Raw genomic sequence first — 71,174 nt, 5'->3', positions numbered from 1 at the left:
TTCCCATATATCTCGTGTCTGGTTCCCCTATTTGCTAACATCTTCCGTTTGTCACAAAAAATGAACCAATACCGACACATGATTATTAACTAATGTCCGTTCTTTAATGGGATTTTAAAAGTCGTTTTGTAATATCCCCTTTCCGTTCCAGGATCCCATCTAGGAGACTAGATTACATTTGGTGATTGCGTCTTCTTAGGTTCCTCTAGGCTGTAACATTTTGGCAGGCTCGTTTTTTGATGACCTTGACCGTTTTTAGGAGTTCTGGTCAGATATTTTATTGAGTGCCCCTCAGTTGGGGGTTGTCTGATGTTTTTTTCATTAGACTGGGGTTGTAAGGTTTTGGGAACAAGACACACTGAAGCTAAGTGCCCTCCTCATTGTATCACATCAAAAGATAAACTGCTTTTTTTAATGAAACATACAATAAAATATATTTTCCATGAGGATGACGCTGGAAAAAGAACAATGCTTGACTCTGAGTGTGGATTATGAGGGGTTTCTTAATATTTTTCTTTATAGCCTTCTATAAGAAGTTCAAAATACGTTTTAGAATTAGAAAAAGGAATTAGGCAAAAGTCGGCCGGTAAATAGCCAGGAAAGTCCACAGCGGCAGTGGGGACAGGGGAGGGGTCCGGGCCTTGTCGGGCTTGGGAACAGAGAGTGTCAGCGAGATGGGGAACACACCAGGGCCTGGCTGCGTGCTGGAAGCAGTCAAGATTACTAATGGCAGGACAGAAAGTAATGGCAACAAAAGGCAAGGGAGGGCCAGGGCTGGGAAGACAGCACTAATGAGAACACTGAAATGCATTCCAGGAGAAAGGGTAACCCAGAAATGTAAGCAAGCCTGGAGCTGAGATTAGTTCTAGCCAAATAAGTCATGCAGGATTCAGAGGCGGCAGGCAGCCCCGTGGAAGCCCAGGCACCTCTGCGGCTGCGAATCCAGCAACGTCATGCTTTGTATAAATACTGACTTTTTACGGAAGACAGAGAGGAGCTGCTCTCTTTTTCCACTGCAGGGATTAAGAAAAGTTTATTGATTTTTAAACAGGCTGTTTCTAATCAGGGCTTATTTTAGATCTAATAAGGCTGTTATCATTATTTGGTTTTAATTGGGTGCAGAGCAGGGGATTCAATGTCAATCTGGGTAAAGTATTTTAAGCTGCTTTGGAAGATGTTACCTTGAAATGAAGATTGTAGATCACACCTAAGTCCCAGGGCACTGGTCCCATAGGGCTATTCTACTAGAACCCCCTAGAACGTTGCCCCAGCTCTTGGTTCAGCATGAAAGTGGCTGGACTGGGGCCCCTGGTTGGCTCAATGGGTGGAGTATGGGACTCTTAATCTTGAGTTGTGAGTTGGAGCCCCATGTTGGTTGTAGAGATTGCTTAAAAATAAAATCTTTTGGGGGCACCTGGGTGGCTCAGTCGGTTAAGCTTCTGCCTTTGGTTCAGGTCAGGATCCCAGGGCCCTGGGATCGAGTCCTGAATCAGGCTCCCTGCTCGGCGGGGGAGTCTGGTTTTCCCTCTGCCTCTGTCCCTTCCCCCCCCACACACACACTTGTATTCTCTCTCTCTCTCTCAAATAAATAAAATCTTTAAAAAAAAATCTTTTTGAAAAGTAAAATAAAAAAATAAATGAAATGGCTGGGCAGATGGGTTGGTGTCCAAATAATGGGATATATGACCATAACTTCATATATCTGAAAGCAATCTTTCAGTCATGATTGGCAAACTTCTATTCGTGCTTCAAGACCCAAATCCTGGGCGCCTGGGTGGCTCAGTTGGTTAAGCCACTGCCTTCGGCTCAGGTCATGATCCTGGAGTCCCTGGGTCGAGTCCCGCATCGGGCTCCCTGCTCAGCAGGGAGTCTGCTTCTGCCTCTGACCCTCCCCCTTCTCATGTGCTCTCTCTCTCTCATTCTCTCTCTCTCAAATAAATAAATAAAATCTTTAAAAAAAAAAAAAAAGACCCAAATCCTGTGTTCTGTGAAGTCTTCTCAAATTCTCTCAGGCATAACAGTGACTTTGTCCTCTGTCTGCACTACGTACTGTTGTAGCAATTTTCATCATTGCATTTATTATATTGCACCACATCATTGGTTTCTGCTCCTGGACCCCAGTAGACTGTTCAGCATAGAGAGCAGAGACAGTAATGTATTCTCATTTTGTATTCTTTTCTCTTCCAAAGTAGCTCAGTTACTAAAATATAGTAGGCACTCAAATCCATTTTTTCTTCCTGAGTCACAGACTAGCTATGTATCTCTCTAGATCTGGTTTGCTTAGATCCACCTTCATCTGTGCATATAAATCTGTGAGGGTTACTTGTTGAGCACTTCCTGTAGGCTGAAGTTCTGTCCGAGGATATCTAAGGGTTATACAAGAACTATATGATATAATCTTGCTGCTGCATAGCCCTTAGTCTTTAAAGAGATTCAATAGATGAAAATATTGCACAATCAGGAACAATAGAGGGATGTGTAATTATAGAAAAGTAAATCTAAGTGGCTCAACGCATGGTAAAGGTAGCTCCTGGTACGGAAGTGAGGAAGAGAAGGAGCTGTGGGTTGGCATCATTAGGAGGGACTTCGGCTGAGGCACAGAAGATGGGGATGGTTGACCAGATGGAAGAAATGAGGGAGCATGCTTCAGACTTGCAGAACAGCTGCCCAGGTGGGGCTGAGCTCCAAGGAGAGCAGACAGTAAGGAGACCAGCTTGGAACTTCCCTTCAGATTTTGGAGCCTCTAGGGGTGAGTGTACTCCTGACTCACTGAGAAGCTGAGCGCTGAAACCAGAAGCTGGGAATGAACCAAGTCCAACTGAGGTGAGGGATGGAGCATCAGTGCTGGGGGTGGCCTCAGAAGCAGGATCAGGATACCCAAAGGGGATGGACTCAGGGCCATGTGCCTTGAGGGGATCTGGCTGCACAAGTACCAGCGCCCCGGGAAGCCAGGGAATGCTGCAGATGGATGTGTCCCTGCTACACTGACCTATCTTCCTGCTCCTTTCTCCAAGAAAGAGTCCTGCTCCCTAAAATATGTAAAGGCCCCGTGCCATTCCTGATGACTAAGAAGGGGCAGTAGGAGAGGAAAGGAGAAATACTTCTGAATGGAGGGAATTAAGGCAGCAGTGTGGCCCTTGAAGAAGACTGACGAAAACTGTCACTGGCTAGCTGCTAGCACGGTGCCTTTGGGCCTGTTGCCTGACCTCCCTGAATCTCAATCTCATTTGTAAGACCCGGATGCCCATCTGTCTCCTGCAGGTGCTGTTAGGACATAAAGCGTATGAGGCACTTTTGGCTGCAAGCAATCACGACTCTCTGGGATCACCTCAAGTGTGTGGAGGGTGGTGGCCAAGTTCATTGTACTCATCTGTGTGGCAACACGAAGACGGGATATTAGGGTTGCCCTTCCCAGGCTCATGGCAACCCGAGGGCTGACACAGCCGGGACTCACTCAGAGAACCTGCCCGTGAGCCTGCGACCAAGAGCAGCTCTGGAGGAAGGGCACCTCTGCCCACCCAGGAAGGCTCAGTGGTGGTCTCTCTGCCGTTTGTTCACCCAGTCCATCTCGAACACCGACTGTGTGCCAGTGTGGGTGCTGAGGACGCAGCCGTCCCTCCCACACCTCGCTCAGTCTCTGCTCCTGAACCTACCCAGTTCTCTATCCACGGGTTAGTCAGCATTCCTTATATGCAAGTGATGGAAACCCAACTCCAAGTAGCTGAAGGAAGGGGAGTCTTTAGTGGCTCACTGTGTCAACAAACCCCAGAGAGGCAGGGGTGTGAGGGGGAAGCAGGGGGAGAATGAGCTGGCCTCAGGGTCAACTGATGAAGTTCACCAGAGAGCAGGCTGGGATTTAAAAATAGTTGCAAATACCCTCCAAACAGATAGTGATTAGGCTGAAGTAGTGGGAGGGATGCTGCACAGGAATCAGGATTCCATTTTTTTTTAAAAGATTTATTTATTCATTTGAGAGAGAGAGAATAGGGGCAGAGAATCTTTAAGCAGACTGCGCTGAGCATGGAACCTGATACGGGGCTCTGTCTCACAGCCCTGAGATCATGACCTGAGCTGAAATCAAGAGTCAGATGCTTAACTGACCGAGCCACCCAGGCGTCCCTCTTTTTTTTTTTTAAATGTCCCTTTTCTTTTCCAGTTTTATTGAGGTATGACTGACAAATAAAAAATGTATATATTTAGGTCGTACAGTGTGATTTTTTAAAAGTGTACAACGTGGGCGCCTGGGTGGCTCAGTTGGTTAGGCAACTGCCTTCGGCTCAGGTCATGATCCTGGAGTCCCGGGATCGAGTCCCACATCGGGCTCCCTGCTCGGCAGGAAGTCTGCTTCTCCCTCTGACCCTTTCCCCTCTCATGCTCTCTCTCTATCTCATTCTCTCTCTCAAATAAATAAATAAAATCTTTAAAAAAAAATAAAAGTGTACAACGTGGTGATTTAATATACTGTACATATGCATTATGAAATGATTACTGCACTCAAGTTCATTAACACATCCATCATGCACATCATTACCATTTTTGTGTGTGGGATGAGAACACTGAAGATTTACTTTCTTAGAAAAATTTCAAGTATAGAGTATAGTATTATTAACTGTAATCACCATGCCGTACGGTAGATTCCTAGACTTACTCATCTTATAACTGAAAGGTCATAAACCTACCTAACATCTCTCTGTTTCCCCCACCCCCAGCCCCTGGCAACCCCATTCTGCTCCCTGGTTCTATGAGTTTGACTTTTCCGATTCCACATGTAAGCGAGAGCATATAGTATTTGTCCTTCTGTGACTGGCTTATTTCACTTAGCTTAATGTCCTCCTGGTTCATCCCTGTTGTTGCAAATGACAGGATTTCCTTCTTTTTATGGCTGAATAATATTCCATTGTATATATGCCACATTTTCTTTATCCATTTATCCTTTGAAGAGGATTCCTTTCTCCGCTCCGAGATCTGCCACTTATTAACTACACGATAGCATTTATAATATTGCTAGGGCTTCATCTGTTAAATGGACATAACAGTCACCTCCCTTTCTAGCATACAAATGCCTTATGTCCTGGGTGATATTATTATTATAAAAATATCTGCAAATTAACAGTATGTGCCCATCTGCTGCACGCTAAGTACCTCTGCACAAAGACTCGCATGGAAAGGAAAACAATGGCCAATACTGGCAATCGATAATTCAACCTATTTGAATTCAGTATGTGTGGCTTGCTGACACAGTATGTGTGGCTTGCAAGTTCCTGATTCCTTCTCCATCAACTGCTCATAGCTGGGACCACTGACTTCACTGACCCCCAGCCCTCAGTGCAGCTTCCTGAGCCAGTGCTCGGGCAGTAAGTAAAGAGTTTTAGCAATTTGCCCCCTTCCTGTGGGGTTTAGGGATCGTGACCTGCGTTCCCATCTTGGTCCCAGCTGTGCTTGGTAGCCAATCCCATGGGATGGGGGAGGAGGGTGTCCTGAGGCTTAGAGGAAGCCCAGAGCTCCATCACCACGGGACAGGGCTTCTGAGTGGTTCTTGCTGATCTCTCTTCCCAAGAGCTGGAATTCTGGACAGGGAATCTAAGATCCAGGTCGGGATCACCGGATGCCTGGATTTCTGGGCTGCTTCCTCCTCTCCAGATAGGAACCCGCTGTCACCTAGAACCTAAATGCAGGTTGGGAGCTGCCCCTCTGTTAGCATTCCAAAACATCTTCCCTCTCCTATTTCACATGGTGGGTCTAGGTCTGAGCCTAGACCCTCTCCCCTCCACCTGCTGTTTTGCCAAACAAAAGTCCTGCCTAGGTGTTGGTCTTGGTTTTTAACAAGTGGCTTTACTAACTTGTTTTTTTGTCTATACCTATATTCAGATGTGATTTCTCCCATTATACCTCTCCAAACTGCCAGACCCACTAGTATTTTAGTAGTGTTCTCTAATTTAGAATCTCTGCTCTCATTTCACATTTACCGAGGACCCACATAACAATAAAAACAATAAAGCAGACATATCCCTGGGGCACCTGGCTGGCTCAGTTGGTAGACCGTGAGTCTTGGAGCAGCGTGAAGAAGAGGCGAGAACGATCCCTGGAACGGCCAAAGCCAGCACGCAGCTGCATCCCCGCATGCAGCGCCTACATCCTGCACCCCCCCCGCAACCCCAGCAGCCACCATGCCCAAGAGAAAGGCTGCAGGGGAGGCTAAAGGAGATAAAGCCAAAGTCAAGGATGAGCCACAGAGAAGATCTGCAAGGTTATCTGCTAAGCCTACTCCTCCAAGCCAGATTGCAAGCCTAAGAAGGCCCCTGCCAAGAAGGTACCCAAGGGGAAAGAGGGGTTGGCTGATGCGGGCAGGGATAGGAAGAAGCCTGCAGAAAACGGAGATCCAACACACCAGGCACAGAAAGCTGAAGGGGGCTGGGCATGTCAAGAAAAGTGTGCATTTCTGGTAACTGTGGACTTCTGGTGGCTGTATAGTTTGCAATGCTTTTTTTTTTAATAATCTTTTTTATTGTTATGTTAATCACCATACATTGCATCATTAGTTCTTGATGTAGTGTTCCATGATTCACTGTTTGTGCATACCACTCAGTGCTCCATGCAGAATGTGCCCTCTTTAATACCCATCACCAGGCTAACCCATCCCCCCACCCCCCTCCCCTCTAGAACCCTCAGTTTGTTTTTCAGAGTCCATCGTCTCTCCTGGTTTGTCTCCCCCTCCGACTTACTCCCCTTCATTCTTCCTCTCCTGCTATCTTCTTCTTTTTCTTTTTTCTTAACATATGTTGCGTTATTTGTTTCAGAAGTACAGATCTGTGATTCAACAGTCTTGCACAATTCACAGCGCTCACCATAGCACATACCCTCCCCAATGTCTATCACCCAGCTACCCCATCCCTCCCACCCCCGACCACTCCAGTAACACTCAGTTTGTTTCCTGAGATTAAGAATTCCTCATATCAGTGAGGTCATATGATACATGTCTTTCTCTGATTGACTTATTTCACTCAGCATAACACCCTCCAGTTCCATCCACGTCGTTGCAAATGGCAAGATCTCATTCCTTTTGATGGCTGCATAATATTCCATTGTGTATATATACCACATCTTCTTTATCCATTCATCTGTTGATGGACATCTTGGCTCTTTCCACAGTTTGGCTATTGTGGATATTGCTGCTATAAACATTGGGGTGCACGTACCCCTATTGGATCCCTACATTTGTATCTTTGGGGTAAATACCCAGTAGCGCAACTGTTGGATTGTATGGTAGCTCTATTTTCAACTGTTTGAGGAACCTCCATACTGTTTTCCAGAGTGGTTGCACCAGCTTTTGCAATGCTTTTTATCAAGTTTTATTATATATATAAAAAAAGAACATATGAGTCTTGATCTCCAGGTTGTAAGTTCAAGCCGTGCCTTGGGTGTAGAGAGTACTTAAAAATAAAATCTTTTTTTTTTTAAGATTGTATTTATTTATTTGACAGAGAGACACAGCGAGAGAGGGGACACAAGCAGGGGGAGTGGGAGAGGGAGAAGCAGGCTTTCCGTGGAGCAGGGAGCCCGATGCGGGGCTCGATCCCAGGACCCTGATGTGGGGCTCAATCCCAGGACCCTGGGATCCCGACCCGAGCCGAAGGCAGACGTTCAACGACTGAGCCACCCAGGCGCCCCTAAAAATAAAATCTTTAAAATAAAAAAATAGACCACAACCTCTGTGCCCAGCACTGACCTAAGCGCTTGAAACCCTCCCTGTGAGGTCCATGCGCTTTTCCTCTTGACGGGTGAGGACACCGAGGCTCAAGAGGTTCACCCAGGATGGACAGCTGGTGCGTGACAGAACTGGGATTGCGACCAGAGCGGCCTTATCCCGATGCCTGGGCTCACGACTCTGATGAGACAGGTGAGTGGCCCACACAGGTGTGCAGACCGCTGTGGAGTGAGCAGAGTCACAGCTGAGTTCCTGGGCAGTGGCATGTACTTTTGAAGGTTTTCTTAAATTTCCAAGTTACATGTGATTTTTTTTTTTTTCCTCTAGGAAATCCAAAGGCCCCATGTCCATTCTATTCCATCTTCCCCAGGGCTTTGCCATCCGTACTTGACAACGTTCTGCGAGCAACTGTGGGAAATACAGAGAATAAGTGGATATAGCTTCTGCCTTCAAAGGGTTTTGGATACAGGAGATGAATGGGCGACGAAGTTAGTGCTGCGTGAGGTTTTAAGTGCATTTCTTGGCTGTTTCCTCTTGTTGCCAGAAGTGGTAGGACTCAGGTTACTCTGCTCAAAAGCTCAAAATGCAGAAAGGCCTCAAATTCAACAGCTGATGGCTAGGTTTTAGGAGTACACGGTTTTTTGTATGTGTTTTAAGGGGCAAGGATAAGACTTGAGGGTAGGGTGATGCTGTAACTCTCAGTCTCCATGAAATGTTGCAATCTGCCCCTGGCCAGGGATAAGCTCTCCTTAAAAGTCCTCTAGCAAGGAGAATCGATTTTAGATCTGGTCATTGTAGAAGCCATTCCGCTCCCCAGTTCCTCCGGCCTGCTTCAGCACTCCTGTTAGGTTCAGTTTGGCAAACGTCTGTTGAGGGCCCACTATGAACTAGATCGGGTGTGAGGAAAGGCGGGGCGTGCGGCGGCGGGGGTGGGGTTCAAGCTGCAAAGGGCGTGGTCTCTGACCTGGAGGGATTTGTCCCTGAGATAGGACAGATTTGTCCGTAAAAGCTGCTCAGTGCAGTGGCAGAGGTCCAGAGAACAAGCTGCCCAGGGAGGGAATTTAAACCAGTTCTGGAGTGTGGTGTAGTGCAGTGTGTGTGTGTGTGTGTGTGTGTGTGTGTGTGTGTGTGTGTACGTGTGTGTCCATCTCTGTGTTTCTGCGTATGCGTCTATGTGTGTCTGTGCGTGTCGGGGTGTGTCTGGGTCTGTGTGTATATCTTCCTTGAAGACAAGACACCTCACCTAAACGTCGGGAGGAGATTCCCAGCCAAGAGGAGGGCACAGACAAGGGCACAGAGGCAACAGGTGATACACAAAGCCCCATAAACTGGGCTGTGAGGTGGGGAGGTCAGGAAGAAGCCAGCAGGGGTCAGGACTGGAGGTCCATGGATGTTGGCTGAAGCCCTCAGGTTAATCCTGTAATGGAACGGGGCCCGTGGAGAGCAGGAGAAAGATGTGGTTACATTAGCCCATTGACGACACTGCTCTGGTGGCAGCCTGGAGACCAGAGTGATGGGGGCCTGGGGTGGTGGTGGGACGCTGAGGTTGGTCTTCAGGGAAAACAGTCCAGGAGAGAGGCAATCAGGGCTCGAATTCCAGCAGGGAGCGAGGAAGGAGAGAAGCCCACACCATCCTGCTATCCCAAACCCAACAGACACTTCCATCTCCTCTGCACAGCCTCCTCTCCACCCTTGTCAGCCTTTCCCCAGCAGCGCCCGGCCAGGAGGCCCATCCAGGCTTCTGAAGGGCTCTCCTTAAACACCTGGGAAGAGGGGGTGTGGGCAGGGGAAGAGGCCGAGGGAGGGAGTTGGCAGAAGCAGCCCACCGCTGCCTCCCACTTTGAGGGTCTTTGTCTGACCGCTGTGCAGTTTCACTTGCTCTTTGTAGTTCACTCAGCCCAGTTACTGCTGTCAGCTTAACTGACCTACACGTGGAGACACCTATGATGGGTTAGGCTATGCTGTTACGGGGACAGGGGTCCTAACTCTAGGAGGTTTTACAACACATATTTCTTTCTTTCTTTCTTTTTTCTTTCTTTCTCTCTCTTTTTCTTTCTTTTTTCTTTTTCTTTCTTTCTTCCTATCTCTTTCTTTCAGACTTTATTTTTAAGTAATCTCTATACCCAACATAGGGCCTGAACTCACAACCTCGAGATCAAGAGTCACACCCTCTAAGGACAGAGCCAGCCAGGTGCCCCACAACAACATTTCTTTTTCCTTCTAATGGAAACATGTTTCCTCCTCCCTCTCCCACACCCCCTCTCTTGCCGGGCTCCAGGTTGTCCAGATGAACATCCTGTGCCCACTCAGTGGGAGATTCCTGTTACCTCAGGAACAGGCTTCCACTGTTTCCTTATAAGAAAGTTTCCTTATAAGAGCTTATTCTTTGCTTCTAGAAGTCATTTCAATAAATATCCATCAGATTAGACTCTCATTTAAATAGTATCTGTGGCAGGGAGAGGAGTAATTAAAACATAATGAGATGGTTAGCAAATGGATCTGGGACTTTTCAGCTTTCTTATTCTGGTGAAATCAAGACCAACAGGCATTTTTAAGCCCCTGATCTGCCAATGCATCGCAAGGGAAAGGGGCTGGTATGTGGACGAGCAAGAGAACAGCCCAGTCCTGTCCTCCACCACGTCGGTCCACAGGCCCAGGGGAGCACAGGGGAGAGGAGCTGACTGTGTCCAAGGAAGTCGGGGGTGCTTGTGTCTGAACTGGGTTTTTAAATAAGTGGATGTATGACAGTCAAAGACAAGGGCATTCAGAGCTGAGGAGACCATGTGACCAGTGTAGCATGGGAGGAAATGATGCTGGGCTGGGGAGAAGTTAGGGGTGGCTGAAGGCCTGTGTCCTTGGGGAGTGGCAGGGAGACACAGGCTCAAGGGCTGAATGCAAAGGCCCTGGGGCACCAGGCACCGGAGTTGGGCTGTACTTAAAAGCAAAAGCAACCAGAAGTCATCAAATGTGTGCAGGCCTGATGTATTTCGTGTTTTAGGAAGGCAACTATTTCGTGTTTGGACGAGAGAGAGGACATGGTGAGAATCAATCTGGAAACTGTTAGAAGATAAAGATGATGCAGCCTGCTTTAGGCAGAGGGACGCAGGGAAAGGGACATGTCTAGAGATACTTAGGACGTAGAACTGTGCTGAGCTGGGTACAGACGGTACAGGAAGGAGTAAAGTCTGATGGAAAGCTTGCTGGTTTGGGAAAATAGGTGCCTACCACGCACTGTGCCAGGATACCTGAGGAGAGCTAACGCTTTTATAAACTGCCTTCTGGTATCATCTCAAGCGAATCTAAGAATGGAATCGCCTAAAGATGTGGCAGAAGGCAAAAGGAAGAGCTAAAGGAGGGCATATATGAAGGGAGGTTTGTTCTTTTTGCCCAGATGGAATCTGCTAGTTTTTCTAAGGTCTGCAATTGTGCCGTTGGTGCCAACCACTGTCTGGGGTATAAAGTGGGACTCCCTCCAGACTCCCACATGAGACATTTCTGGGAGACCCGTTGGATGAGAGCACACGACGAATGCAATGCTGGAAGCACATTGAGGGGGAGCTCTCTAGAAAGCAGCTGGAGCCTGGATTAATAGGAGATAGACGGGCTGGAAATCTAGGCTGCAAATAATTAGCATCCCAGAGCCACTTGAAGCTGGGGGCACAAGCGAAATCCCCAAAGGAGGGCCCGGGACAGGAACCCAAGGAACATCAGCATTCAGGGAGCAGCTGGGAGGGGTGGCAGTGGAAATGAGGCATGCAGAGGACAAGGAGAGAGCAGAGGCCAGGAATCTGCCATATGATGGACCAGGCTGGTTAAGGGCAAGTAGAGCCCGTGAGGGGAAACTTGCACAGTGGGAGCAAGAGGAATGGGGCAGGAGGTGGTGTGTGGGCCTCAGCAACGCAGGGCACATTGCAAGTCAGGCAGTTACATCTGGACTCCTGTACCCCTGTGTGCTAACTTCTCTCAATCCAGACCCAGTGCTTGGCCCACAACTCATGGCTCCAAGGGAGGCCGCTGCCTTGACCTTTTGGGGCTCAGGCTGCTGGGATCAGAGGTAAGAAAGAAGGGGTCTTATAACTTCCCTTCACTCATCTGTGGGCTAAGAGCTTTTGGATCACTGGGCCAACACCACTCTTTCTTGTTTTGCACTAAGAAAAACTATCAGTGTAGATACCATGCAAAGCTTTTCTCTGAGCGTGGCTTTGATCTTGTTGTAGCAACATTCCAAGAGAAAAATAAGAAAAAAAGCTTCTTAAGAATCTGGTGCTTGTTGGCTGAGAGATTGGGTGTTGTGCGGATTGATGAAAGTCCCAAGGCTCAGCAGTTCAGGGGAGAAAGCAGGCCTTCGCTATCAGAAGAACTGCACTGCGTGTTCTCATCCCGGCAACCCAGCTGCTGTCTTCATAGTTAAGCACCTCTAATGGCTCCCATGTGTCAGCTGGAAATTTTACTTAAACCAAAGGAATAAACAGCAATACGTCACAATGTCACGAAGAGTTTCTGCCCCTTTGTGCACATCACGAGCGAATCACGTCTGCTAGAATTCTATCCTATGCGCCAACAGACTTTTTTTTTTTTTTTAAGGATTTTATTTATCTATTTGACAGGGAGAGACACAGCGAGAGAGAGAGCACAAGCAGGGGGAGTGGGAGAGGGAGAAGCAGGCTTCCTGCTGAGCAGGGAGCCCGATATGGGGCTCGATCCCAGGACCCCGGGATCATGACCTGAGCTGAAGGCAGACGCCTAACGACTGAGCCACCGAGGTGCCCCTATACAGTTCTTTTAAAAACCATTTTTCATTTGTTCTTTAATTAGGTTTATTCTGTTGGGCTAGAATCTGTACTAAGAATTAAAAAGAGGTTTAAAAAGCATAATTACAGTAGAGTTTCTAAATGAGGTGATTTTTTTTTAAAGATTTTATTTATTTATTTGACAGAGAGAGACACAGCGAGAGAGGGAACACAAGCAGGGGGAGTGGGAGAGGGAGAAGGGGGCTTCCCGCCGAGCAGGGAGCCCAACGCGGGGCTCGATCCCAGGACCCTGGGATCGTGCCCTGAGCCGAAGGCAGACGCTTAACGACTGAGCCACCCAGGTGTCCCTGATTTTAGAAGTTTTTAACTTCTAAAGCAAGATAGGATAATTATTAGCCTGAAATAAATCCAAGAAAATTACAATCCTTTTGGTGAATTGGGACCAAATGCAGATTTTTCAAGAAGTAAAGAGGCATTTAACTCACAATTTTTCTTTTTAGGAAATTAGTATTTTTTATTTGATTAATGGTAGAAATTGATCATGTCCACATCCTGCCCTTTCTTCTTATCAATTCAGAAAATAGAATATATTCCATCTGTTGTCGCTCCCCTTACCCCACATCTTCTTAATCTCATTAAGGCAGAATTGCTAAATAATAGTAGTTGATGTTAATTTCTGATGAGAATTGGATCATTATAGAGATTGAGGAACATCCAACACTCGTGATCAAAGAAGGAGGCTGTGTATATGAGGAAATCTGTGAAGTCTCATTTTGACAATTTTATTTTGACAAGTTACTCCCTTTGTTAAAAAAATTTTTTTTTCCTGGCCTGAACTTGAACCATTAGGGTCATTTTTGTTCTGGATGTTTTTAGTTCTCATTCATTTATTTACTAGTGCCTAAGGTCTGCACTTGTGCCACTGGCACCTACCACCATCTGCCATAGACATGGGGCTCACTCCAGACCCCCACACGTGTGCCATTTCTGGGAGACTCTCAGGGACTGCACTGGGCCTTCAGTTATACAAGTGGGCTCTTGAGGGCAGGGATCTCAGGTCCCCAAGAGGCATAATAGGAGAATCCTGTCTGGTTAGATTCTCCAGTCTCTCTGACCTGCACTAGAAATATATTTTGAGAGTCTTCTAGTTGAAACCGTCTATTACATGTGATGAGAACAATGTCACCTATTCTTTTTCTTATTTGTCATGGCTCCCAAGAATCACAGAGATGCTTTTCAGACCAAAATATTGGGGAACTTACTGCCTCAAACTTTCAGGTCAGAGATGAAGGAGCTAAACATAGGCCAAAGGCACATTGCTAGTTTAACCATTCTTTTTTATTTCCTAAAAGACAAGACTCAAGTGATTCTGGGTTAGAAGAGTAAGCGTACACACAGTCCAGTAGAGCTTGGTGCCGGAACGTTCTAGAAGATTCTGATCCAGTGGTGTCTCGTTACAATACAAAAACCTGAAAAATCGATGTAGCTTCAACTTCATGTGGTGAAATGACATGGGTATTTGAGAAATGTAATACTGACTATGAATTATAACATTAACTACCATGTATTAGCCCTTCGTTGTTCCAGGTTCTCTATTTCCTGCTTTGCATATGTGCTCAACCCAAAGTCAAATCCGAGGATCAATCACGGTAGTCGTCACCTACTTCTCGGGGTCAGCACACCTGCTTCTCCTCACTTCCCTGCTTGCTACCTTCATTTCTATTTTGTTCATCTTGATGCATACACTTTCTTTTATCTTCACCCACTTCAAATTTCTTTTGGAAAGAGGCAGCATTCTGCATAAAGTTTTGGAATGATTTGTTTCTAAAGAGTAATTAACTGTGAAGGCTTTAGTTTGTCTTCAGTTCTAAAGAAATCAATGGCTTACCTGGAAGGAAGACAACAGACATTCTTGTTGAATTATTCTGCTAATGTTTGCCTTGTAAACAGTGGTATTTTATGCAAACAAATTGGAAAGTGGTATTTTATGCAAACAAATTGGAAAGTCTTGATTTGGGCCCCGTAGGGGCAAAGGTCTTCCTTCTCTGACTAAGTATCCTCTGGTAGGGCTTCCTGAGGGAGGCTTTGTCATTTCGACACCCCTGTGGATCATAAGGGACACTGTGGGGTGGATTGTCTCCTAGAATGAAGTCTGACTTACTCTCCTTTTCGATATAAATAGTGTGTATTCATATACACATAATCTTTACACTTGTACTTTATGAATAATTTATATGTGTGCATATAGCATATGTGTGATCATTTCTTTAAGCTGTTTCATCTCTCCCTGAAGAACCCTCCATAATTTCTGCAAAATACTTTTGTACAATGACCCAACTGAAATATAAACCGTTCAAAAAGAATTTAGATTTTCAGAGAGGAGGAGAGTTGCCCATTGACAAGGACTCTGGCCTTTGGCAAGCTGCTTCTGAGGGAGCTGTCAGAAGCCAGAGAGGGATAATGAACACCTTCACTTAAGGTGCTCCCTGCCTTCACCTGGGTGGTGTTAAGTTGGGGTGGCTGCTCCCTCTGGAGCAGAGATCCCATTATTTCTCACAGGCACACTGCCTTTGGGAAAGTAGGGAGGAGACAATTGGGTCCCTGCTCAGAAATTGGTGTTGTGGACTCAAAGATCCTCTCAAGAATTTCCAGATGCCTTCAAGCAAGATCTATCGGAAATACACAACAGAGCAAACGATCCCGAGAGTCTGAAGGTGAAGGCAGTTCAAAGTTGCTAAACGGGGGCTTTGTTATTAAGAGAGTCTTAATCGGGTAAGGCTCTAAGGTAAACCCCATAGTCCAGACTTGATGTTTTTGTGTTTCAATGTTTGTTCTGGTGAGGTACTATTTTCATCCAGCAGGAGTAAGAGTGGGTGGGAAGGATGGACCTTAAGGCAATGGAAGGAGTTTTACTTATTTTCTACCTGTACCGCCTGGAAAATGCTTCCCTTGTAATGTCAAGTAGTACAAAATAAACCGAGTGGTCTTGTGTATTTACACTGGGGCCTTAGTTATGCAAAAATATGGATGGGTAAAACATTAGTAGAAAATATAATAAAATGGTACCAGTGGTTGTCCCTTTATGTTGGGGTTATATTATGTTTCCTTTTGCTTTTCTTTTTTCTAAATCTCATGTACTAAATGAGACATATTTATAATGAAACTGAAATCTGGGGAAAAAAAATCCTAGCCTTATTTTGCAATTTATACCACATATTTTTTGTCAGAAAAATTCCATCAAATGTAATTAATAGTCTTCAACCTTGGGGGTATGTGTGAGCTGGGAAGCTTTAAAATTTTTCAGGGACTGCAAAGTCTGGCATGCGGAGCTGATGAGCAGCCAAGGTTGAGGACCATTGAGCTGATGGTCGCCAAAGACTTTCTCATTAATCTGGGTCTAACCCTCCTGTGAGGTCCGTGACAAACAGGACTCTAGACTAGAATCACTGAAGCTAAAGGGAGTGTCTGCAGCTGCCTGCTGTATGAATGGTGGATAACAGAGTGTGTGGGTCTCCTGGGTGCATCCATTTGAACAGGAGTCCCCATTGAGGTTTCCATGTCACTTACTAGCTTAATGGGAACTGGAAAATAGTCAAAGTTAATTCTTAACGCAATATTCATTCAAATTCATTTTTTAAAAAAGTGCAGACCTCACAGGACTCTCGGAAATGGGAGAGGATTTGTGAAATAAAATATATAAGACCCTACAGGTCGGGATTCACCTCTTCAGATGATTGATATTAAATAGATCAATCATGACAACTTTTTTTCTTTTTGAAGATTTTATTTGAGAGAGTGAGAGAGCACAAGCAAGGGGAGCAGCAGAGGGAGAGGGAGAAGCAGGCTCCCCGCTGAGCATGGAGCTAGACTCGGGCCTCGATCCCAGGATCCCAGGATCATGACCCAAGCGGAAGGCTTAACCAACTGAACTATCCAGGCTCCCCAACCATGACAACTCTCAAGCTAAATATTCAGGAAGGCATCTTTTTAGCTAAATGTGTGTGTAGGTGGGTGGGTGGATGGCGGGGTGGTTGGTGGTAGTGATGGTGACCAGGATCTGAAACATAATATGGGAAGTGACACAAATTCCTCAAGGCTTGGACTGCAATAAAGGTAAGAGATGTAAATCAACACAAAGGAGATTTTGATCTAAAAGTAAGATCAGGGGTGCTTGGGTGGCTCAGTGGGTTAAGCGTCTGCCTTCGGCTCAGGTCATGATCCCAGCGTCCTGGGATTGAGCCCCGCATCGGGCTCCCTGCTCAGCAGGGAGTCTGCTTCTCCCTCTTTCACTCCCCTGCTTGTGCTCTCTTTCTGTCAAATAAATAAATTAAATCTTTAAACAAATAAAAGTAAGATCATTGTTTATGTAAAGTCTTCACTCTTAATTATCCTCTCCATCGGAAAAGAGAATATTTTCAGATTCTAGAGGCTATCATAAATGAAAGTTTCCCGAAATCCAGGCATCCAAACAAGCAAATTCATTTTCAAATGCGTGAATAGTAGACACAGATGGGGTGTCCCTCAGCCACTGCTCCCCTTTCCAGGAGTTTCCAGCTGCAGTCATACTTGCCTTCCTAGTTATGGTTGATGAGACTAGCAGTGGGTCGAGCAGACAGTCTCCATCCTGAGAGTTCTGAATTGGGACTGTGAGATGCTAGGTAGTCATTCCTGCAGATCAGTGAACAGAGGACACACAAACCAGGGAGTGAGGGCAACCGTGGTTTGGTCATGTGCACACATCAGCAGTGATGGCCGGTTTGCTGAGACCAACGGAGTGGATAACGTGAGGGAACTCAAGCGAGGAAGCTGACTGCCAGCTTCTTGGTCCAGTCCTCTGTGGGTCCCAGCTCTGCTTGATGCCCTTAGATTCCATTAGCCATCTCAAGAGCCTTCCATAAGGGCCTTTTTGCTTCAACTAGTTTGAAGTGATGTCTTTACCTTGTGACCTAAAAGGCCTTGACTAGAAAAAATGGTAACCAAAGCAAAGTGCATAATCCAACTAGTAATTAACACCGAGAAAGAAATGTAAATGGAAGCAACATTAAGAATGTATTAGTCATTTCTCTCTGCTGAGAATTTTAGAGCAGTCATTCTTAGCTATTTGGGAGTGGTAGCAGAATTCTTTAAGAAGCTGAAGGAAGTTATAGACCTTCTCTTCAGGGGAAAAAAAACACATTTTGCATATAATCCATGTACCACCAGATAAGTATTTAGGTGATCAGTGTTTTGATTTTGAGCCTTAATAAATGTACATAGATACCTGTCATTCTCATTGTGTCACCCATTTGGGTTATAAGCTTCTTTCTAAAGGAGGAAACCAGTTTTCTCTGTAAATTTTATTTTTTTAAATTTTTTTAAAAGATTTTATTTATTTATTTGAGAGAGAGAGGATGAGAGATAGAGAGCATGAGAGGGAAGAGGGTCAGAGGGAGAAGCAGACTCCCTGCTGAGCAGGGAGCCCGATGCGGGACTCGATCCCGGGACTCCAGGATCATGACCTGAGCCGAAGGCAGTCGCTTAACCAACTGAGCCACCCAGGCGCCCTTCTCTGTAAATTTTAGTTCCTTTTACTTGATGGCTCAATCAGAATTACTCAAAGAAGTTATTATCATCTGTTAAATTATGGGATATATATGGTATCAAAATACTTTTTTATAATATTAAAATACTTTTTGAATGCAAATCACGATTTGTGCCCCAAACATAAATGTCTCATTAAGGTGGATTAAGTGTACTTCACATTACAATCAAGTGCCCTCTTCTATAGGCCAGGCTTTTCTTCCCTCTATTGAACTTGTAATTTATCGAAGGGCCCAAGTAGCTACAAGTCAGACTGTATTTGAATCCAGTCTCTACTACTTACCACATAACCTTGGGCAAGTTCTCTAGTCCTTTGAGACTAAGTTTTCTCATTGGCAAATGAGGTCAACAGTGGTATCTAATCATAAGGCTTTTGCGAAGTTTTAGTAAGATATTCCATTTAAAGCACTTGGCAAAATGCCTAGCACAAGATAACAAATATTAATTTATTATCTAGATGAACTGACATAGAAATTTAGTCACGATATACTGTGAACTTGCTTCCCTTGGAAGGCCTTTTCTCCTGACTTGTCCTGCATACTTAACACTGATAGAGTAAGGGCCAGGACTGAGTCAGGGTCAAGGTCCACTCAAGGCTTTCCTCCTTTGTGACACTGCCTCTCTCTCTTAGACAGAACGAGTGACCTCCTCAGGTTTCCCTGGGTATTCCTCCTCACCGAACTGGAATCCACTGTGTCATTGGGCTCCATCTCTAGACTCTGAGACAGGGACTCTATTAATGTCCTCCTCTGTATCCCATAAGACGAATTTATTGAATAAATACATGAGTAAAGAAGCACAGAGCCAGTAGTGAAGGAGATTCCTGCCCTTTCCCTCTTGTTGACCAGATCCCAAGAGAGAGCATGGGGAGAGGTTACGTAAGTGAAGAGGCTGGTATGAGAATAAGACGGATCCTACACGTTTAGGGAAAGACTGATAATTCTGTAGCCATGGTAACAAGGAGCCACCAAGAACTGGTTTTAAGTCTCTTCAGTCTATCCGTGACAACTAGCTGAAGTGAACATGCTTTTGCAAATCAACTGGTATTGGTTCTTGCTTATAAAAATCAGCCAACAGGGGCACCTGGGTGGCTCAGTGGGTTAAGCGTCTGCCTTCGGCTCAGGTCATGATCCCAGGGTCCTGGGATCGAGCCCCATGTCGGGCTCCCTGCTCGGCAGGGAGCCTGCTTCTCCCTCTCCCACCCCTGCTCATGTTCTCTCTCAAATAAATAAATAAAATCTTAAAAAGAAAAAAAGAAAATCAGCCAATAAATTAGTATGGACCTGCTCCAGTAGAAATGCACCCGAGCACCAGCCAATCAATAGGTCTCACCCGAGCAACCACACTTCCACAGATGATGTCAACCCACTCACACTTCTGAAAGCTCACCGACCCATGAATTCCACACTTCTCAAAAACCCTACATGAGATCAGCAGTCTGCTCTGTTCCTGGAGACCATGCCTGACAAGCACAGTTCTCCCTTACTAGAGCCAGCGATAAATTCAGTTTTGTTCTTTTTATCCAGATATTGGGAAACAGTCTCATCATCTTTTCCCAATTCTGATATAGACAATTTTTAAATTTAGTAAATTTCATGTAACATAGTTCACAATCTTAAACATTTTAGAGTGTATAATTCAATGATTTTTAGTATAGTCACGCTACTATGCAACCATCATCCCTGTTCAATTCCAGAATATTTCCTTTATCCTAAAAGGATACTTCCCAACTGCCCTTCTCCTCACCACCTGCCAACCACTAGTCTACTTTTTGTCTCTGTAGGCTTGCCTATTCTTGACACATCAGATGAATGGAATCATACAGCATGTGGCTTTTTGGGTCTGGCTTCCTTCCCTTCAGCACGTTTCAACGTTCATCCGTGTTGGAGGATGTATCCATACTTCTTTCCTTTTCATGGCCAAGTAGTATTCCACTATATGGACATAATACATAGTTTTTTATCCATTCTTCTGTAAATGGATACTTGGTTTGTTTTTACCTTTTGGCTATTGTGAATAATGCTGCTGTGAACACTGGTGTACAAATATCTGTTTGTGAGCACCTGTTTTCAACTGGTTGACGATTTTGCTTCAGGAATTTGACTATATCACCCTAGGGGCGCCTGGGTGGGCTAGGTCAGAGGAACGTGCGACTCTTGATCTCAGGGCTGTGAGTTTGAGCCCCATACTGGGTGTGGGGATTACTTTAAAATAAAATCTGAAAAATAAATAAATAAATAAACAAACCACACTACTGCCTTCTAACCTCCATGATTTTTTTAAATTTCTTTTATTACTCAAAAATAAAATAAAATAAAGTTAAAAATAACTTCATTTTTTTATTTAGCTTTCTGACTCTGTGCTTTTGCCTTCAACATTTCCACGATGATTTTCTGCTCCTCGATAAGGAAAGCATGCTTGGTCCTGTCATGAACACACTTAGCACACATGGAACCATCACATGCCCTGCTGATGTGTGTTTTCATTTTAGACAACTTCATAAGAACTGTAGGTTTCACAGCATGAACTCCTCGAATTGGCCTGGGCACATACCACCTGCGGATTTTGGTGCTTTCCCAACCTTCTTGGTACAAAGTTAAATGATTCTACTACCAGGGGTTCGGGACAGCCTAATTCTGCTAGAGGCTGTATCACAGGACAGCCTACGATCGTACGTCAAGTGCTGGACCGTTCTGAATGCCTGTGGATGCCATCCCCAGGAGAGGAAAATCTCCATGATTTATGATGAGAAATCAGCCAGTAAGTTGATTGAGGATCCATTTTCTGTGATGAGTTGCTTGTCCAGAACAGGCACATCCAGACACTGAGAGGAGACTGGTGGTTGCCAGGGTTAGGAGGAAGAAGGAAAGAGAAATAACTGCTCATGGGCATGGGGTTTGCTTTTTGGAGTGATATATATTAAAAAAGAAATTAGTAATGATGATTGCATAGCTCTGTGAATGTATTAAAATCCCCCAAATTGTCCATTTTAAAAGGATAAATTATGTCCTGAGCTGCTGTAGAAAAATCTAAATCGGATGTCTCAAAGGCATCTCAAAATCAATGTGCCCAACATCAAATTCTTGTTCTTTAATATCAAACCCTGTCTTCTTCCTGGGCTCTGGAGCTCAGGGAGTAGACCACCATCCATCTACTTACACAGTAGAAACCCTGGGTCATGTTTGCCAGCCTGTTACTCCCTTCCCCCAATATTTAGTCCATCCCTGAATCCTATCACTTTTACCTCCTAAATGGCTCTTTTTCCATCTGTCCTTATCTTTAACGGTCCACCCCCAAACCACCATCTCTCATTAACGACCCCTCTCATCTGGCCTCCTCACGTACGCACTCTTGCCCCTCTTCAATTTGCCATCCCCACCACAGCTGGTGGCGCTGGATTGTTCAACAGATAGACCAGGCACGTACTAACTACATTAGCAAAGCAGGCCACTTACAAATTGAGGCAAAATTTCTTGGAAAATGTTGGTATTTTGTATCAGTTAGGATACATTTCTGTAAGTAACAGAAAACCCAGCTCATGCTTGCTGAGATATTATCTCTTGAAGCAACTACATTTTTCCCCTATTGCCATCCTCTATTCACATCCAGTGATAGAAGGAAAATCTCCCTCAAGGATAAGGTCGTCCCTTAGCTTGTATTAGGCAAATTTAAGGTATAGGCATACCTGTGGACCAGGGAAAGGCCAAACACGCATTGGCATGGACTGACTGAGGTCTACCTGTGGACTGGATGGACAGCTGAATAAAATTTAAGAATCTGCTAAGGAGGAGGAAGACGAGGATGGGCACTTACCCTTGATGCAATAATATGGCTCTTCTTTTGGCAAGACTTGAAATATAGGGAAGGGGCCCTAATATATTACAGAAAGAGGAAGCTAACTTTAGCAAAATATCATTTACAGCACGAGGTTTCCCCCTTCATATTTCAAAATTCAAAGGCATTTTCTGTCATCTGGCACAAACAAAATTTAACAATTTATCTGTAATTCAGTAAAGAGCTTTCCAATTTTTCTTACTGCATTATGATAAAGTTAAAATGTAAAGATCATATGGGATCAAGTGTGGGTTATTCTTTTTCCAGTTATAAAATATATTGAGCACTATGGCGGAGGTTCACTAACCACAGGGGTAAATACAAGTCATACACTTCCCTTTTGGGCTCTACACATTTAAGCAATATATACCATACATCTACAATTGTGCCAGTCAGCTTTAAGTAAAAAGAAAACATATTTTAGGCACAGTTATGGGATAAGCTGAAAGACCTAAAACCATTCTTTCAGCTAATAGACCTAGACAGATTATAGGTAATTGAATTTTAAAAATCTGCTCTATTAAAAATCAAGTGCATTTAACCCAGAGATAAGGGGTTCTATGTGTAATCTTTATAAAAATGAGGTTATTCACCTGACAGTATATATAAGTCACTAGCAAGCATTGCCGTGCGTTATTCCCCTACCTCTCTGTGGTTGGCAGCTCATGGAAGTCTATGGTAGAAGCTCTCTTCCCTAGGTAGCCAGGATCCGTAGCTGGTCAGTTAAAGAGAAAAGTCAGTTAAAGTGGGGAATCACAAACTTATAATAAATATCCTTAAAATGTTATTTTTACTTAAAAACATACAAGTCTATTCATCCATCGTTCCTTTGATATCGGGCTAAAAGGCCTTTTCTTGGAGTGGAGTCTACGGATGGACATGCATTAACACCAGCAAACAGTGCTGGCAATTTTAGTTTCAGTGGAGTGAGGACTCAAGACACCTGTGGAGAAAACTGAGGGCAGAATTCCGCTGGATTCCTCCACCTAAACTTACACGTTTGTTTCACCCACACCTAATTCCACAGCAGATTTTCTTAAGGCGTGATAAAGACCTATCTTTAGAGATAGGTCCTGATATCAGGTAGGTCTTTATCAGTTCTTCCCAAGCATTCAACTTATTTTCATAGAGATCACAACTCTCTTCATGCTCCTCTTTGTCTGCTTTGGGTAATATTGAATTAAATTATGTAATTACTAAGCACAACTTGCATAAACAAGTTTGGGAACAAACGACTGACTTTCGGAAAGCATAGAACTCAAGAAGAAGTGATTAGCCCATCAGGGACTAGCCTACTTACTAGTTGTAAAAATTGCATGGGCCTTCAGCATTAGGAATGCTTTTTCACACAGAACAGGGGCTGGTTCAAAGGTCTGAGCCACAGGAAGGCAGAGTTGGTTCTAGAAGCAGAAACTCTAAATTCAGAAAGAGCATTTAAATTTATATGAAGTTATGAAACTCCTTTGAGAGGAATGCTAATGAATAGGATTTGAGCAAACCTTTCTTTACAGAGTTTGCAGTTGGGCCAGCAGCAATCCTTCTCTGGGGGAGGGCATAATGCCTGAGCCTCCCATTGGATGTGGTTAGGGTCACTGGGTCTACTCTTGGTGAATGCTCTAAAATATTAAAATCTCTCTCTCTTTGAAGAAGGCAGGAAAGGAACTGTTCCTAGTTTATGTTTAAGAAAATATTGAAATCTAGCTTTTGGCTTTCAGCTCGAAGGAGCCCAGGGTGCAGCTGTCTTCAGTTGTCCCCGATCCAGTTTGACCCAACATCAGCTGCCTCCATCATGCTGCCTAAGTTCAACCCCAACGAGATCAAAGTTGCATAGGTGAGGCGCACTGGTGGGGAAGTTGAGGCCACGTCTGCCCTGGCATGATAGGCTCCCCCTGGGTCTTTCTCCAAAAAAGGTTGGTGATGACATCACCAAGGCAACAGGTGATTGGAAGGGTATGAGGATTACGGTGAAACTGACATTCAGAACAGGCCCAGATTGAAGTGGTACCTTTTGCCTCTGCCCTGATTATCAAAGCCCTCAAGGGGCCACCAAGAGACAGAAAGGTGTTCACAGCCGCCGTCGCTTGCCAATGCCAGCGCCACCTCCAGCCGGCTGAGCTCCAGCCGAAGGAGAAGGGGGTTAAGTAAGGAGGTTTCTGTACCATGGCTCGTACAAAGCAGAGTGCCCGCAAATTGACCGGTGGTAAAGCACCGAGGAAGCAACTGGCTACAAAAGCCGCTCGCAAGAGTGCGCCCTCTACTAGAGGGGTGAAGAAACCTCATCGTTACAGGCCTGGGACCATGGCACTCTGTGCAATCAGACGTTATCAGAAGTCCACTGAACTTCTGATCTGCAAACTTCCTTTCCAGCGTCTGGTGCAAGAAATTGCTCAGGACTTCAAAATAGATCTGCGCTTCCAGAGCGCAGCTATTGGTGCTTTGCAGGAGGCAAGTGAGGCCTACCTGGTGGGCCTCTTTGAAGACATCAACCTGTGTGCTAACAAAAAAAATTTTTTTTTCTCTTCTTCCTGTTATAGGTAGTTCTGAACGTTAGGTATTTTTTTTTTCCATGGGGTCAAAATGTACCTAAGTATGTGATTGCAACTGGAAAAATAGGGGACAGAAATCAGGTATTGGCAGGTTTTCCATTGTCATTTGTGTGTGAATTTTTAATATAAATGCGGGGACATAAGGCATTAATGCAAATCAAAATGTTTCAGTGAACACGTTTCAGCAGTTCAACTTTATAATGATTATAAATAAACCTGTTAAATTTTTCTGGATAATGCCAGCATTTGGATTTTTTTAAAACAAGTAAATTTCTTATTGACGGTAACAACAACAAAAGACAGAAAGAAGCAGAAAAAACATTAAGCACAGTGGAAATAGCACTTTGGATGTGACTGTCAACACTGCCCGACAGATGTGGCACCAATCTTGAGCCAGAGAACTCTCTGGAAACGCCCAGTCTGTGGGCTGCAGTGTTGATGGCTACGACCCTCATGATATCACAGATGCTAACAACAGTGGTGCAATGGAATGCCCAGCTCATTAAAAACTAGAAAGGAAGGGCGCCCGGGTGGCTCAGTCGTTAAGCGTCTGCCTTCGGCTCAGGTCCTGATCCCAGGGTCCTGGGATGGAGCCCCGCATCGGGCTCCCTGCTCAGCGGGGAGCCTGCTTCTCCCTCTCCCTCTCCCCCTGCTTGTGTTCCCTCTCTTGCTCTCTGTCAAATAAATAAATGAGAAATCTTTAAAAAAAAAAAACTAGAAAGGAAAATATTTCAATAAAGAATCATTTGACAGCTGAAAAAAAAATTATTGAAGTCTCAAGTAGCCTTAATATGGGTCAGATTAGTAAGGATAATAAAATTCTCCAAGGGAACCAATTTGCTAATCAAGAGAGGTAAAACGATCCTGTTTCCTGGTGCCCTCTTGTGATAAAACAGCAGGTCGACAGTGGGGATTATAAAGCTTTAAGATCCAAGGGTCTGAAAGAGATCATCTCCCTTCATTAATGGTTGGACTGCACACTAAGAACCAGCCACCAAAATGATAAAAGCGGTGGTGCTTGAGGGTGGGCCATAGGATTAGAAGGACTTCCTCCCCACCTCCTAAATTATCTAAAATGAAATTATATTACTTTTATAAGTAAAAACAACAAAAACACCATCACGATTTACCAGTTAGTTAATAATAAGCAGAACCACTTTAAAGTTTTGGACAGAATGACCTATAGCCTTAACATGAGGACCATCTTTTAGTAATTTTTTTTTTAAAGATTTTATTTTTAAATAATCTCTACACCCATTGTGGGGCTTGAACTCACAACCCAGAGATCAAGAGTCACACACTCTACCAACTGAACCAGCCAGGCATCCCCCTCTTCTAGTAAATCTTATTGAATTCAGGGGAAGACCAATAATGCTTTTTTTTTTTTTTTTAGACCAATAATGCTTTTTAAGTTTTCCTATTGTTTTGTCTCACGCTGTTTAAGAACTTTAAAAATAACAAAGACTAATAAGCAAGGCAAATCCTCAGCTGTTTTCCTAACTAGCACTTAGGAAGCCCACCGTATTTTGGAATCTCTAAAAGGCAGTGCTGAATGGGGTTAAGATCATGAACTCTGGAGCCAAATGCCATTTACTTGCCAGTGACCTTAGCACAGTTACTTAGCCTGTCTGTGCCTCAATTTCCACATCTGTAAAATAGTGGTATTACTTATCTGACTGTTCAGAGAATTAAATGACTTCATGTGTAATCAACCACTTATGTGTAAACTGCTTTTAACAGTGCCTGACATGTAGTAGATTCTATACACATCTATTAAATAAATGCAAATTAAAAAAATGTTGGTGAGTTTACTAAGTATGTATTAAAAATAGTTTTTCTGGAGGCACCTGGCTGGCTCAGTTGGTTGTGTGACTCTTGATCTCTGGGTTGAGTTTGAGCCCCACGTTGGGTGCAGAGATCAATTAAAAAATTTAAAAACAAAAAGAATAGTTTTTGTATTATTTTCAACACTCTCCTTTTCAACATTCTTACCCTTCAGGATTTTTATTAATAATAATTTCTACTTAGCCTAGAGAAGTTAAACTTATGCTTAATGAGATATTTATTTAGAGACAAGTAATCTAAATTTCTAAGATGATGGTGTTTAGAGAAGGTTATGATGAAGACCTCTGATAATGTCATATGTCATGCCCATTAATAAAGAGTTCTTCCTGAACCCGGTTTCCCCAGTGTGGAGACCCTTGAGAGATACTGATCATGCACCAGCAAGGAACCCAGGCATAACCCAGGATGTGTGTGTGCGTGGTTTTTAGAATGTGAACCTGAATCCTTGGATGCTCCTCCCTTCAAAAGGTGGTGCATAATCCCCTCCCGCCTTGAGTGTGAGATAGACTTAGTGACTTGCTTCTAAGAAATAAAATGAAGGGGCAGCCTGGGTGGCTCAGTCAGTTAAGCGTCTGCCTCCAGTTTAGGTCATCATATCGGGGCCCTGAGATCGAGCCCTGCGTCGGGCTCCCTGCTCAGCATGGAGTCTGCTTGTCCCTCTCCCTCTGCCCTTCCCTCATGCTTTTGTGTGCTCTCCCTCTAATATCTTTAAAAACTAGTAAAATACAATGAAGTGGAAGTGATGGTGACAGCTTCAGAGACAAGGTCCTTCCTTGTTTGGACCTGAAGAAAGCTGAGGGAAGCCAGCTGCCAGGTCATGAGGATACCCAACAGCCCAGTGGAGAGGCTCACACAGTACAGAACGGAGGCCTCCTGCCAACAGCCCTGTGAGGCAGTCATCTTATAAGCGGACCAGCCAGCCCCAGTCAAGTCTTCGGGTGACTGCAGGTCTGACTGCTTGAGAGAAACATGAGGCACACTGAGCCAGAACCGCCAGTTGAGCCACTCCTAGATTAGACCTGCAGATAATAATGTTCACTGTATTAAGCTGCTATATTTTGGGGTAATTTTCTACACAGTACAGATAACTATTATAGCGTGTGTTCATGGATGAATAAGAGAGCAGTGTGAAGTACCCTTTCTAGACCTGATCCTATCCAACTGGTGAAAATCATTTGACCCAAGAGCTATCGCCATGTTGCAGTTAGACGTTGTGATAAAATGGTTTCTTTCTTCTCCCTGCCCAGTTGCTACTTTTTATGTTCCAAACATGTCAGGGTTTGTCCTACCCCTTAGCATAACTGCCCAGAATGGCTGTGATGAAGTTTGAGTGCAGTCTCGGCGAGACAAAGACTATTAGTAAGAGAAGGTGGTAGCCTGGCTATGGATAAGCCCCAAAGAGTGAAGTTTGTGCAATACACTGTCTGGGCTTTGGTTCTTTGTCCTAAAGAGTCAGGAACTATATTTTTCAGAATGTTCAGAACTCATAGACTAAACTGACAGACTTCGGGGCCGAACTATACAAACTAAATTCACATGAGACTAATGTATAAATCAGAAAGCTTCTCTGATTTTGCTATGTGTGGAACGGAATTCCGATGCTCTCATCCAGAGTTCCTCCTTTTCCTGAATGATAGCTCGGAGGTCATATTAGCAAATCAGAAGGTGGTTCAGTTAAGCTTGCAATTAGAGCCCAAAGTGGTGAGTCTCAAGTATGTTCTTCCCAAAACTGCAGCAAGTCTTGATAAACTGATACTACCTGAAGAAAAGAACACTTTGGGCCACTAAACTGCTCACATGTCTTGGATTCAGTACCTCCCTTCCATGGATAACACCGTATGTACTGTCATATTTTGTTTCTCCAAACTCTTGGCAAATTAACTATTTCTGTACACATTTTCTTTCTCAAATGAGTTAGTATCACTTCTAGAAACAGTGGGGCTCATCTCACCACCTGCTGACTTAATTAGTTTAAATCTCTGGGGGTATCTTATTACCATGTCCTTGGAGGTGTCTCACTGTTGTCTTCACACATTACCTGTACAGTTTGGATCACAGGACATTTATTAGCATATCAGAGCTTGTCCAGAGATAATATTTTGGAACTGGCATAGCCTATGACAGGCAGTTTTGTAATTTCTGATCTTTTATCTAGAAAATTTCCATGATCAACAAAATCTGAAGTTAAGATCACCAGGGGCAGAAAAATGAATAAACAGCAATTATCAAAAATAGGGCATTTATGTGATGTTATCTTCTTTTCAATCCGCTATAGGTGGTAGTACATGTCATGAGTGTTCTTACCAAAACTGAATCATTCAAATTTAGAACAGAGGTTAATTTGTACCTGTCAGTTTCAGAACTTCAAAAATTGTTTTTACTATGTAAGTATTTAATTTTAAGAGAAAATATCTTAGTATTTAATGTCTTAGTATGAATTAACAGCTATTGATTCGGGGTGCCTGGGTGGCTCAGTCGTTAAGCGTCTGCCTTCGGCTCAGGTTATGATCGCAGGGTCCTGGGATCGAGCCCCGCGTCGGGCTCCCTGCTCGGCGGGAAGCCTGCTTCTCCCTCTCCCACTCCCCCTGCTTGTGTTCCCTTTCTTGCTGTCTCCTCTCTGTCAAAGAGATAAAAATCTTTAAAAAAATAAAATATAACTCTCCCTTAAAAAAAAAACAAAACAGCTATTGATTCAAAAGTTGAAAAGTCTGTTCCATCAAATGTATGCACTTGAATTATTAAAACTTAGATGACAACAAAATCCTTAATGTTGCCATTATGTAATTAGTCAATTATAACAACATCAACAGTCATGTTGATATATGATGTAGTATGCCAAAATCATTTCATCAATTTATAAATATATTAAAATCTCTTTTAGTTTTACTACCTTCAGAAACCCAGGACCATTCAATGCTCATTTACTTGTCATTTTCATCAGAGATCATTCTTACTGATTTTGTATGCTACTGAATACATTTTTCCCTAATTATTTTTTACTAAAATGAAAATTTTTTCTTGGAAACAAAATTAAGTTAAATTAATTCAACAGCTGCTGAAATTTCACCTGAAATTTTAAACAGCTCCAAAGCCACAAAAGGAGAAGATAAACACATTAGTTTTAATATAGCTAGTATGCAATAAAAATGAAAAGATCTATTTTGGGAAAGTTAACACAAGTAGAAAAATCGACTAAAGTATGTTCACTAAAGTCCTGTCATTAGCATTTTTATTTAGTACAATATATGCTAGAATATAAATACATAACAATATGTCCTTTCTTATCACGGGGAATCTTTTATACAACTAAAATCCATGGCCAGCATTTTATATGACAAAAGAAAAATAAACCAAACCTGTAAATTCTAAGAAAAGGAGCAAAGATATAGGAAAATAATGCATTTTATATAAATTATAGAGGACAGTTACAGTGAAAATCCATTACCTTCCTCTCTCACTCAATTTTACAAAATAAACTCAACATGTATTTATTCTGGGAACTGCTAAGAGTGCATGAACACTGGCCCTTTCAAAAGACAGTGGTCAAAGACAAACTGTTATCTTGATGTCATGTATTGTTCTTAGTTCTTAACTGGAGTTGAGTTTCCTTTCATAGTCTTCTTTAGGTGGTGGTAGTTTGGCAAGATTTTCATCAGGAAATCCAGCTGTAGTGTCTGGGGCTAAAAAGATAAGATAATTAAGGACTGACAAGCAGAAAGCAAAATTAAGAGTAGCAGGCAGAAATAATTACCACCAGGCCAGGGAAATATAGGTGATTTTCACTGGCTTATTTTTGCTTACCTGTTTGTTTGTTTAATTTACAGTGAATGTATGTTAAGTTTGGTAATAAGAAAAAGCCAAAAGATTTTACACAGAAAAAATATACACAACTCAGTTTTCAACACTGCTTTTGTAGACTTTACCCTGGCCTCCAAAAAATTAAACAGTTCTAATCACAGACAACAACGTAAGTAGAAACCTGGAGCACGCGGATCCCCACAGGACCTACACAGCACACAGCTGCAGTCCTCACCGGCTCTTCGCTCTTCCCGCGTCAGCTTTGCCCAGACTTCCATCACTGTGAACCTCACGAGGGGCACTCATGACAAACACGGAATTTTAGGCCCTTGCCCTAGACACTGTGATTCAATAAGTCTGGGGAATCCTTCTTTTAATAAGGACCTCTACGTGATCATTGTGATCACTGAAATGTGGAAAACAGTAGGTGTTAAACTTCAGATATTCTTACTTACTTAATTCTAATCTCCCTCAACCCAGTTGGTTTCTCCCTCTTCAATCAGTTTTGCTGTTATGCAGAATGACAGTGAAAAGAAAAACTGATTTGTTCTTATTGCCTTTTTAGTCTATGGAAGTCATACTTGCTTATAATAGTAATAAAAGCCAAATGTTAGAGAAACAGAATACCCCAAAGAGAACTGGAGTTTTAATTTCTGATAAAGTATGGCTAAGAATCAGATGCAAAGTGATAAATGTCTTGAAAAATATTTTCTTTTGGGGGATGGGAAAGAGGCTGGGTAACTGAAGCACTATATTGTGGGCCAAGCAATGAGGCTCAAAACCTCAATCAGAATGTCTTCTGTCCAAAGAAAGCCCCAAATGCCCTATCTTATTTATCTCCTAAATGAAACTCTAAATACATGTTCTTCATTATTCTTGGTTCTTAGGAGGAAGAAAAGATAATATCTCATAAGCCAGGAAAATATCCAAACACATTTGCATATTCAGAAACTGTGTTTACTTTCAAGTCGTCTGTGTTGGCAAACTAAAAGATGGATCCAAGTTGGCTGTTCAATATAAATTTGGTAGGGTCATTCCTTACCCTGGAGGATTAATATTTTAAGAGTGAATCAACAGTTTATAAAGTTTGGTGATGCATCTTCGGTGAAAACACTTAAGAGCAGAAATAACATCTCTGGATTTTCTTTTTTTCTCACTATCAATTTGTCATTGTCATCTTTGTATATATTTTTGATAATAACTTAAAGACTGAATAATTTCATTGCAAATAAATTCTAGCTTTAGGAATGTTTCCTTGATGTTTTATTTTAATCATTTTCTTTTTAAATAGCAGACTGCTGCCCCATTAAAACAATTATGTGGTATTTTGGGGAAAATCAGCAGCCCTAGAAAGAACTTTTTTTGTGGAAATATAATTAACATACAGTGTTATATTAGTTTCAAGTGTACAACATAGTGACTCAACAATTCTAAACATTACTCCCCGTGCTCACCAGGATAAATGTAGTCACCATCAGCAACCTTGCAACATTATTATTACAATATTACTGACTACATTCCCTGTGCTGTACTTTTCATCTCTGTGACTTATTTATTTTATAATAACTGGAAGTTTGTAGCTCTTAATCCTCTATTTCATACATCCCCTCCACCCACCTTCCCTGTGGCAACCACCAGTTTGTTCTCTGTATTTAAGTCTGTTTCTTTTAGAAAGAACTCTTTTTAAGACAGGTTCTAGTACCTGTGGTCGCTCTGTCTGCACCCGACGAAGGCAGTCTGCACCATAGATCACTGTATTCTCAGGGATGACTTCAAACGTATTCAGGTTGCAGCAAGCCCCAATGATGCAACCACTTGTCAATATTACGTTTCTGCCCACATATGCTGCAGTAAAAACATAGAAAGAACTGCAATTTAAGACAAATGAGTAGAACATTAATATTTTTCTAAAATGACTGAAGTATTAAATTGCAAACTAGCCTAAAGAAAATTAAAGGAAATATTTCAGTTCAGAGTTTGTAAAGCAGGCAGGCGCCTGACTAGTATTAAATGAATTAAAACAGAGCTTTGCTCACTAGTTGTGTGACCTTGGGCAAGTCACTGTAAATTCTTTGAGCAAGTTTATCTATAAGATGGAAAGACTGAACTACTTACAGTTTGTTTTAAGGAATAAGTGAGATATTAAATGTAAAGTGCTGAGCAAAGGTTTGACACATAGTAAGTATATAATAAATAGAAAATAACGATGATAGTAATAATTGGTATTCCAAATTAAAATAAAAACCATTAAGTAGATTAATGAAAAGTCTAATTTTATTAATTAAAAAAAGAAACATTTTCTTTCACGCCAATCAGGACCATCAAAGATAAATCATTATTTTTTTTTTAAAATCATTATTCTAAAGATGTCTCATTGTTCAGGTTCTTTCTGGACTGTAGTGGGACACGATGCTCTTGGAGCTGCTTTCCAGTAGTGGTGGTGACTTACAAGACCTCCTGCCTAGCTCCATTTATAAGTAGCTTCCATTTGTTCCTGACTGGCTAGGGTAAAGGAGTCCTGCAATTAAAGAAAGCAAACTGCTATAGAAAATGATTTTTTTCCTTTAATTCTGCAATTATATTAATCAACTAAATTATCATTGACATTAGTATTTAGCAGTAATCTTTTTCAAATCTTTCATCTGAATATTATGGTTTAATTCAATCCTGATTTAAATGTACACAGCTGAATTTTTTTTTTTAAGAGAGGGAGGGAGGGGCAGAGGGAGAAGAAGAGAATCTTAAGCAGGCTCCACGCCCAGCCTGGAGCCTGACATGAGGCTCAATTTCACAACCCTGAGATCAAAATCAAGAGTCAGATGCTTAACCGACTGAGCTACCCAGGCAGACCCACGGCTGAATTTTTAATTCAATGTATTAAACATAGGCAAAGAATTAGTCTCATAACTATTTTAGTCCACTTTCAACCATACCTTCCTTCCACTTTGCCATAGTTTCTACTTAGGTTGTTCTCCAGGACACAATAAAGAGAAAGGAGGTAATCACTTTTCACAATAAAATTTCCAAACGTAGCTTACCTTTTGATTCAATAACATTATTATCTCCCATTTTCATGGCTTGGGAATCTGTAAGCCAGAGTTAAGTAAATATTGTAAATGGGTTCATCTTTTTTTCCCTCCACTAATTCACTATATCCTTTTTTTTTTTTTAAAGATTTTATTTATTTATTTATTTGTCAGAGAGAGAAAACGAGCACAAGCAGGGGGAGCGGCAGGCAGGGGGGAGAGGCAGGCTCCCACTGGGCAAGAACTGATGCCAGGACTCGATCCCAGGACACTGGGATCATGACCTGAACTGAAGGCAGATGCTTAACCCACTGAGCCACCCAGGTGTCCCTAATTCACTATACCCTTATCCTGCCTGGGGCAGAGGACAAAGGCATGGGAAGGGCCACGCAGCCCCAGTCTGACCAGAACTGCTTGCTCAGGGCAGCCTGAAAGTAAAGTTTTCATCTTTAAATATAAGTGTCTCTAAGCAGATATAAATGCCTTCTATATTTTTTAAAGAAATAAGCATCTTTTACCCCAATTCTGAGTAACATATTTTCAAGATTGTCTTAAGAAAATTAAAGTTACTTATCACCAAATCACTTAAAGCTAACACTGTTAACAGTCTGATATATCTTTATATAAATACATATAATTCCTTTTATATAACTGGGAATCAAACTGTATAAAATCAAACTGTATAAACTTTCACAGCTCACTTTATTTGGTTCAATTAACTTTGCAAGCAAGCATTATTCCATACCATTAAAATCTTTATTTTTATTTTTTTTTAAAGATTTTATTTATTTATTCATGAGAGACAAAGAGAGAGAGAGGCAGAGGGAGAAGCAGGCTCCCAAGGAGCAGGGAGCCCGACGCGGGGCTCGATCCCAGGACCCTGGGATCATGACCTGAGCTGAAGGCAGATGCTTAACCATCTGAGCCACCCAGGCGCCCCCATTAAAATCTTTAAAAACATAGTTTAAAATGACTGCTTAATGGCCTTAATAGTCCATTTTGTGTATATAGCTTAATTTATTTAAATATTTTGCTATTTAAACATTTAGATTTTTTTCCTCCAAGTTTTCCTATCAAAAAGTAATGTTTTGCTGACACCATGAAAGCATTTTACTATCTTTTTAGAGTACAAAAATCAAGCACAAGAACTGGCAGCACTTCAGGGGAAAAAAAACAAAGAATGAAATATTTCCATCCCTTTCCACCATTTCTTTGCATCAGACAACATTCTGTTAACCTAAACTATATAGGAACCAAATGGACAGAGCTGTGGTTCCTAAATCAGGATGGAAGCCAGGATTCCTGTTTCTATGTCTACTGCTACTCAGTCACTGCTACCTGTCAACAAGTTGTGCAACAGGAGCAAGATGGTACTTAAAGATATGTATGTGTGTGCATGAACACATGCTTATAGTATATTTGATATATTTGATAGCTAAAACATGACAATTTCTATGGAATACATTTGATTACTAAAGACAGCTGGGAAAAAGAGTTTACTTAAATTATTGTAAAGGATACAACAGCCAACTTCAAACACATTATTGGTGCCAATGATCATAGGTTTTGGTTCTGGATCTTCAGCATCAGGGGTGATATTATCAGGGTGACTATAAAAAGAAGAGACAAATTATCAAAGTCAATAATGCAATAAGCAATTCTCTTGTTTTAGAATTCGGGTTCATTCTTTCAATTTTACCTTCATCAAGCTTAAAATATGTAACTACATAAGTACTTTCTTAATCCAAGTGAATTATTTATCCTCTGTGCTGAAGAACTGATTCTGAGTTGAAAAAGAACTACTGAAATGTAAAGAAGCCCGAGGCAGATGCCTAAAGAAGTCATAGATCAGCTTTCCTTTGCTTATTATTAAAGCTCAAAGCCCAGACGGCCTTTTCCAGGACAAGGTAAAAATGTTGCTGGCTATCATTTTTTAGCTTGTTAAATTAGAATCAAAATCAGGCCTGGCTTGAAAATTTTCCATTCTTAATAATCATCCAAGATTGTGAAATGCAAACAGATATTCACATCAAATAATTATTTTATGCTGTTAGGTAGTTTGAAATATTTGGAACATAAAATGTTTGTGGTCTAAGAGGAAGCCATTTTTTAAATGGAGCTTTATCTCTGACAGTTGAGTTACTACAGAATATAGCTGTTGTCAACTGACTTACACTAAAGGTGCCAAAATAGATTTTAAAAAGAAACTGCTTAATATAGTAAGAAACTCCCAAATTCTAAGTAAGCGTTAAGACAAATCAACCTCTTTATCACAGTTAAATATTTTCCCAAGGTCTTTCTTACAAATTCCACACATTGTTGCTATAAATTAGGTATAAGCTTGAATTTCCTGCCAAAATTTTATCTAGAAAGCTTTACAAATGCTTATGAGAATTTCATAGGTATTACAGTCTAGTTCACTAAGATCATGTACATGTTTAATATTTTTTTATTTCTTTAATCTTCAAAGTTAAATATTGCCTCTAGAACCCCCCAAATTTTCAAATATAATTCTGGGTGCTACCCCCACAAAGCATATGAAAATATACATCAGAGTTAAGTTCATGTGTCTGGGCATGAGTAATAACATTTCAGCCAGAACTGAGAAATCCAATCAAAAGACTCTCTTCAGGGTGGTCAGCACAGCACTTAGTCGCCTGGAATCAGGAAATGTCTGCTTAAGGCACAGAAGAGATAGTGACACGTAAGGGTAAGGTTATCAGACCCAGAGGGATTCTAGCCAGCCACTGACGAGTTCTCTCACCTTGGACAAGTCTCTTCACCTATCTGGTCTCTGGTTTCCTCGTTTACTAATTACTTATGTTAAAAAACCCTTAATGTTTCTCTAGTTCTAAAATAGTGGGCTTTCTAGATGTCAGTTGTAAAAGGTTCCTATAGATAGCTGAAATTAACAAAAACACAATCTGTGGTCCTTAGTTCAGAGTATCTGTAAGAGTCGTACTCACGCATTTATGATAAGCGCCTGTTCTTCTATGAGGTTACCTTCACCAATCACTATCGGCCCGGCTTCGGCAATAATCCTCGCTTTAGGGTGGATCACTGTCCTCGGTCCTGTTAAAAATACGATGAAATGAAATTATTGGTGGAGGCTACGCTTCCAACAGGAGGGGAGAAGAAGATTGAAGGGGGTCGAGGCCATTAGGAGGCACATTTTCTAAAGCAGGCAGGCACCACACTAGGCACTTTACAAACGTTATCTCCTCAGCTATTATCAATACTAGTTCGTGCCAAATCTCAAGCCAAGGTGAGTGGAGACAGCACAGGCTCTGGGGCCAGACAGCCCTGGCTCACCAGCTATTTGGAAGCCTCTGTTATCTCAGCAGTGAAATGGGGGTGGTGAGAATACCAGTCTCCCAGAGTCGTTGTAAGGATTAGATGAGATTATGTTTGTAGACACGGTATTCTGGCACATTGTTGGCAATAAAAATTAATTCCCTTCCATGCTTTGCTTTCCCTCATAAAAGTGAGGCTCTCTTTGCTTACAACGCTGGTGCTTTCTCATGCTAGTGAACCACATGACGCTTTTTTATGCTAGTGAACTGCACAGTTAGTCTTTTTAAGTGGCTTAGAGGAAATATGGGTGGAAAGGGAGACAGGAAATATGTAAACTAACCTTGTCTTTGTTACTTTGTCACCATCCCTACAACAAGCCTAACCAATGGAAGGAGGCGGAGCTTCTGTTGTGTCTGACCTAAGATACAATTTTAACCAGGTAAAGGTTGAAAAAGGTTACAGGGAGGCAGTGGAAGGAGACAAACCTGGTTACTGGATTCCTAAGGCTCTGAAATAAGCCGACTGAGGCAATGTCTCCCATCTCAAACTGAAGGGAGCAGGAAGGGGTCTTAGCACATCCATTTCACCATCAGGGTGGAGCAGGCAGTGCACTGCTCAAAGAGGGACCCGATTCTGGAGTGCTAACACATTCCTTCCCCTGGTTCCTAACTTCCTGGAAGGCCTTGCTAGCATTTTGGTGATAATGAAACCACTCATGAGAAAATACCACCTCACTTTCGCCACTCCCTGCAGCACCAGCCCCACCCACCCCCAAGGCCAAGGCTATTTTTATTGGTAAACAAGCTGACATAACCGACTCTGAAAGTAAGAAAGAGTGGGCAGAAGTGTTGCCAGAAGGTGGGGAGGCAGTCAGGAAGATGCCAGTGTCCATGTCATTCAGTATTCGTGTAAATTAATTTACTCAACAATCATCATCTGCTTGTGACAGGCAAGATTCGTGCTATACGTCACAGGGAAACATAAAGGAATACAGGCTACTTTTGCCCTTTTCAGCTTGCCGATCTTCTTTGTTTTGTTTATCTTGAAAACTGGAAATACTTAACATACTCACACACAAATGTATTAAAATAAATAAGGAGGTGTTCCTGGTGCCTAGAGAATTGGAATGAACCTCTGTGCAGCTTTATTTTTCCCCTAACAATGAAGAGCTGGGGACTGATAAGGAGGGTGGGGCCCAAGACAGGATGCACAGTCAAAGGACCGCATGGTCTGATAAGAAACAACAGAGAGAGGCTTTGTTATTTCTGTCACCTCTGGCTCCCCAAATCCTCAGCTGCCAAATTAAAATTTCTCTGGCAACTTCTCCTATTCAGAATAGAAGATGGGATCTCTCGGATCTCTGGGAAGGTTCTCAAGTGAACATGTATGCCTTTTTTTCTTTGTTAAAAAAAGACACACATTTATAAAAGTATATGTGCCCATTATAAAAATCCAAACAAAGCAAAAAGTGAAAGATCCTCTCTTTATGCTAATCCTATTCCCTAGTGGTAACTAGTTTGGGATATATTATTCCAGACTTAGTTCTACTGTATACTTAAGACCTGTAAATGTCACTATAAGTAAAATAGATTTCATCACAAAGTTAAAAGAATAGAATTTGAAGGTGGAAAAATATGGATTATAGGCACATAGTTGTTTTTTTTTTAATCAAGGAATAGTATTTATTATTCTGCAATATGCATTATTCACCTGAAAAGTCATGGTGATTTTTCCATAGAAGTACATTTAGCTAGCTATTCTTTTCAATGGCTAAATAGTATTTCATATCATATTAACATACCATAATTTATGTAACCAAGCCCTTAATAATGGGCATTTAGATGTTATCACTTTTGGTGGAGAAGTGCTAAATAGTGCTGAAACAAACACTGGATTCCTTTTGTTTTGTTTTGTTTTTTAAGATTTTACTTATTTATTTAAGAGAGAGAGAATGAGAGATAGAGAGCATGAGAGGGAAGAGGGTCAGAGAGCAGGGAGCCCAATGCGGGACTCGATAGCGGGACTCCAGGATCATGACCTGAGCTGAAGGCAGTCGCTTAACCAACTGAGCCATCCAGGCGCCCTGGATTCCTTTGAAATGAGAAATTTCTTATAGGTCTTCCAGCTATGTGAACCAATTTAAGTCTGTCGTTTGCACAATCCCAGATTTGCATTTTACTTTAAAATGTTCTATGATAGGGGCACCTGGTGGCTCAGTTGGTTAAGCGTGTGCCTTCGGCTCAGGTCATGAACCCAGGGTCCTGGGATGGAGCCCCACATTGGGTTCTCTGCTCCACTGTGAGCCTGCTTCTTCCTCTCCCTCTGCCCCTCCCCCAGCTCGTGCTCACTCTTGCTCTGCGCACGTGCTCTCTCAAGTAAAATCTTAAAAATAAAATAAAATAAATGTTCTATGATAAAAGGGACAAATCATTCAATTTTAGGTTCTTTGTAATTATAGCCCTGCCAGCACCCCATCCCGTCTAGAAAGCCCAGACTCTGGCCTCTACCACGTAAAGGCTAAATGCTTCATCTCTCAAATGACTGTTCTCTCATCTATAAAAAGATGAGATCTAGAGCAACCTACTTCATTGTGTTGAAGTGTGGATTATACGAAATAATGTCTCAAAGGGAGATCACAGGGTCTGGCCCACAGCTGTTAAAAATGGGAGGTTCATCGCTATCTGACACCAAAAGCTATTTGTGTAACTATCATAATAAGCAAAAATCTCCTTCTGATCTGAGAAACAGAAAAAGAGTCCACTTTACTCCTCTACTCAGGTTATTAGGGTGATAACTTGTTTTAACCAGCGGGGAGAAATTTACATATTACTGTAAAATAGTAAGAGAAATTTAAAAAGTATTTTCCATGCTAGCATTAGAATCTTAGACGGGGAAGAGATCATCATGCTGTGATAGAAAGCAGATCTGCTGCTACTGCTAGATAAGAAGCCAGAGGCACCTGATATTCTGCTCAGTCCTCCAGCGGTAGCTTTTGACAACAAGCAGACTTGCAAGAAGCTACCTGAGAATGGACTAGTATGAAAAGGTTATCACTGAAACCTGTCTTTCTTTAAAAGCTCCTCTAAAGAGTAGCTTTGAAAACAACTGATATTTCCATTTTTCAAAATGATATAAAATACATGTTAATTATACAAACACAAATTTAAAAAAATGAACTCAAGTCCCCATGTCTTATACAATTTTTAAATATAATGCCTGAGCTATTTTAACCAGGCATTTTATTGTTGTTATTATCATTACTAATAAGCTAGCTAGAAGATAAACTGGAAAACTCCTGGTTAGAAATCTGAGGGCCCTGAGATAAAAAGCAGGATCACCACCCTGGGTGAGACCTGCACTTAAGACAGCACCTCCCCCTGCTGGCAGCACTGCCAAACTACAAGTCCTCGTGTTTCCGGGCGGAAAGAACTTAAAGGTGAGAGAATCAACTTTGTGAATTGTGAAGTAACAACAAAAGTCATGGGTGATCATAAACTGTCTGGTCTTTTGGAGCAGAGGCTAGAGAGGTTAGTACACATGTACTTCAGCATGTGACTGCTAAGATTTTGGTTTGGAGAGCTTGCTAAAGGGATGTTCCGACGCAGGTGTGCGGTCCACAGTGTGGGCTTTGTCTCTGCACAGTTTTGTGCTGGAGGTTGGCACCAGAGAGCGCAGGAGTCCAAGTGCTATTCCAAGTCCTGGGCGGCCGCAGTGGACTAAAATGTGGGCACAGACTGCTCCACACTCTTCTACATGCGAGAAACACTTTTACCTAGAATGGGTCTGATTTCAAAGCAAGTTTAAGGGTCTTGAGGTTAAAATGCTTTAAAAATAAAAATCTGTCACCATGAAAAGATTTTTTTTTAAGGTTGTTGTGAACTTTCTTGGAGCTCTCACTGGCAGGGTAGTTTGTATATTTTCTTACCAAATGTGATGAAACCCTATTTGGCTTATCTCCTTGTTTGGATAAATGTGTCTAGAGTTGGAGTTGCCTTACCGGCTGATGAATTATTTTTCTAAATGGTTGGCTGGGCTTGATGCAACACAGCCAGAAAGGCATTCCTCGCATCAAATTTCCATTCCCCTCATTTGGTAAAGGACATTTTTCCTGTCTATCTTTGCCACAGAAAGCAATCTTTGTGCACATTTTCATATGTCAATAAATAGTTCAAAAAGCCATAAGCTTTTTCCTTTGAAAATTAAAACAATTCTTTTTACCTGTAAGCTGAAGTACCTGTAAGAACTGCTTTATATTTGATGAATTTCAAGTCAAAGCGACCGCTCTGCCTTATTGAAAAAGATTTCCATGGTAAAGGGAAGCTTTTGATCTGTATTAAAAACTCTAATGGAGAGAAAGAGTAAGTGGGACAAAGGGCTTCCATCTCAAAGTTTTACCACTGTGTGGAGTTCTGCCTTCCTACTGCAATGTCCCAACCAAGCCCTGTCCTAAGACAAGGAGACTGACTTTCACTCTATAATGGGACTGCAGAACTCGCTTAGAAGTAACTTTCTGAAATTTTTCAGCTTTCAAAGCAAGATTTAAGGAAATAATGCATAGCCCAGGAATCAAGGCAGCCTAATTACAAACAGGCTTGATACTATGAAACCTTGTTTACCCACATTGTAATTAACAAAAGGGCTGTTATTTTTCCCAAGGTCTGTTTCCTAGCAGCCTCTAATGAAAGGGGTCAAGGCTCCAGCAGAGCCTCAAGTCATAGAGTTTCTGCTTAAGGACAATACTTCAAAGCTTCAGACTAGTTTCTTTGATAAACCAAATACCTGATTTTCTAGGAGAATAGAAAATCAGGTTTAAATCTACTACACCACTGAAACATAGTGAAGGAAAAAATTACTTTCCTTCCGAAATATTTCAGAATGGAATAATTTGGTAGGAGTATAACCAACTAGGGGACGGAAAGTTATGCATAACATTCTGTGAAAAATCCATTAATTCAACTATACTGAAGTTTATTGCTACTTAACCCAGAAATTAGAGCTTATTAAGCGTTCAAATCTCCCTATCCATAGCATAAAAGACTTTATTCTGCTAAGTTAAGCAAAAACAAACAAACAAAACCAATAAAAGCCATACATTGAAAACAAAACAAAACAAAACAAAACATGGTGGAGAGAGTGAGTTTTAATTAAATGACTTTTCTCTACTCTCCCAGTTGATTGAACTTCGTATCTCCTTGGACAAGGCTCTTTAATCTGATATATTACAACAGAAATAAGAATAGCAGTCAAATGATTTTATATTTATATATATTTGGAGGGGGAACACAGGGAGAGGGAGAGAGAGCATCTTAAGCAGTCTCTATGCTCAGGGCACCCAGCACAGAGCCTGAGGTGGGACTCAGTCTCACAACCCTGAGATCATGACCAGAGGCGAAGTCAGGAGTCAGACATTTAACCCTGAGCTATGCAGGCGTCCCTGATTAGAGATCTCTTATACCAAATACAACAATGATAGAAATGGCTATCTAAATACCGATTCTGGAAAGTTTCCATACTTATGTATATAATTAAAGAAACACACACAAAACAAAAAAACAAAAAGATAAGAAACTCATAATGAAAATGAAAACTTGTAAAAGATCAAACAGTGGTAACTATATCACTTCTGAATCTTTCCCTTAATTTAAAAAATTGAGATGTTTCTGTAAAGTATTTCAGCAAATTTCCTTTTTTAAAAAAACTGGGTCAAAAATAAGCATAACAAATATTAACTTAGATCCATTCTATGATAAGCTTCAAATCACGAGTTAAAAAATTATTACCACTTCTTATGCTATAAACTATCATTGAAAATCTGTGTTGAACTGTCATTTTACATTTTAACGACAGAGCCATGTGCTATCAGCTAGAGGAAAAACTTATATGGAAAGTAGATTTAAAACACTATTTCCTTACATAATTGCAACATTTAGGGAAGGTAGGTTGTTAATAAAAAAGAAAGGAGAGGAGCCTGGCGGTGGGGGGGAACTGGGGGGGGCAGCGGCGAGCAGCCCTGGGGGCTAGGAAGCTGTGGGCGGCGGCACTGGGCCACGCATGTCGAGAGAGGCCCTGAGATGCTGAGCAAGAAGAAAACTTATAACGCGCGGTTCCCGCCGGCGCGGATCAAGATCATGGAAACTGACGAAGAAACTGGGAAGGTGGCAGCGGCAGTGCCTGTCATCATCTCCTGGGCGCTTGAGCTATTCCTGAGTGGCTGTTGAAGAAGGCTCGCCAGGTGACCCAGTCCCGAAACGCCGAGACCATGACCACATCCCACCTGAAGCAGTGTGCTGAGCTGGAGCAGCAGTATGACCTCTTCTTGAAGGACCTGATGGCCTCTCTGCCTGACATGCAGGGAGACGGGGAAGACAACCACATGACAGGGACAAGGGTACCCACAGGGGCCGGAAGAATGGTGGGATGGGAAGCAAAAGCCAGGACAAGAAGCTGTCAGGGATGGACTGGGAGCGGGAGGGGGAGGAGTCTGATGACACAGACACTGATGGGGAAGAGGAGACATCACAGGGTCCACCCCAGGCCAGCCATCCCCCTGCCCACTTCCAGACCCCCTGACACCCTTCATGCCCTTCACCTCGACTCTGCCTCTGCCCCCAGCACCCCCGGGGCCCCTCAGCAGCTGACACAGAGGCCACGCCCCCTTTTAGTTGGTTTTAGTTGCTCTGGGGGGAGAAGATAGAGCTGTTCTTAAATTTATCAAAAAACTAATAATAAAAGGGGGGGTAAGAAAGGAGAGGAACACAAGGTAGTGAAAGACAGCAGGAGAAACAGGAGAAGTGAGCACTGACTCCTGATACCCTCATGCCCCAATCCTATGCTAGCAGCCAGTGGTCCACCTTTCCTTTTCATAGGAGAAAGCCTTTCCTGCTATTCTACAAAAGCTTCTACAAGTAACAGGAGTTTTTTCCAAATCAGAAATACACATACACACAAACATGTATGTACACCTTTGTATGTTTATGCCAGCAGAAGTATCTCTACTATCTATCTGTTATATAGTAGATATAATATATTTAATTTAGAATGGGGAAGAAGTAGAAATGAAAGGGAAAATTTGTGTAATTAGCTACATTATTTTAGTCTTACTTTCCTTCTAATTGTAGAATACCTTGTGAGCTAATGAGGGTTATTCCTCAAATCATGACGGAAACCATAAAAATATCAGATTAAAAATAATGCAGAACAGCACTTTGATAAACATGTGGCCATCATGATTTCTCCACATAAAAAGTTTGCAAGCAGTTTAGGAATTAAAGAGTTAACAGCACTGAACAGAAACTGGGTCATCTTCTAAACTTTGAAATTCTATTTAAAGTAATTAAATAAACCAACCTGGCAAATTCCTAATGATGTTCCATAATACCGGCACAATCTTTACTTGTTCTCTAAGACATGATACCTAAATTGGTTGGAGGCTTAGACTTAGTAAAATTCACAACTTTTTTTTCTATTAAAGATACTGTTAGTATAAGGGGACAGGGCATATTTTCTCTCTGAAAGCTCTACTCTGGTAACGTGCAGCTGCTAGTTAAGGATGGACTCACGTTAGTAAAGCTCCAAGGGCATGATATGCAGTAAAAACATATGTAAAAGAACAAGTGGCTAAAATCTAAGTTTGGGAGAACTTAATCATGTCCATATAAGCAAGGTGCCACCTGTTAAACTGTTCATTTGATTTCAATGTTGGATCTCACCTCTAGCAAGGCTACACAATGTTAAGATTTAACGGTGCGATTAGCTAGTGTTAGGATTTGGGCAATGACTTTCACAAATAGTCTCTTATCGAATCCTTCAAAAAGCTATGAGGTAGGCACTCCTATTTTGCATGTCACAAAAACTGCTAATTGCCACTAGGTATTCATGCTTCCCTTTTCCCTGGTAACAGAACCTATATTGGGCTGAAGGAAGCAAAGCGCCCAGTTCAGACTATGATCTCCCAGCCTTCCCTGCAGTTAGATGTGTCCATGACACTAAATCCAAGGCATCACACAAAGAGAGATTGTGTGGAACTTTCAGGAAGACTATTTAAAGGAAGCTGACTCAACTAGGAGGTACACCCTTTGTCTCCACTTCTTCCCTTTCTTATCCAAGATCACTCTTAGTGCTTTAAGCTATCGCATTCTGGCCTACAAGGCTGGAGCTCCTGAACAATCAACTAACTGAATTGCCTACCTCTATACTTATTTATATAAAAGAATAAACCTTTGCATAGTTTAAGCCACCACTATATGCAGCTGAACCTAATTCTAATACACACAATTATCCACGGATGGGGAAAATGAAGGTTGTTGAGGTTTAGTAGTATAATCAAGGTCAAGAGTATAATCAGCAGGTAAAGAGCAAGGATGCTAACCCAGGTCTCTCAGACTCCATGGTCCACATTGTTAACAGTAGTACATAAGCTCCATGAAGGCAGTACCTTTGTCTGCTGTGTTCACTGCTGTGTCCCTAGGGCCAGCATAGTGCCAGGCACACAGTAGGTACACAACTGATGTCTCTCAAACAAATGAATGACTTTATTATACTGCCTCATTATTTTATCAGATAGATGTTTCAATATAGAGTCCATCAAGGGGCCTGGCTGGCTCAGGGGGTGGAGCATGCAACTCGATCTCAGGGTTTTGAGTTGGAGCTGCATGTTGGGTGTAGAGATTACTTAAAAGTAAAATCTTAAAAAAGCGTCCATCAGGGGCGCCTGGGTGGCTCAGTCGTTAAGCGTCTGCCTTTGGCTCAGGTCATGATCCCAGGGTCCTGGGATCAAGCCCCGCATCGGGGTCCCTGCTCCGCGGGAAGCCTGCTTCTCCCTCTCCCACTCCCCCTGCTTGTGTTCCCTCTCTCACTGTCTCTGTCAAATAAATAAATAAAACTTAAAAAAAAACACTTATAGGAAAAATAAATTATTTGGTCAATAAAAATAGGACATCAGTGAAACAGATACATATATAAAACCTAATTAACTGTAAAGTACTGAAATAAATTAAAATACATCAATTTTTGAGAAACAACACTAATAAACTATTTTCTTACCTATGGTTACATCACCCCGGATTTCACTTTCTACACACACAACTGCTCCAGGAGCAATCTTCACACTGTAGAAAGAAAAAGGTAATATTCACCATGGGTATGTTTTTGTTTTTGTTTTTTTTTAAAGATTTTATTTATTCATGAGAGACAGAGGAGGAGAGAGAGAGGGGAGAGAGAGGAGCAGGCTCCCAAGGAGCGGGGAGCCCAATGCGGGACTCGATCCCAGGACCCCGGGATCATGACCTGAACCGAAGACAGACGCTTAACCATCTGAGCCACCCAGGCGCCCCCACCATGGGTATGTTTTAAAAATATTGTTATAGAAGTTAACTTGACACTGCAGTGAGAAAATGGTTTAAAAAATGGATTTAAAAAAACTGTAAGAGAATAAGGTATTTCATACATTATAAAATTCTCAGGAGGCATACTATCCATCAGGCTAAAATCAATAACGATACCTTATTAAAATGCTTGAGGGAGCGCCTCGGTGAGTCAGTGGCTTAACCAACTGACTCTTGGTTTCTCCTCAGGTCATGATCTCAGGGTCATGGGATTGAGCCCCGTGTCAGGCTCTGTGCTCAGCGGGGAGTCTGCTTGAAATTCTCTCTCCCTCTGTCCCCATCCCCTTCACGTACTCTCATTCTCTAAAATAAATAAATAAAATTTTTTTAAAGATTTTGTTTATTTATCTGATAGAGATAGAGACCACAAGCAGGCAGAGCAGCAGGCAGAGGGACAGGAAGAAGCGGCTCTCCGCCGAGCAGGACCCTGGGATCATGACCCGAGCTGAAGGCAGCCGCTTAACCAACAGAGCCACCCAGGAAACCCAATAAATAAGTCTTTTAAAAAATAATAGTAATAAAATGCTTGAGAAAAGAGGCTTCAGATTCTTTTAACACCAGCACTGTTTCCAAATAGGATAAAGCTGAATACAACCTAACTATCCAATAGTAAGGGACTGGTTAACAAACTATGGTACACCACAGTCTAACACACAGTCGTAAAAAAAGAAAGAACAATCCTTTATTATGTAAAAATCTGGAACAATTTCCAAGCTATATTAAGTTAAAAAAAGTCAAAGCCAGAAAATGGATGGTATATAACACACTGTTATTTTTGTAAAAAGGAAAAAAAGAATGTACATTCAAAATATTTAACAACCAGCAAGGTAATACTAATATAGAAATCAATGTAGAGATTCAAAATTTACAAAGATTCCTATTTATTCTCTAACTATATATGTCATAAAACTGCTTATCAAGTGAAATAAGTTGGAGTGCAAACTGTCCCAAAATTACCAACTTCCAAATAATTTACTGATGCTTTTTGGCATTCTGTAACGTCCTGTTTGACACAGCTGAATCGAGCTAAATGCTACCTTAACTGGGCCATGAGCTGCCATGCAGAACTATACCAAACGATTTCCCCCTTAAATTGATAATCATTTGGTAACTTGTTCTTATTAAGAATTTTCCTTAGTAGTAATGGTATTATTGATGGTGTTAAATGTGTACTCAGCTTCTATAAAATAGCAGCAATACCATTATAGCTATTTTGACTTTATAATCCTATTTGGATTTTTCAAAATTTTGATTTCTAGTTGTTCACTGCAAGTATATAGAAACACAATAATTTTGGGGGTTGCCTGAGTGGCTCAGTCGGTTAAGCATTGGACTCCTGTCTCAGCTCTTGATTTCAGGATCATGAGTTCAAACCGCCATTAGGCTCCATGCTGGGTGTGGAGCCTACTTAAAAAAAAAAAAAGAGAAAAGAAATAGAATAATAATGTATATTGACTTTGTTTCTTAAAATCTTGCTAAACCCACTCAGTTCACATAGATTCTCTGGGATTTCTCACATAAAGAATTTTGTAGTCTGTGAATGGGGCAGTTTTATTTCTTCTTTTCCAATCTGTATGCATATTATTTCTTTTTCTTGTCTTATTGCCCTGGCTAAGACTTTCAGTACGATGTTTAATATCCTTAGCCTGTTCTGGCTCTGTAAGATCAACAAAACCTATCAAACCATCTTTCTAAGCCATGAATGATGCATTTTAAATAAATTACTAAAACCTGGTATGTAAAACAGTTGAAACTTTCTTGACCAAAATGTTCATGCTTTGGTTTATAAATTTTCTAAAGACTTGTTTTCTTATTTTAGCAAATATGTTTTCAACCAGTAAGAACCATAAATGTAGAGCGTAATGATTCATTCATATCAATATTATCTTTAAGTTCTACAAATAGCCATGTATGAAAATACTTGCTTATTTTTAACTTATAGTAGATAGTATAAAAATGTTAATGGTACTTTCTATTTGTTTTTCATGTCTTTTTGGGGACATTTCTTTGGTTAAAAAATTGTTATTGCCAGGTTTTCTTTTTTTCCAAATGTTTTACTGTGAGACAGGTTCATGTTTTTGTATTTGTCCTCCTTGATGAATGCAAATTTTCATTACATGTAACATGAACTTAAACAGGACATGCTTGCCATTCTAACAAAATATTTTAAGTGATTAGCACATTAAATTTCTCTAACTTTTGAGCATCACTTACAAATGATGCAACCAATACAGCTGCACTAGTGCATAACTGCTGAATATTTGTATTTGCTTGAATATTTCCAAACTATCTCTAGAGGAACAGACAAGGTACTAATAATTACATCACCTTCAGAGAGAGGAACTGGACAGCAGGGACACAATGGCAGACAGAAAATTTTTCATTACATGCCCATTTTTTAACTGTTTGCATTTTGAATCCTACAATGCACTGCCTATTCAATATATAAATAAATAAAACAATAAAGAGTGATAAAATTTTCTTAACACCAGGTGCTAAGGGGGTCCTGGATTCATTTCCATAATTGGGATGAAACTTTATCCCTATTTTCTTAAAAAGTCTCCCTCAAATCATGATCCCTATATGTCCTCCCCCACTTTATTTTACCTAAAAATACTTTCTTATAACTCTTAAGTATCATTTAATTAATTTTAGACTTCTTAATTTCCCTTTAAGACCAGTTTTTTTTTTTAAAGATTTATTTGTTTGAGAGAGAGAGAGCACCAGTGGGAGGGACAGAGGGAGAGAGAATCTCAAGCAGACTCCGCCCTTGAGCCCGATGTTGGGCTTGATCTCACAACCGTGGGATCACTACCTGAACCAAAACCAAGAGTCCGATGCTTAACCCACTGTGCCACCCAGGTGTCCCAACACCAATGTTTTGTTCTTTAAATCGTTCCCATTGCTTCAACAACAATCCTCTTTAACCAAGGATAAAATTATTATTCATGGGGCGCCTGGGTGGCTCAGTTGTTAAGCGTCTGCCTTCGGCTAAGGTCATGGTCCCAGGGTCCTGGGATTGAGCCCCATATCGGGCTCTCTGCTCAGTGGGAAGCCTGCTTCTCCCTCTCCCACTTCCCCTGCTTGTGTTCCCTCTCTAGCTGTGTCTCTGTCAAATAAATAAAATCTTTAAAAAAAATTATTATTCATTAGTATCACTTCTCATTACTTCCAATCATCAATAACCAGCTATCACAAACATAACCCTATTATGCCATATTCACAATGTCATCGGTTATAGTATTTCCAAGACCATTGTCTATACCTGTTCTGTATCATATTACATCCAGGATGCTTGATACTGTACTAGCAGAAACATGACACAAGTCAATGTAAATAAGAAATAAAGGGTTGTCTTATGAAATAAATATGAATACTTGGAATAGTCAGTATGATCATATTCTGGTCCATTTCTTGTATTAGTTTGTTCAGGGTAATGAGGTGTTTTTGCTTTTCTATTTATGATGGCTATCAAATGATGATGCACCTATAATTTAAGACACTGGGACACTTTTGTTGACAATATCAGGGCACTTCTTGGAAAATACTGTACCAGTATGCATCAGCAATCATCAACACAGTCACAGTGTTTGACCCTGCAAATCTATTCTGGAGTTCTATCATCAAGAATTCAATAGGAGGGGGGCGCCTGGGTGGCTCAGTCGTTAAGCGTCTGCCTTCGGCTCAGGTCATGATCCCAGGGTCCTGGGATCGAGCCCTGCATTGGGCTCCCTGCTCCGTGCGAAGCCTGCTTCTCCCTCTCCCACTCCCCCTGCTTGTGCTCCCTCTCTCACTGTGTCTCTCTCTGTCAAATAAATAAATAAAATCTTAAAAAAAAAAAAGAATTCAATAGGAGGAATATATATGCACAAATTGGCAATGTTATTTAGAATAATGAAACCAGGGAGGAGGAGTACTGAAATAAAATATAATCATCAACTTATTGGAATACTATATACTCCCTAACAATAAAAAGCAAGATAAAACTATCTTTTTTTTTTAATTTTTTTTTTAAAGATTTATTTATTTGAGAGAGCGAGAATGAGAGAGAGAGAGAGTATATGAGAGGGGAGAGGGTCAGAGGGAGAAGCAGGCTCCCCGCCGAGCAGGGAGCCCGATGCGGGACTCGATCCCGGGACTCCAGGATCATGACCTGAGCCGAAGGCAGTCGCTTAATCAACTGAGCCACCAGGCGCCCTAAAACTATCTTTTTATAATAAAGTTTGCTCCTCCCTGTGGGAACTGTACTCAAGACATCAGGCCCAGAGGGAGGTAATGATGATAGAGCAACAGTGAGTCCACCAGCTCCCCTTTCCCTGTGTTGTTTAGTTTAGCCCACCAGCTCCCCTTCTAGTTGTTTAGTTCTCATTCTTAATTATGGACCGAGAGCCAGAGATTATCAGATAAATCAGGAAAGCCTCCAACTAAAAAGGAAAAAAGCAAAACAAAGAGGGAAAAAATAGTTTGAGGAAACATAGACAATTCAGGTAGTAAAAGAAAACTTAAAAAAAAAAAAACCTTATAATTCAGAGAAATAAGAGACACTACTGCACAAAACAAGACAGAAGTCTATGAAAAAGGAACAAAGTCTAAGAAAGGGCTCCTAGAGATTAAAAACATGACCAAAAATTGAAATCACTAGGAGTGAGGTTAAAAAAAAGAGCTCTTCCAGAAAGTAGAACAAAATGGAAAAAAGAAAAGAAAATAGGACAGAAAAAAATGAGAAAATTAGAGAATCCAAATAAAAGAAATCTCAAGGGGCGCCTGGGTGGTGCTGTCAGTTGAGCGTCCAACTCTTGGGTCAGCTTAGGTCATGATTTCATGGGTCCTGGGATAGAGCCCCGCATTGCATTGGGCTCCAGCTCAGCAGGGAGTCTGCTTTTCTCTCTCTTTGTCTCTGCCCCTCCCACTGTGCTCTCTCCCTCTAAGGAAAAAAAAAATAAAAAAGAAAATCTCAAAAGGAGAGAGAAAAGAATTTGTGGTAAAAACAATTACAGAATAATACAAGAAAACTTCCCACTACTAAAGGATATTAATCTCAACTCTAAAGGGATGCAAATGCAAAGGACCCATGCCAAGTAACATCATCTTAAAATTTCTGAATGCCATGCTAAAGATTCTTATAGTTTTCAGAACAACAACAAAAACAAAAAACAAAAAACAAAAATAAAGTCACACACAGGGATTAAAATCATCAGAATGGCATCAGAGTTCTCAATAGCAATACTGGAGGCTACAAGACCAGAACACCATACGTACAGAATGCTAAGCAAAAACTATGTTCAAACTAGAGCTACCTATCCAGCCAAACTAGCAATCAAGTATGGAAGACATTTTCATACCTACCTTAACAAAAAAAAATTATCTCTTAAGTACTCTTTATTAGGAAGATGCCGAAGGATGTACTAAGCTAAATAAAAGAAAGCCAACATTCTAGAAACAGAGGCCCCAGTGTGTGAGGACAGAGGGGAATTATCAGGACAACAGCCATGTATCAGCCTCAGAGAACAAAGATGATAGAGGGTTTCAAGGGGAAGATCGTCAAAAAAAAAAAAAAGAATTATCAGGACAACAGCCATGTATCAGCCTCAGAGAACAAAGATGATAGAGGGTTTCAAGGGGAAGATCGTCAAGAAAAAAAGAAGACAGATTATGCGATGATTACTAGATATTTGGCATATCTGCTAGAAGATTAGAAAATCATCAGTACATAGAAAAGTAAGGACATGAAAAAAAATGAAGTTATCTTGTTAAATTTTAGATTAACCTAGGTTGATGGTCCACAGAAAATTCAAGAGAAAGACCCAGTAAGTAAGTGAAAACACAGAGCTCATGAGAGTTCTAGACCAGAAACAAAGCTCTGAGAGTCAGCAGGGTACAAACTCTTTAACATGTCTCTCCCATCATTCACATTCCAGAATCCCCCTAAATATTCCCTAATACAAGTGCACTAACATTTAACTTGTCCTAGACAAGTGAGGAGAGGAGCGATTCCCAAGTGTCCCTCTGTTCAGTCTTATGCCTAAGGGAGAGGACCCAGGTAGAGTTTGTGTCCCGATCAGCCTTCTTCTCCCTGAGGCATAAAATAATTAAATTCACGACTAGACCAAATAAACGTGGTCCAAACATCTCCGTGGGGCTGGGGCAAGGGGGCGCTCAGACCGCTGGGAGGAAAAGGCTTAGCCGAGGACCTACTAAAATAACAAGGCAACAATATCATCTCCACCGCACACTACTATATACTGCACACAATTTTCATAGTAGATCTGATCCCCTGCAGCTTATGAAAAAAGATTAGTTACCCGCCTCAATAGAAGAAAACCCTAAATTTTAATTTATTACAACAGAACCAAGATTTGTCGGTTTTCCTGTTCAAAGAAGAGTCAGTAGAGGGTGCTCAACGCTGCTGCTTTCGGAAATCGTTAACATAAGCACTTCTCCCACTCAAGCCGTTCCTTTCCACCACCAGTTTCCAGCAGGGAGGACTGCTGGAGGGCGCCTGCGTGGCTCCGTTGGTTAAGCGACTGCCTTCGGCTCAGGTCATGATCCCGGAGTCCCAGGATCGAGTCCCACATCGGGCTCCCTGCTCAGCGGGGAGTCAGCTTCTCCCTCTGACCCTCTTCCCTCTCGTGCTCTCTATCTCTCATTCTCTCTCTCTCAAATAAATAAATAAAATCTTAAAAAAAAAAAAAAAGACTGCTGGAGAGGGCCGCCACCATCGCTGTCCTCACACGCTTGCAAAGGAGCTTATCCACGCCGAGCGGACCGTCTCACACAGTTCTGGTCCAGGCGCAGGCCCCCTTTAGACGAGCGACAGTGACGCGTTTGCACAAACACACACCGCCCACGACGGGCAGGAGGGGACTGGGGTGTGGCCAGCACTGCGGAGGATGCGGCTACAAGCCGCCGACAGTGGCCAGCCGCACAAAACGCAGCAGGATTTGGGGGAGCGGAGGTGTCCCTCCGTGTCCCGGGGCAGTGGGCGACGCCAAGCTCCCCGCGCAAAGCCTCCGGAGACCCTTTCTGCGCCGGCGCGTCGCAGAGGAGGGCGGCGGGATCGAAGAACAAAAACCTTCCTGGCACCGATCCCACATCCCTTCCCAATCCTCCCTCAGATCCACTTCGTCGCCTTCTCCCTCAGGGCCGCCAGGTCTGGGCTTTAAGAACCAGCCCGGCCGAGCACCGGGGATGACACCATCTTAGTCCCTACCACTGGCGCCCAACAGCAGATTTTCCACCCCTGCGGAGTGTAGAAATAGGCTTTTCTCAAACAGCGGACTCACCTCTTTTGAGCCTTCTCCGCCATGGTTTGGACCCTGTCTCCAATTGGAGCGGAGATCGACACAACCGCCTGGATCCAGCGATGATCTCTACAAGCGATTGGAGCGCCTGGCAGGATCGGGAGGGGGCGGGGCCTGCCGGGGCTAGTGGTTTCTTCTCTCCCTGCCTGAGGCGGCTGGTGCGAGGTAGCCGTACGTGGCCACTGGCTGATGGTTGGCGCAGCCCGCGGACGAATAGACTCGGATTTAAAACAATCGCTTAGTCCAATCCAGCACGCATTATGTCGACCTCTTTATACCCAACCGTTCTTTTTCAGTCTGCTTTCCGGTCTCTGCTCCTTAAGATTCCTGCCAGGCCCCTGCGCCCTTTTCTGTTCAGGGGGAGCTCATCTCTTCCTGGGCGATCTCAGCATTCCCGTAAGTTTAAATACCTTCCTACCTGCCGGCTTTCTCAGGTTAATATCTCTAGTTCTGTCCTCTTTACCAAACTTCATATCTGGTTATTCCATTGCCTACTTGGCATCTCCACTTGGATGCCTCAAAGTTGTATCAAACTTAAAACGTATAGAAGAGAGTTTTTGATTTACACCCTCAGTTGGTGCTTTGATCTCCATCTCAGTAAAGGGATCCACCATTCACCTAGATGCTCATGCTAGAAACTCAATAGGCATCCTAGGCTTTCCTCACCTCCGTGCATATAATTCACCGGCAAGACTCTGCCACCTCTCTAATGTAAGCTCAGCCGCCATCTCTCCTGGGTGGTCGGCTCCCTCCACCCTTGACCTCTAAAGTCACACCCCCATCCCTGCCCTCCACCCCCCATCCAAGCAATTCTCCTGCAGCCAAAATCACCCTTTAAAAACCAATCCAGTTATTTTACTTCCCATTCTTTATAAAATCCAAACTCCTAAACTCTTTTCCATCGCCTACTTCTGGGCTAGATCCAGCCCCTGCCTACTTCTCTCTCCCTTATTGTCGTGTTCCTCTTCCTCCCTCTCCGATCACACTTTCATCCTCCATGAAGCCAACCTGACTCTCTGCCCCATTCCGCTTCCACCTGCCCTGCCTACCCCCACCCCAGGGTTCAAGTCTCAGATGACCCATCCTCCGTGTATTAGTCAGCGTTCAGCCAGAGAAACAGAACCACTAGGAGATATAAATTAAGAGGTTTATTGCAAGGAATTGGCTTACATGATTGTGGGGGCTGGCTAGGCAAGTCAGAAGTCTGTAGGGCAGGCTGGAACTCTCATGCATGCGGTGAAGCTGCTGTCTATATAGGCGGAGTATCTTCAGGAAAGCTCCAGCTTTGCTCTTAAAGCCTTTTAACTTATTGGATCAGCCCCACCCAGATTATCTAGAATAATCTCCCTTCTTTAAAGTCAACTGGTTATAGACTTTAATCACACCTATAAAATACCTTCAAAACATCACTTACATTGGTGTTTGATTGAATGGCTGGGAACCGTAGCCTAGCTAAGTTGATAGAAAAAACTAAACTAACCATCACACTCAGAGAAACCTCTGACCATCCAATCAGAAATAGGTCATTTTTGCTGTACTTTTGGTTTTCTCCATGGGATAAGAAGAGGACCCCTCATTCAGGTACCTGGTTGGCTCAGTCGATAGAGCATGTGACTCCTGATCTTGGGATTGGAGTTTACTTAAGAAAAAAGGGACCATTCAGCAGTTGTAATTTTTTATCTTACTATCTCCCCCAAAGACTAAGTTCCATGAAAGTAGCCACATGAATTTGTCCCCACTCTTTATTCAATACTGACCACAGCACCTGACACATAGTTGATAACTCAAAAAGAATTATTGAATAAATATATGGATGAATTGAGAACATTCTTTTGTCCCCAAGCATATAAGCACTTACTCGTTTTCAAGCAATTTCTGTCTAAATTAATTTGAAAGACTTCTAGGGCATGTGTATCAGAGTTCTCCAGAGAAACACAAGCACGGGAGATCACACACACACACACACACACACACACACACACACACACAATTTATTTTAGGAATTGGCTTATGTGATTACGGGGGCTGGCAAACCTGAAATTTGTACAAGTAGACCCATGGGCTGGAAATTCAGGGAAGAGTTGATGTTGCAGTCTCGAATCCAAAATCCACACACTGGAAACTCAGGGTTTCTCTGACCCCATCTGGAGGTAGAATTGCTGCTTCTTTAGGAAGCCTCAGTCTTTGTTCTTAGGGACTTCAACTGATTGGAAGAGGTGCAGCCACATTTTGGATTGTAATCTGTTTTACTCTAAGTATTGATTTAAATGTAAAAACAAAAACAAAAAAACTTTACAGGAACTACTAGATTGGTGTTTGACCAAATAACTGAGCAGGATAGCCTGAGTTGATACAATAATTAACCATCACAGCATGCTGATAAGAAGGACCATTTAATCAACATTAGGTACAGTGTCTAGTGCCCATAAGCTTTTTAGGGACCTACAAACTGTTTGAGACCTGAAAATAAAATGTATTGATTCCAGGGGCACCTGGGTGGCTCAGTAGGTTATGTGTCTGCCTTGGGCTCAGGTCATCATCCCAAGGTCCTGGGATTGAGCCCCAGAGCCCCAGAGTGCAGCTCCCTGCTCAGTGGGAAGACTGCTTCCCCCTCCCCCTCTCCCTCTGCCCCTCCCCACTGCACATGTGCACACACTCTCCCTAATAAAATCTTTTTTAAAAATGTACTGATTCCAAAACAAAAAGTACAAGTAGGAATTAATTAATTCCTGCTGTGCCCTCTCTCTCTCCCTCTCTCTGACAAATAAATAAATTTTTAAATTTTTAAAAATTAAAAAATATTTAATTCAAAGACAAAAGGCATAACCTTTTTATTTTTTAAGATTTTTATTTATTTATTTGACACAGAGAGACAGCACAAGCAGGGGGAGTGGCAGGCTCCCCGCTGAGCAAGGAGCCAGATGTGGGACTCTATCCCAGGACCCTGGGATCATGACCTGAGCCAAAGGCAGACACTTAAGACTGAGCCATCCAGGTGCCCCAAAGCATAACTTTTTTTCCTAACAAATTAACTGCAACTCAATTCCTCTGTACCTAAGTTAAATTTAATGAGGGATGTGATTACATTTTAATATGTTCAATATTGTGTGAGCTTATTCATTGTTCTACTGTTCATCCAGATCTTTGTGCCACCTGTCGCCTGGAATAAGCTGTCCATCTGTTTGGAAACCTCCTTCCAGAGCCAATTTAAGCGCTGCAGATAATTGCTTCTTGATTTACCCACTACAGGATACCCATGGTATACTGCACCTGTCATTCTTTGATGAAAGTATTCGTTGCCATTTCCATCTCCCTCGTAGATTGAGAGCTGCTTGAAGGCAGGGGCCATGTCTTATTCATCTTTATATTCCTAGTGCTTGGCACCAGTCTATCATAAAATGGTAGCCCAATAATGCTACCATTTTTATTGTTATCCAACTGTTTTACTTTCAACTACATTTAACAACCAGCTTTAGGCTCCATGCCTTTCCATACCTTATCAAATCCTCATAACCATTCTGTTGAGACGGGCATTATTATATCTAATTTTTTTTTTTATCAAAGGACTCAGTCTCCGAGAAAAGGGATTTAGCTCAGAGTCCCCTAGTTAATAAGAGATTCTCTGCTTTTTCTTCTTTGCAGAGCTCTCTCTCATTAAGAAATGGTCCTTGTCCTTAGGATGCTTTTGTATCAGGCTCTACTCTCCTGTCCTTTATTTAAGGCTGCTTGCTCTTGGTGTGTCTTCAAAGATGAGAAATGGCCAGTCAGGTACATCACTGTAATACTCTGGGCTCAGTAGATGGACTCTACCAGCCAAGAGATGGCCTGTTCTTTTCTTGCTTCTAGGCAGTGTCTCTTGTATTTCTTGTCCACACTCCGAAGAAAAGCTTCTCCTTAAATGTTCTTCTCTACACTTCACTTCCTTAAAACCTTGTAAAGTTTAACAGGTATTTACTGATTACATAGCATACGCCCAACACTGTTCTATGTGTAGGGGGATACAGCAATAAACAAAACAAAGTTCCTCCCTTGTAGAGCTCACATTGTAGCAGGGGACAGACAATAAACTAATTGAAAAATAGAGAAGAGGTGGTGATAGGTACTATGAAAAAAAAAGATAAAGAAATAGCATAAGGAAGTGGTTGGGAGGAGGAATCTTCCTGCTCTTTGAGAACCTGCCTCCCTTCCTCATGCTCACGTCCTCGCTCGCCCTCCCCAGCTGGCTGGTTATCTGTCCACAACTGGAAAATGAGATTTTTCATTAACTTAGTGAAGAAAATATGACAATCAGATGACTGGAAAGGCAAATAATGCAGTATGTAAACTAAACGAAATGAGAACTTCTGAAAGCAATGTTTTCTGTACATTCTTAATAGAACACCAGAATGTGTTTTGGTTTCTATAGCGCACTTCCCTTTATCAGAAAGCCAACTTTTATGCAGCTTCTGGCTGGTGCTTTTGTTTGTTCTTTACTCACCCAGGCCTTCCTGAGCCATATAAAAAGATCAAAGAGAGCCTGGTTGAGGCGTCTCTTACAGGAAGGCACCAGTTGAGGACTCTAGAAAGAACAGTGTCTTTGTTCCAGTTCACAATGGATTGGCTTCAGGGGTTCTTCCTCCATCCTGTATCACTTTATCAAGGGGCTGCTTTTCCTTTTGCACTTCTGTTTAATTATCTCTGCGTCCTGGATTCATTTTCCACCCATGCCAGGTAGGTTTAAGGGCTCAATTTGCTCTTACATCTATGAATACCATAGTAGGTCAAAAAGCATGGATCGGCCTGTAGACATGAAGATTAAATAATTAATTATACGGTTGTTTTTAAGTGATTATCACTACCACTGATTATTGATTGGTCATGAGTATCTCTAATAGAGTGAAATGCGACTGGAAATTGACATCATGACTCCATTGACTCAAAGTTTCCCATTAAATGGGAAAAGAATAAAAATAAACTCTGGGGAGAGATAGCTGTTGAGATGGTACAGGAATTCCCCAGATATATCTGTACCCCCACCATATGTCCTACATGTTCTTGAACAGTCCTAATTTCATGGAATTTTATCATTTTCAATAAAATTAAATTTTGTTAAATATATAACTGATTTTTTAAATGCCTTGTATCGTTTCTCAGAGAAATGGAATTAAGTCAAAACAAATTATGTTAGATTAGCTATATCTCAGTCTAGGGTTTAAAAATTATTGTCCCTAGAGATTTGACAACTTGATTGAAATGATTTTAGATTTAGCTAATAGATTCTATACACGAGAGACAGTCCTTGTTTTTTGTTTTAAAGATTTATTTTATTGAGGCGCCTGGGTGGCTCAGTTGTTAAGCATCTGCCTTCGGCTCAGGTCATGATCTCAGGGTCCTGGGATCGAGCCTTGCGTCGGGCTCCCGGCTCTGCGGGAAGCCTGCTTCTCCGTCTCCCTTTCCCCCTGCTTGTGTTCCCTCTTTCGCTGTGTCTCTCTCTGTCAAATAAATAAATAAAATCTTAAAAAAATTTTTTTATCTTACTTTATTTATTTTAGAGAGAGAGAGAGAGAGAGAGAGAGCAGGGGGGAGGGGCAGAGGGAGAAGGAGAGAGAAAAACAAGCAGACTCTGTGCTGAGCTCAGAGCCTGACACGGGGCTTGATCTCAAAACCCTGGGATCAGACCTGAGCCGAAACCAAGAGTCCAACGCTTAACCAAGTGAGCCACCCAGGCCCCCTGAGACAGTCCCTGTTTTTAAAGAAGTTTGTGGAATATCCTTTTGTAAAATGAAAATCCGTTGCCAGAAGTCTACCTCCTAATGATTCACTTATTTTAGAAATTAAGATTTTTATACATTGATTTTTAAGTAAAATCCAGCTGTATCTAATTATCAGTTAGAATTTCTGAGTTTGACTGAACTGTGGTATGTTATTACACGTTCACAACTGGTTGATGGCCCTTACCTTCATTTAGGAGATAGGGGCAATGGGGGGGGGCATGGTAAAAAAGTTTCCTATTGAGAAAGAATCACAAATAATAAAGCAAAACAAGTGCAAAAACAAAGGTTAATTCCCATCATGGTAAGATTGTTGGCTTTGGAGACAGCCTGGTGGGTCCTGGGTCCCTCCCTTCCTGAGTTGTCCTTGTGTATGTGAATAAATTTTCTCCAAGTTAATCCATGAAATGGAAATAATACTGCCTATCTCGTGGGGTTATGTTAAAGATTACATAAAGATATTTCTTATACAGGGATTACTAGCACAATGCCTAGAATAAAATAAGCACTCAATGTATCATGTAGCCTGCATTGTACGTATGTAGACATTTTAATGTTGACAAAGCCTTAGGGCAGTTGCCACTTTAGGCTTCACTGTGTAAGGAATACCCGTTCCTCTCATTTTTCCATGGCAAGGAGGTAAAGTCTTGGGCCACAGTGTTAATTGGGGTGGGTTAGCTCAAAGAGAAGTACAGGAATGGCCCAGGCCTGTGTGATAGAGCTTCTCACACTGGAGCACCTACCAGTTGCTCCCAAGAAAGACTTTCTCACCCATATGTGTGTGTCACTGTGCCACAGAGCCAGGATATGTACCCTCTGATGGTCAAGAAAACATAGGCCGCTTTGACTCTATTTTCCTATCCCTGACTAGTCAGTACCTATTTTCACACCTCTCCATTCAGATTTATTAATTTGGCACCAATGAAAACAAACAGGGGCACCCGGCTGACTCCTTTGGGAAAGCATGTGACTCTGGATCGTGGGGCCATGAGTTCAAGTGGAAAGAAGAACTGAGTCCTTATCATGTGAAATTTCCCAGGTCTCTGCACATCCTCAGGGCATCTGCCGGCTTCCAAGGGAGGTAGTTTCCACAAACCACTGATGTGGGTCTTTAACAACATGGAAAAAACCACCAACTCATAAGATCTGAAAGTGCAGTCGAGAGGATTAAGAGCATATAAAGGTTTTCTAATTGAGTTTTCAAACACTTAGAGAGAGAGACGGAATCCCCTTTCCCACTGTCTCTGGAATGGTTCAGGGCAGTGCAACCCAGTGAAAAGGAAAGAGGCTCATCTCGATGAGGCAATGTCTAGAGAGCTCTCCTAGATCCTCGACACTCGGTTTACAACACTTTTCATTCAGGCAGTAAGCCACTAGATTTTTAAGATGTCCCCACCAGGAAACCTCTAGAGCTATCACCCACAGGATTGTCAGAGGTGTTGTTCCCACTTGAGTGGTGGACATCAAAGACAGGTTCCCAGGATCACTAAGGTAGGAATCAAAATTCATCTCCTGAGGGGTCCCTGGGTGGCTCAGTGGGTCAAGCGTCTGCTTTCGGCTTAGGTCATGATCCCGGGGTCCTGGGATCGAGCCCAGCATCGGGCTCCCTGCTCAGCGGGGAGTCTGCTTCTCCCTCTGCCCTTGCTCCACCCCCCCACTCATGCTCTCTCTCTGTGTGTCAAATAAATAAATAAGATCTTTTTTAAAAAGTTGTCTCCTGAAATAGTCGTTTTCAAATGGACTCTGGCTTTTTCTCCCTCGGGTTCTTTCCTTCAGAAAAACAAAAGGAAGACTTTGGGGTGATAACAGTATGGCTTCTTCAGGCGGTACGTGGGGTTTACCTCCATTGGATTATCCAGAATGACATCTGAAGTGAATATTTTGTCACACCAGTTCGGTCTCACACTTGTCCTTTCTCTTTTAGGTACCTCTTTCTCCTGGCTGGAGGGGGGGCCCTGGCCTTGGCCGCCATGGGTTCCTTCGCTGTGCTTGTCCTCACCCCCGCTCTGTGGGCCGCGGTTCTGATGGCCTGGCTTGGCCCACGGGATGTCCACAGGTGGGCTTTCTTCTTTCAGATGAGCTGGCAGACGCTGTGTCACCTGGGGCTGCACTATACGGAATACTATCTGCAAGAACGTGCTTCTACGAGGTAAAGCAGCCTATTCACTTGGCTGTACTAACCCAGCCAAGGCTTTGCTTGCACCATGGTGGAAGTGAGTTTGAATCCAAATTCTTGCACATTGGAGCTGTGTGACCTTAAGCAACTCATTTAACCTCTCAGCCTCAGTTTCCTAAAAAAAAAAAAACCAGTGTGTGCGTATGTGTATATGTATATGTGTGTGTATAAGAATACCAGTCTTATGAGACTCTTAAGTTTGAGATAATTAACATAATGTAATTATATGACTATAAATAACTACCATGTGTTGCCCATGTCACACAGTGCCTGGCACTTTGCTGTATTTATCATTGTACTTGAAAAGGGCATTGAACCAGGAGTCCCAGGGCCCACGGATGAGGTCTGCCCAGAAGTGACTAAGCACAGTTTGCTCAACTCAGAGTGGGTGGTTTAGACACACAGCCAGTATCCTCTCCTCCCCTTCAGCAGGACCGGGAAGGTAAAAATCCACTGTAAACCTTCTCTGCCTTCCTATGGAAGGTGCTATGCAAGGGTTTTGCTTTCATTGAGACTCAGCTGTTCCCTCCTCCCAGAAGAAGGGTAGTGACCCAGTCTAGGAAACAGAATCAGGCACTAATTACAGTCTAGAGAAGTGTTTTCATGAGGCAGTGAGATCACCCAGATTAGGGGAGAACAGGTATCTCTGCAATCTTGAGGCCTGTGGTCCCTGGCTTCCTTCATTACCACAATTGGTGTGGGTCTGTGGTCACTCAGAGAACAGGGGCTGTGACCTGTCAAGGCGGGTCTCCTCTCTGATTCTAGTTTGCCATTGGTTCACTTATTCTGCCATCCCTGCCACACCCAGAATCCTTTTCTTTATCCTCACCGCGTTCACCCAAGGCTTTAGGGTTTGCTTCTTGGAAGAAGAGGCAAGAGGGCAGGTGGTAGGGGGTGGGGAGTACTGACTGAGGTGTGGTGAATTAGGATTTCATTAAGAAGCTGGGACTTGATAGGGGCTGGAGGAGCAAGCTGAACAGGATCTGGTGAATGGGAAGAAGACTGAGCCAGAGCTGAAATGGGAAGATGTATTAGTTTGCTCTGACAGTCATAACAAAGTACCGAAGATGAGGTGGCTCACACAACAGATATTTACTTCCTCTGGAGGCTGGAAGTTCAAAATCAAGGTGTTGGCAGGTTCAGCTTCTTCCGAGGCCTCTCTCCTTGGCTGTAGTTGGTTGTCTTTCCCTGTGTCCTCACCTGGTCTTCCCTATGTGTGTGTCTGTGTCCTAATCTCCTCTTATAAGGACGACAGTCATATTGGATTAGGGTTCACCCCAGTGACCTCATTTTAACTTAATCACCCTATCTCCAAATACAGTCACATTCTGAGGTACTGGGGGTTAGGGCTTCAACGTATGAAATTGGGGGGAAACACAATCAGCCCGCAACAGCAGGTGTACGAACAGGGGTTGGTGGTATTCGGAGGCTACTTGGCTCACTGTTTGGTTAAGTCACATGAGGAGGTCAGTTATCCTTAAATCCTCAGACTCACAGAAACTGTGGGCATGTGGGAAACACTGCCATTTTCTCTCCATAGGACAGCGTTCCTGATTGTACAGAACATCATATAATTTTCATCAATCTTCTCCATAATAACCTTGCCAGCAGGATCTCTTCTATCTTGTGACACTGAAGCAGAAGCAGTTCAGGTGATTGGTTAAGAACACACCTCAAATTGCTAATGACTCAGTGCACACCCTGAACCCCAAGCTTGACTCACCGTTCCTGAGCACAGATCCCAAAGCCTACAGAATCTTACTGACAGGGACCGGTTCATATTTAAAATCTTCACCTTCCTATAGTCTCTTCAGTACTAAATTTTTGTTCTTTCCATGGCAAATTTCTCCCAGGTCCCTGATTCTAATAGAAGCTGTTCTTAGAAATATCCTAACAATATTTCCCCCACAATATTTGACATTCTTTTAGTTGCCTAATGATTCATTTCCCCATTTACCTTTTGATCCTGCCCAGAGTAGCCTGTGGTGTGAATTAATCCAAGAGTCTTTGTGGGGGCAGGACATTAGTCTCCATTGTTCAGAGTGGCTGTTCGCTGTGGGGTCATGTGTGAGGGACTGGAATGGGATGAAATAAATATGGAGCATTTTCACATTTTAAATAAATCTCTTTCAGGTTCTGCATCACTCTTTCTTCCCTCATGCTCTTGACCCAGAGGGTCACATCCCTCTCTCTGGACATTTGTGAGGGAAAAGTGAAGGCAGCATCAAGAGGCATCAGGGAAAGAAGCTCGTTGTCTGACCATCTGTGTAAGGCACTGCCCTATTTCAGCTACTTGCTCTTTTTTCCTGCTCTCCTAGGAGGCCCCCTATGTTCCTTCCAGAAATTTCAGGCTCGTGTTCAAAGGTCCAGCAATTTGTGTCCCAGGCACTCTGTTTGGGCTCTGAGCTGGAGAGGTCTGCAGATCCTGGGCCTCGAGTGCCTAAAGGTGGTCTTGGGGAAGGTGGTGAGTGCAGGAGCAGGTCTGACTGACTGCGAGCAACTCCAGTGCATCCGTGTCATGTGGTCCACAGCCGGGCTCTTCAAACTCACGTACTACTCCTGCTGGATCCTGGATGACGCCCTCCTCCATGCCGCGGGCTTTGGGCCGGGGTTTGGTCAGAGCCCTGGTGAGGAGGGATACATTCCTGATGCAGACATCTGGACCCTGGAAACAACCCACAGGATTTCCCTGTTCACGAGAAAGTGGAACCAAAGCACAGCACGGTGGCTCAGACGCCTCGTATTCCAGCACGGCAGGGCCTGGCCCCTGCTGCAGACGTTCGCCTTCTCGGCCTGGTGGCATGGACTCCATCCAGGACAGGTGTTCGGTTTCCTCTGCTGGGCTCTGATGGTGGAAGCTGATTACCTGATTCACACCTTTGCCCGCTCGTTTATCAGATCCTGGCCGATGCAACTGCTCTATAGGACCCTCACCTGGGCCCACACCCAGCTCATCATTGCTTATATAATGCTGGCCGTGGAGGCCAGGAGCCTCTCCTCTCTCTGGTTGCTGTGTAATTCTTACAACAGTGTCTTCCCCCTGGTGTATTGTATTTTGCTTTTTCTGTTAGGAAAGAGAAAGCATACATTTAACTGATATCTTTCCCAGCCTTCATCTTATACATCCATGAAATAGAGTTTAGAAAATGCCAGATGGTGTGTTGATGATGGCTATGCTTGAACTTTTCCATACTAGAAGTTGTTTTTTTCAAGTATTGGATGTATATATCTGATGTCTGACCATAGAAATTTGTGTATCTACTTTCACAAACTATTATACTAGTATTGAAGATTCCAAAAAAAAAAAAAAAAAGACAAGGACAAAGACATGGTTTCTTCCCTTAGGGCTTATAGTTTAGGTGGAAGCAAAGTAAGGTGATAGGTAAAAGCATAAGGTACTGCCAACCAAATGGCAAATGGTAAACACATGGACATCCAAACCCTGAGTCTCCAACATGTCCACTTCATCCTGGACTGCGAGTTTAGCAAGTCAAAAACAACAAAAACAAAAACCTAAACCAGGGGCACCGTGGCTGGCTCACTCGGGAGAGCATGTAACTCTTGATCCTGGGGTCATGAGTTCTAGCCCCATGTTGGGTGTAGAGATGACTTAAAAAAAACCGTCTAGGGGCGCCTGGGTGGTTCAGTCATTAAGTGTCTGCCTTCAGCTCAGGTCATAATCCCGGGGTCCTGGGATTGAGCCCCGCATTGGGCTCCCTGCTCAGCAGGAAGCCTGCTTCTCCCTCTCCCACTCCCCCTGCTTGTGTTCCCTCTCTCGCTGTGTCTCTGTCAAATAAATAAAATCTTAAAAAAAAAAACACCTTTAAATCAGATTATTGTATTGGTTTCCTACACGAACTACAGACTCATCCTCATCTACAGGTAATTTGAAAATTTTGGTCTCAAAATGGAAAAGCTGCTATTATCTCCAAAAATGTTGTTAAACTGAAAATCTGGCTGACTGGTGATAACCACTTACATAATAGTTAAGCACAAAACCGACCCATGTCACACACAGAGGCCAAAAACAAGAAGTAAGCCCTATTTTAGTATGACGTTGAGGGCCTGGTTCCCTTTTCTTGGCATAGCCTAAATAACTCTGTTTCTTCCTCTGTGAGGGCCCCAAGAGAAAGCTGTGAAGACCGCTGAGTGGTAGCAAAGCTATGTCATCTCATGGTCACTGTCACAGCGCCTCTGCCCACCTCCCAGCTGGTCACATAATTACAGTTTCTCTCCCTCTCTCTCTTTTTAAAGATTTTATTTATTTATTTGACAGAGAGAGAACACAAGCAGCAGGGGTGGGAGAGGGAGAAGCAGGCTCCCCGCCGAGCAGGGAGCCCGATGCGGGGCTCGATCCCAGGACCCTGGGATCATGACCTGAGCCGAAGGCAGAAGCTCAACTGACTGAGCCACCCAGGCGCCCCATAATTAGAGGTTTTCTTTAAATTAACTTTAGCTCAGCTTACTTTTAAAACTTACCCTCTTTCTAAGCAATGGCATTGCTGAAAATTGAGTTTAGTGGGTTAACTATATTTCACTATCACACTCACTAAAAGAAACACATACAAAATGTTTCTTTGTGTCCCGCTTAAAAATCATCCGCTTACCCCATCTATCCCACTGCAGGAAGCATGGGAGGAGCATCGAATCTTCCAAAACCAGCCATCTGCATTCTTTTCAAAATATAAAATTGCAAGTGGGCTTCTAATCTTTTAAAAGTTGACAAAGATAATACTAAGAAGTGATGGATCACTTAGAAAGTTATGTCAATATCACTCACTGACACGAAGGCAAACAAACAGCTCAATCTTCACACACAGAACATACCACAGCAAGCAGTGAGGGCCTTGAATAGGCGGCATGAATTTGTAGTGGCCTTAACTGGCCTGATTCTGGACTTTCTCTCCACACTCAATAGCCCAGAGGAGAAAATGTGGACAAACGGGGCTTTCCAGGGTTGGGGATAGTCAAGGGGAAACAGCTAATAGCCAAGGGGGTGGTAAAGTACTCTAAGACCATTACAAGCAAGTCACTGAAAGGACCATCCTTAGAATCCAAACCAGAAGGGCAAGTGGGATGGAGGTGGTGGTGTTATGGGAGGAAAGATAACAATCATCACAGCATTATTGATCATAAAAAAAATGGTCAGCATTAGGAGAATGGTTAAGCAAATTACAATGGACTGTGATAGAGCTATTAAAAATCAATGCTTGGGGGCACCTGCATGGCTCAGTCATTTAAGCATCTGAATTCGGCTCAGGTCATGATCTCAGGGTCCTGGGATGGAGCCTCGCCTTGGGCTCTACACTCAGCGGGGAGTCTGCTTCTCCTTCTGCCCCTCCTCCCACTCATGCTCTCTCTCTCTCTCTAATAAATAAGATCTTTAAAAAAAAATCAGTACTTGTTTAGAGGCACTTCTGAGAAGCTAACCACGTGGCTGTATGTGTTCTGTTTATGAAAATCCTTCAAACACATAGGTGTTAATTCTCCCAATGCTGACCACTTTTTATGATAAAAAATGCTGCAATGATTATATGATTAACTTATATACAAGTTTCTGTATGTATATTACACTTCTGTAATTTTCTTACATGAATGCTTTTAATGGTAGGAAAAGGCTTATGATAGATTGTTCAATTTTAAAAGAAGTTGGGTGGTGCCTGGATGGCTCAGTTGGTTAAGTGTCCAACTCTTTATTTTGGCTCGGGTCATGTTCTCAGAGTTGTGAGACTGAGAGCCCTGTGTCGGGCTCCACACTGGGCATGGAGCCTGCTTAAGATTCTCTCCCTTTGCCTCTGCTGCTAGCCCCCTCCCTTTATAAAAAAAATTAATAAAAAGTAGTTGGTTAATAAAATCAAACAAAGTGCAATTTGGTCTCTAAATCTATCTCCCCATTGATGGCCAGGGGTAATTTCTGCTCCTCTGACTGGTTAAAACCAGGACATGTACTTCCATCCCTTTCTATTTGCATCTATAAAAGTGTTCCATTTATACTGGACAGTATAAAGAACATGTGATTTGAAAGAATTAATCTAAGGAAAAAAGTCACAGCTGGAGATGTAGACCCAGGAGCCAAGTGTCTGCACAGAGAAGATCCCAGATCCAAGAGCAGAGAACAGAGAATGTATCTTCTTTCAATCCTCATTTCCTTTGTTAGGACTTAATTTTTGAGTTCCTGACTCCTGCCCCCACTGCTTCCTCAACAATTGCCAACTTTAGTTTCGCTTTCCTTCATTTACTGATTGTCACTCCCCAGACCCTGCCCATTGACACATTCCTTTTGACACATGATGGATAGCACCTGCTTATTCACCTTTTCTTTTTTTTGAGGGAGAGAGTGCACGTGCGCATGCACCATGCGTGGTGGGGGAGGGGCAGAGGGAGAGGGAGAGAGAGAATCTTAAGCGGGCTCCACACCCAGGACGGAGCCCGACAGGAGGCTCAATCTCATGACCCTGAGATCATGACCTGAGCCAAAATCAAGAGTCCGATGCTTAACCAACTGAGCCACCCAGGCACCCCTTGGCATCCTACCTTTTATCAGCCAAATTACTCTGAAGAATTTGGTAGGAGCCTTTACAGACACCCCCATGAGACCTCATCCAGTTGTTGGAAAGTATCATTGTGTGAGATTCTGTTGATTAAGAAAGCCCTAAAAATGGGATAATTCATGATAACTGAAAAGCTCGGAATGCCGGCAAAACTTAATTAGATTATTTAACACAAAGCTACAAAATTTGCCTCAAGAGGACTCAGGAACTGTAGATGCCATCATTTGTCAATTGAAATGCAATTGCCGGGGTGCCTGAGTGGCTCAGTTGGTTAAGCAACTGCCTTCGGCTCAGGTCATGATCCTGGAGTCCTGGGATCGAGTCCCACGTCGGGCTCCCTGTTCAGCAGGGAGTCTGCTTCTCCCTCTGACCCTCTTCCCTCTCGTGCTCTCTATCTCTCATTCTCTCTCTCTCAAATAAATAAATAAAATCTTTAAAAAAAAAAAAAAGAAATGCAATTGCCTAGGAAGTGTTCCATGAAAACTTCAGTCCACCTTTCAATCTATTATTTTGGGTAAGGTAGGCTCACAGGGCACCCCCTGGTGCACATGCAGCCACTCACCTATGTTGGCCTCCTTATGAATCTGTTGGTAGCTGCCATGACCAATAGGCAGCCAGTGGCTCTCAATGGGTAACTCAGATTTAGCGATCCATCCCAATTGTTAAACTTCTCCAAAGGAGACTATCCAATCTTGTTTTTTTTCTATCCATGCAGTTTTTTTTTTTTTTTTCTGTCCATGTAGTTTTTATAAGGCAAACCATAGGGAGACTTCACTGACAAACGTCCACCCAATTAATTCATCAATCCTTGATTCATCAATTCCATGAGAACATGGAAAAGGAGGGCCAGATGGAGAGTTTTGAGGAGTTTGTCCTGGCATACATTCGTAGATATTTCAAACCAGAAAAGTACCAAGAGAGCCAAGTTCTATCTCTGCCCAAAGGATGCTACTCACTTGACTGATCTCTTGCATCAATGAACTCTCTCTCAGGTCACCTGAGATGCTCTGGCAGCCAGCCTGCCAAGCCTGGGCAAAGGGAAAGGGATCAAACAATGAGAAGCAGGTTGATGGTGAAGCAGGTTCAGTAGGTGTGAGAGAACAGATTTGACCACTGTATTCATACAAGCACTATGGAGACCAACAGATTACGAGCATTACAGTGACGAATTGCTATGAAAGAATAAAGCAATCACTAGTAATAATCCTGATTAAAAGGCCAAGTATTAGACTGTAGATTCATGTCACTTCCAACAGGTTCTTCTCTACATGTTTTAACATAGCAGATGGTGCAGGAAGCTTGGCTCCCTGTAATTCCAGGGTTCAGCACTGAGAGGTGGAGGGTTAATAGTTATATTTTATGTGAACCTTGTCAACTACACCTATTTTCAAAACAATAAAAATGTGCAAAAAATTGAACAGACATCTCACAAAAAAACCAGGTACTTCACTCTTTGGCTATTATAAATAATGCTATTATGAACATTGGTGTTCAATTTTTTGTGTAGATCTAAGTTTTCAATTCTCTTAGGTATATATGTATGAGCAGAATTGCTGGGTCATATGGTAACTATGTTTAGCTTCTTGAGTAACTGTCAAACTGTTTTCCACATCAGCTGTACATTTTACATTCTCACTCCAATGTATGAGGATTCCAGTTTCTCCACATTCTTGTCAACACTTGTTATATCTGCCTTTTTCATTCTAGCCATTTTAGTGGGTTTGAAATAGTTTCTCATTGTGTTTTTTTTTAAAGATTTTATTTCTTTGAGAGAGAGAGTGGGAGGAGGGTCAGAGGGAGAGACTCTTCAAGCAGACTCCCCGTTGAGCAGGGAGCCCGATGTGGGGCTCCAACCCACTACCCATGAGATCATGACTTGAACCAAAACCAAGAGCTGGACGCTCAACTGACTCAGCCACCCAGGCACCCTTCTCATTGTGGGTTTGATTTGCATTTCCCTAATGACTAACAGTGTTGAGCACCTTTTCATATGATTGTTAGCATTTGTATCTTTTTTTTTAGAGAAATGTCTATTCAGATGCTTTTGCCCATTTTAAAATTGGGTTATTTGGGTCTTTCTGCTGTTGAGTTGTTAAAGAGTTATTTAAATATTTTGGATACTTGATCCTTATCAGATATATAAGTTGCAAATATTTTCTTCCATTCTGTGGGTTATAGTTTCACTTTCTTGATGGTGTCCTTTGAAGCACAAAAGCTTTTAATTTTGATGAGCACAATTTGTATTTTTCCCTTGGTTGTTTGTTGCTTGTCGTATCTATGAAACCATTGCCTAGTCCAAGGTCATGAAGATTTACACTTATGTAAATCTTAAACTTTTATAGTTTAGCTCTAACATTTAGGTCTATGATATATTTTGATTTAACTTTTGAAGATAGAGTGAGGTAGGGGTCCAATTTCATTCCTTTGCATGTGTTTATCCAGTTGTCTCAGCACCCTTGCTAAAAAGACTACTCTTTCTCCTTTGAATTGTCTTGGCCCCTAAAGTTGATTTTTTTTTTTTTTTTTAATAAGAACCAAAAAAGGGCACCTGGGTGGCTCAGTTGGTTGAGAGTCTGTCTTCGGCTCAGGTCATCACATACCTTAATCCAGAGGTCAGAAAGTTTCCAATAACACCCACAAGTCAGGAAACCACTGCCAAAGTCACAAATTCCTTGCATCTGCTTAAAAGCAGTGGAATGCAGTCTTGTCAACCCTTGAGAAAACTCACATCTGCTTAAGCCTGCATACCACTGTTGGCAGAGGAAGAACATCTTTTGCTCTCTTCAGGTTTCCCAAAGCATGGTGAGTGTATTTTATTAGCAAAATATAGATTAAACACAGGACCCTGGAGGCAAGGGGATCTGGAAAATAGAGTTTCAAGACCCCTGTAATAGGTGGTGGTGGGAATGAATGCTGGTTGTCACTGAACAATAAATATACAGCTTATCAACCAGTCATGGACAAATACTGCATGATTCCACTTTTTTTTTTTTAATATTTTACTTATTTATTTGAGAGAGAGAGAGAGAGAGAGAGAGAGAGAGACAGCGCACTAGCAGGGGGAGAGGCAGAGGGAGAAGCAGGCTCCCGCTGAGCAGGGAGCCCAACGTGGGGCTCAATCCCAGGACCCTGGGATTGTGACCTGACCCGAAGGCAGACACTTAACTGATTGAGCCACCAGGCACCCCTGCATGATTCCACTTATATCAAATTCATAGAGACAGAAAGCAGAATGGTGATTGCCAGTGGCTAGAAAAGAGGGGGAAATGAGGAGTTGCTACTGAATGGGTACAGAGTTTCAGTTACTCAAGATGAAAAAGTTTTAGCAGTTGCTATACAACAATGTGCATATAGCTAACAATACTATACTGCACACTTAAAATTCATGAAGACAGTAAATCTCATGTGTTTTTTTTTACATCTATCTTATAGAAAAATCATTCAAAGTGTTATTTTGCCCTTTTTATGTCCTACAACCAAAATAATATCACATAACCCCTGTTACAGTCTTATGATATTTCTCATTCTTCTATTTTTTCCCAAATGTCTGGGGAGATCTGGATCCACCCTATTTTTTTTTTATTTGTCATGGAATGGGCATCAACTAAGAGATTTACCCTCACTTAGAATCTGC

At 42.4% G+C, this 71,174-nt stretch overlaps 2 protein-coding genes, 1 long non-coding RNA gene and 2 pseudogenes across 4 annotated transcripts; 2 read left to right on the top strand and 3 right to left on the bottom strand.

Moving 5' to 3' along the window:
• Positions 1 to 19,243: 19,243 nt before the first annotated feature.
• Positions 19,244 to 25,797, bottom strand: LOC141374356 (large ribosomal subunit protein eL34-like; annotated as a pseudogene).
• Positions 25,798 to 29,361: 3,564 nt separating this feature from the next.
• Positions 29,362 to 53,121, bottom strand: DCTN6 (dynactin subunit 6). The gene is made up of 7 exons (XM_025885912.2): positions 53,046 to 53,121; positions 45,422 to 45,486; positions 36,052 to 36,157; positions 34,607 to 34,695; positions 33,098 to 33,145; positions 31,762 to 31,904; positions 29,362 to 29,941 (listed from the first exon to the last, which is right to left on the bottom strand). The coding sequence occupies exons 1-7, from the start codon at positions 53,066 to 53,068 to the stop codon at positions 29,843 to 29,845; spliced, it is 573 nt and encodes a 190-aa protein (XP_025741697.1). The 5' UTR covers positions 53,069 to 53,121; the 3' UTR covers positions 29,362 to 29,842.
• On the top strand, positions 41,635 to 43,336 carry LOC141374354 (dr1-associated corepressor pseudogene; annotated as a pseudogene).
• Positions 53,122 to 53,252: 131 nt separating the features above from the next.
• Positions 53,253 to 64,307, top strand: MBOAT4 (membrane bound ghrelin O-acyltransferase MBOAT4). Of its 2 annotated transcripts, none has more exons than XM_025885909.2 (3): positions 53,253 to 53,459; positions 60,889 to 60,962; positions 63,123 to 64,307. In XM_025885909.2, the coding sequence occupies exons 1-3, from the start codon at positions 53,253 to 53,255 to the stop codon at positions 64,084 to 64,086; spliced, it is 1,245 nt and encodes a 414-aa protein (XP_025741694.2). In that variant the 3' UTR covers positions 64,087 to 64,307. The 2 variants fall into 2 exon arrangements, with proteins under 2 accessions (XP_025741694.2, XP_025741696.1); XM_025885911.2 differs by lacking the exon at positions 53,253 to 53,459 and adding an exon at positions 57,655 to 57,773 and having other exon boundaries at positions 60,738 to 60,962.
• Positions 57,701 to 63,129, bottom strand: LOC141374355 (uncharacterized). The gene is made up of 3 exons (XR_012381146.1): positions 62,947 to 63,129; positions 60,655 to 61,104; positions 57,701 to 57,842 (listed from the first exon to the last, which is right to left on the bottom strand). It is a non-coding gene; the product is annotated as an uncharacterized lncRNA (long non-coding RNA).
• Positions 64,308 to 71,174: the final 6,867 nt, after the last annotated feature.

This window comes from Callorhinus ursinus, unplaced genomic scaffold (genome assembly GCF_003265705.2).
Source record: "Callorhinus ursinus isolate GAN/ISIS: 27379988/994484 unplaced genomic scaffold, GSC_fseal_2.0 scaffold17, whole genome shotgun sequence".
In the NCBI taxonomy this organism is placed as follows: Eukaryota; Metazoa; Chordata; class Mammalia; order Carnivora; family Otariidae; genus Callorhinus; species Callorhinus ursinus.
This window is presented reverse-complemented; position numbering and strand designations above follow the sequence as displayed.

What these genes read in the sequence shown, in the direction of transcription:
- DCTN6 (XM_025885912.2), bottom strand. Translation starts at nt 53,068, where the DNA reads ATGGCGGAGAAGGCTCAAAAGAG. An exon ending in CCGGGGTGATGTAACCATAG is followed by an intron (nt 36,158 to 45,421) that starts GTAAGAAAATAG and finishes TATTTTTAACAG; the next exon opens with GACCGAGGACAGTGATCCAC. An exon ending in TGCAGACAGAGCGACCACAG is followed by an intron (nt 29,942 to 31,761) that starts GTACTAGAACCT and finishes TTATCTTTTTAG; the next exon opens with CCCCAGACACTACAGCTGGA.
- MBOAT4 (XM_025885911.2), top strand. Translation starts at nt 57,655, where the DNA reads ATGGATTGGCTTCAGGGGTTCTTCCTCCATCCTGTATCACTTTATCAA. An exon ending in TCATTTTCCACCCATGCCAG is followed by an intron (nt 57,774 to 60,737) that starts GTAGGTTTAAGG and finishes TTTCTCTTTTAG; the next exon opens with GTACCTCTTTCTCCTGGCTG. An exon ending in CAAGAACGTGCTTCTACGAG is followed by an intron (nt 60,963 to 63,122) that starts GTAAAGCAGCCT and finishes AATCTCTTTCAG; the next exon opens with GTTCTGCATCACTCTTTCTT.